Source organism: Rhipicephalus microplus, chromosome X (genome assembly GCF_043290135.1).
Source record: "Rhipicephalus microplus isolate Deutch F79 chromosome X, USDA_Rmic, whole genome shotgun sequence".
Classification (NCBI taxonomy): Eukaryota; Metazoa; Arthropoda; class Arachnida; order Ixodida; family Ixodidae; genus Rhipicephalus; species Rhipicephalus microplus.
The window spans coordinates 126,987,177-127,059,265 of NC_134710.1; the positions used below are offsets into that span (position 1 = coordinate 126,987,177).

Genomic DNA, 72,089 nt, shown 5'->3' on the forward strand with positions numbered 1-72,089 from the left:
CCGGTTCACGATTTTTCTGCACCTCCTTCGCTGACGGTGCCGGCTTGGTGCAGGCGCGCGTGCAGCTGAGCAGACGACGCAGCACTTAGACGTAGGTGGCTTAGGCGCCGTACCCGCCTCTACAAATGCGGTGTGTATTGCCAAGATGTTCGTGCCTCATAAACTGTCCGCATGTGCGTTTCGCCATAGGTCATTGTTTGCTGAACGGTGTAAATTAACCGAAAAGAAATAAGGCCAACACCTGGTCGGCACATCGTCATTTGTTTCGGATGTCGTGCTGTGCCTACACCGCTGAACTCACGCTGCACAATTTCTGAACTTCGCGTGCACAGCCGTGAACCGGTTCCGACCGGTGCAGGTGAATCGAACGGACCTTAAGTGCGCCGTGGCGAGCGCGTGATAGGCGAGGGAGAGCATGACGTCAGCGTGCACTGCGAGGGCAGCGTGACGTTGTGCATGATATATTTTACAACAGGCGCTTCATTTCAGCTTTTAATACTTTGAAGTTCTGTTTGTAGCGGAAGGTATGTTGTGCTCTGGCACATTGGGCTAAAACCACGATGTTTTGGGGTTGTTTGGTGGCAGTCACAAGCAAAGTCTCTGTCACGCAACTCAGTATTGCTGTCACGGCATGTATTAACAGCCCAATGACTAAGCCTGGCTGTTGTGTGCCGAATTGCAATTCTAATTATGCCGGAGGACCCACCGTTCGCGTCTACAGGTTCCCCGCCAACGCTGCTGAAAGATGAATGGATGGATGTGGCTGTACCCTTTAAATTGGACGGTTGCTAACGCCACCTAGCCGTAATACTTAGTGAACTAACCATTAGATTTTTTTTTTCCTTTAAACAGTGAGGCTTTAAAAAAAGAACAGTGTGGATGCGCGCCGTCCCGCGTAAGGGTTTTGCGCCATCAAAGTTCACAGTGGTAAGGAAATCTGCCTTTTCTTTCCATTAAGTTTGTTCCAATAGTTGCATTTGATGTCGTGTAATTATGGGACTGCTCAGTATTTCTGCTGTTAACTAAAATATAACGTTCTGTCTGTTTGCAGCTCTGCGAAAAGCACTTTCACCCAAGTGACTTCGTCACCTCGACGAGCTACACGAAAATGGTCGCTGGCAAAGTGATTGAAGTCCCGCTTAAACTCAGGCGTCTAAGGCCTGGAACTGTTCTAAGCATTTTTCCTGACTGCGCCACGTATCTTTCTCAACACAAAAGTGCGACTCGCGAATACCCGGAAGCAAAACGGGAGGCCGAAGCACTGCAAGATGCATTACAAGAGTCACTCATCACACATCAAGAGGAAGAGAAGAGCAACGCCATCTCCTCTTTCGAGGGCCTCTTGTGTCTCACGAACAAGCTTTTGGTGGGATACTTCTGGAGCAAGGCGATTGTGAAAGGCAGTGTGTGGTTCTTGAACTTTGTGCCCCAAGATGCGCCGGTAGTGCGTTGTGCTGTAGCTGTATGTGCCGATCTCTGCCTCAAAGTATACTTTGGAGAGACACGGATTGAAAAGGTAGGCACCGTTGTGTTCCCCGTTTCAATTTTGGACAACTGGGTGTTCCCATGCTCCCAAAATGATGAGGCAAGTGTTGATCTTGTTTTGCGCTTTATATTGGCGCACTTAGAAGAACTGTCATCATTACAGTTTCCATATGACAGTAAACGACAGCTACAGTGGCCGTTTGGAGCAACAGCCTCCCGTCGCACCATTTAATTGACTAGTCTTCGAGAACGCATCATTGTGACGACCCACCCGATCGGAGAAGAGATCATTAATGGTTAGTCTCTGTTAAGCGTATATGGCGTAGTCTTCCTCATGGCGAAGTGCGTTTCGCAAGTCAAGGACGACTTCACTTACAACGTGGAGTGAGAGGCAGACGCAGCATGTTTTTGTGCAATCACAGTTACATTTCGGTTTTGCTTACTTTGTTGAGTGAATGATTTCTCACTGTAGATGTTGTGACTGCATGCCTATTGAAATGATTTTAATGTTTCTGATTTTAATCATTTTAAAATGCCAAGCAGCCCTGATGCAGTGATAGCTTTTGGTCAACATATTTTTTTTTACTTTACTGCGCGCATCCAAGTATGCTTGCGATACGCAATAAGTAATTTTTGTAAGTTATGCTGCACGTTGGCAACACGATTTTGCACGTGTTTTTCGGGCACACTTTCTCGTAACATTGGTTGACATTACAATTGCACTGTGACTTTTGATAGCAATAAAGTACTCCAATCATAGAGGTTTTATCGTGTAATCTGCGAGGGCAATTGGTAATCATTGTTGAGAAATGCTCACTTGGTCTCAATCGAAAATGGACCTGGGACCAGACTATACCTACTCACATAGAAATAGCTTGTTCTTTGTGTATATGTGCTAGGAAATTTAAATACGTGCAAAAGCGCGTAATGTTCTCGACTTTTTTTGTGTGCGTAGCTTTCGTATTTCTTATCCCTGAAACAATAGCATTGCCGCAAGGTGTCTTCTATTGTTTGCAAGCGTGCAGCCGTCATTTTATCTTTACATCAATAGATTCAGAACCGTACAGAACATTTCCCCGCGCAGCATAGATATGGCTTGTATACACTGTTCTAACCAGTGCGTGCATTCATGTTTCCAGAACTTACGCCGGCGCAAACAGGAGCAGCTTCGTACCACACAAACGCTCGAGGGATCAGTTCACTAGTGATGAAGGAATAAACTCCGGCCTTGTTCAGAGCATACTGCACCATAATCAATTTCTCAGAACGCGTGAACTCCGACGAGAACTGCCAGTACATGTAACACGAGTTTACGTACGCTCTACTGTGCACCATCCATGCCTTCGGTTGCCTGTTTCGAGCATTCTGATGCGAGTCGTCGAACTTTCACAGCTGGCATCAACTCCTTCGCGTTCATTCTCGTTTGCGGTATGGGATCACAAAACAACATAAAATACCAGTCTTCTCTAGGGGCGCAATCAAAAACGCGAAACGTTTCGCGCGCAGAGTATGATACTGAGCGAGCACAACCTTACCGGTGTCTGAAAGGAAGCGGAGGAAATGTATACCCGTGAATCTTTCCGCCAGGGGAGAAACGAGCGCTAGTGTTTAGGGCCGTTTAGAGCCATATATACCCGTTGGGGCCGTTCCATGTGCTCCCCGCCCAGCTGACGCACGTGCCAGGACACTCAACATATTTGCACAGCGCAAGACTGTGAATAGTTAAGGCGTAACTACGGAAGAAGAGTCAAGGACAGAAAAGAGTGCTTCAGATGCGAAGCAGCAGTGGTGCGCACGGCGTTGACCCGGTTGAAACGGGCGTCGACGCGGGAGCTAAAAGAACGGTTTGAAGCGAAACTCGTTGTAGCGTTTACTCGAGTAAACGTTTGTTTGAAACGCAAAGACACGAGAGGTGGGACGCGTTGAAGACGCTTGCGCTTGGCTTCCTTGGCTCGCGCCTCGTCGGTGTTACCCGCGCGCCACCTGTATTATCGAACGCGATCGGTCTTCTTGACTCGCACCTCGTCGGTGCCGCTGGTCTTCCACTGCTGACGCTTGCGTTCGGCTTCCCTGGCTCGCGCCTCGTTGGTGTTGACATCGCCATTCGCGAACGCGATCGGCTTCGCTAACCCTCGCAACGCCGGCGAATGCCGGGAAATGTACGCTCACACTAGCGGCAAGTACTTATGCCGCGACGGCGTCCCACCCATCGGCGTGATTGCGCGGCAAGCAGCGACGCTCTGTCCACACTATCGGCGCCGCGAGATTCTCGAGGGGCGCGTAGCGCGCGCACTCGCCGGCTCGCGGCTTCTGCTCGCCGACAGATGGTGAGATGTGGCGCGAATGAGACGATGCCCACGTGAGGAGTGGGCTCGAGCGTTGCGAGCAGTGGAGAGGTGTGAAGCGAGAGAGAGAGCTGACACGCGGCGAGCGCGCGGCAGGCGAGGGAGATGTCACCGCGTACTGCTAGGAGGGCGTGAGCTACTTAGCACCGCTCCCATACCTGCGGCGAGGGGAGGGACAGCGTTACACAGGCTAGACAAAGAACTGCTTTGCATTTAAAATTTGGCCCACATTTGGACAATTGTTAGGATTCACGTTTGTCCATGCAATGTTTTCCCGCAGTGCCCTCTCCTTTTATGTTATTTTAAATGCGAAGCATTTCTTAGCGAACTTCGGCGACTCTGAGCATATCTATCTATCTATCTATCTATCTATCTATCTATCTATCTATCTATCTATCTATCTATCTATCTATCTATCTATCTATCTATCTATCTATCTATCTATCTAGCCGCTTACGTTTGCGTGCTCTCGTGGCCACCCCCTTAACTTGACGTGAGCCAAAATTGGCATGGGAGGGTAAGATGGTTTGACGAATATGACGCGCTAGTCAAGACAAGAATAATGTCACAATCCCGTCGCGTACGTCGTCAAACACTTCCCGCCAGACAGTGGCACATACCCACGGGCGAGTATGTACCGCTGGTATGCGGGTATGTGCTACAGGTGATTGACAGTATACGCAGGAACGAGAGACCATACATGGGCAATTTTAACGCGTGAGCGTTAAGCAATACCCGACATCGGTACCGTCGACCCAACGAAGGCATAGAATAGACATCAGTGTTAAGAAAAACCTTACATAGGCAGTGTTGACCGCCCCCCCCCCCCCCCACGATTGCAAATAATAAATTTCAGGGTCCCAACAGGAATTGAACCCAAGCATTCTGTGTGGCAGTCAAGCATTCTGCCACAGAGCTACGCCAGGTCCCGGAACTACTTTTCAAATATACGCTGACCTTCATGAAACGTCAATAGTGGTTGCAGTGCTGCCTACCCACTTTTATAAACAATGCATATGTACTCCTCTGATACACCCGTCACGTCGGGTTCACGTCAATTGTGGTTAGGTGCCATGCGCTGAAGTTGATTTATGTAGCAGTGCCCAGGGCCAGCATCTTCGCGATCATTAGAGCTTCATATCAGCTTATGGTGTTCCTAATACGCATTTGCCAGTTGACGTCGTTGCGCAGTGCAAACAACTGGTTACATAAACATCTGCAACTCTTCAACATATGTCTGTACGTGCCCCATTAGCACATACATTTAGCGTCATTTCATGACGTGTCGCTCAATAATCAATGAAAAAAAATTGCAATACGGTCACCTTCCCTCCGCATGATTCGCATAACATCGATTCTCAGGTACGCGGGATCTGCCGAATTTTTTAGTTAATAGATCCCCGTCATCTGTGTCATTTTTGTCTGCCGTCTTTGTGAACTTTGCAGTGCTGACTTTTTCATAATTGACCTCTTTTCATTCTCCTCGCCGACACTGCCCTCTCCCATTTCCGTGATGTACAAAACTACGATACGCTTTATCTCTCTCACTTTCTGTTGCTTTCTTTGTCTTTAGGTTGTCTTTCTTTATACTCCTTTCTTTCTTTTTAACACGAAATTGTTCTTTGCGATGTTCTCCACCAAGACTTCGCTCTTAAAAAGATCGAGGAAAAAAAGGTGTCTTTTTGTCCCGCATCAATCATCGTCATTGACTTCACTTCTTTTTTTTTTTTTGAAACTTAAAGGCCAATGAGTGGCCATAGCTTTGGCCATCAGCCAAATGGGGGTCAGGTTGGCCATCAGCAACTCCAAAAACACCGTGAGAAATTATGAATCGGGAAGGATGACGGAGACTGCTGTCCGTATATTAAACATGGTAGGAGTACCTGCAGAGGGATTCTGCTCGTCGTCTGGACTCCTGCTCACCAGGGAGATAGAGGGAACGTGGAGGCTCATTCGGTCGCCCGAGGTCTCGCCTACCTGTGGACCCCTGGAACCTCCCAAAATAATTGAGGATATGCGCACATAACATAAAATCGTTGCAAACTACAGGCTAAATTGGCAAGGATACCCGAGAGCGGACAACTCGCTCAGTAAGAAAAACTAGGTTATGTGGCGAAAGTTACAAACCAGGGTTTTTGCAAAATCCGCACTTTACAGGAAGTGGCACCCCGCAGTTTACCGGTACGCAGTTTACCGGTACCGGTATGTGATGAAGTACGTGGCAACTTTGGTCCACATCGCGTGGACATGTCCTAGTCAAAACGATGGTTTCCACACTAGAATACTGGGAGGCCCTGCTCCGCAGCCCAGACCCCATCGTCCAGTGCGACTTAATCAGCCAAGCTCTTGCTGTTGCCGGGTGCCAAGAGATCCTGGCCGATGGCTAGAGGGGACGCAACGTTACTAAAATATTGAGGTGACGGGCCTTGCTTGTAATTAACTGACTTTTAATAAAGTTTTTTACGTAGGCCACTTTCTTACGAAGAATATGTAACGCTGTGAACGCGTATGTCGTTCGTGACCGGAAAGTACCGGGTGCGTGGCGATTACTGCAAGGAAAAAAGCGCAAGATAGATGACAATTATGGTTGTGGGACAAAAAGGCACCCTTTTTTACTTGATCTTTTCTTAGCGTGCTCAGTGACATTTATTCGTCATGGAAATGTTGTGTACAAAATAAAACAAATGGGGAAAAACTGTGACTTTTTTTCAAATAACAGGGCCTGTTGGATATCAATATTGTTGTTAGAAAGAACTGACAGGTTTCTATACTGTGGTCATTAATGTAATGTGAATCATTTTTAGACAACATGCTGATTGTTTTTTTAGGGGCGAAGCTATTTAAGGCGTGGGTCTTGCGTCTCCTGTATGTAGGTGTTCTGTGGTAGCCACCTCTCGCGTTAGTCCTTGGGATGTCCGCGAGATGGCGGTACTGGTATATGATGAATAGACATAGGGTATATTAACATGCAGGGTGGTAGGAACAGGCTGAAGTGGGAAGAGATAGAAGAACATCTAAGGGAAGAGAGGCCGATGGTATACGGTTTTGTAGAAACACATCTCAGGGACATGGAACAACCTCCGAACAATCCGGACTACGCGTGGGAATATTGTAATAGAACAGAAGGCAGCAGAAAGGGGGGTGGTATTGGGGCATTCATTCATAAAAGTACAGACTGGCAAAGGGTCAAGCAGGAGTGCAAGGAACATTTATGGCTAAAAGGGAAAGTGGCAGGTCAAATGACACTCCTTGGTTTCGTGTACTTGTGGACGGGAGCAAAGGCCAGAGAGGAAAACCAGACAATGGTAGAGTGTATATCAAAGGACATTCAGGAGTTAGGAAGAGAGTGCGAGATAATTATACTAGGAGACATGAATGCGCACATAGAAGATATAGATGAGTATACCGACCCGACAGGCAAAATGATCATGGATATGTGTGAAAGGCTTGATTTGATCATTTGCAACAGTACCGAGAAGTGTGAAGGGCAAATAACATGGGAGGTAGGAAGGCTTCAGTCGACGATAGATTATGCACTGATGTTGCATAGGATGTATGATAAGCTCAGGGGAATGCACATAGATGAAGGTGGCTCCAGAAGTCTGGGTAGCGATCAGAAACGTATCAAGCTAAGTTTTGGAAGAGCAGTGAAAGTGGGAAGAAGACAAGATGAGCAACTACAGGAAAATTTTTATCCAGAAAGGCAAATTGAAATAGCCACTAAACAAATTGAGAAAGTAATCACGGAGGATAATAAGACAGTGTGGACATACACGAATCTAATTAGACTCTTTGAGCTAGAGCTTGCTAAGACGCGTGACAAGTCACCCAGGAAAAGAAGACACAAACCCAAAAGTTGGCGGGATGAGGAAGTTAAGAGAGCCATAGCAAAACGTCAGGAAACCTCTAGGGAACACAGACATGCTAAGCAGCGGGGTGAACCGACAGATGATGTTGAAAGAAAATGGGAAACCTTTCTAAGCTGTAGAAGGGATGCATCCCTTCTGATCAATGAAAAGATTAGAAGAAAGGGAGCTCAGTGGCTGGCAGAAGTACATAAAAAAGATAGAAAGGCAGCTGCAAAATTTCGGAACCATCTAAACTCCCTAAGAAATGAGACAAGCCTAGAGCAGAGTTTTATAACTACAGCCCAAGGTGCTAGGCTAGAAGGGGACGAAGCTATTGAATATATAAGAACAAAGGTTACAGAAAAATTTCAACAAAGAAGTACTTTATGCACCACAATAGACAAGGACGATTCAAGTGGTGCAATGGCTCCATTTTCACAACGAGAGTGGGAAAGGGCTGAGAAAAGAGTTCCTAGTAGTACATCAACAGCCCCAGATGGCATTCCAATTAGGCTCATAAAGACATGAGGTCCGAAGTCTAAGCAGGCTTTGAGAGAGGCAGTGAGCACAATAATAATCGATGGTGAAGTTCCCGATGGATGGAAACTAAGCAGGAGGAGCATGATCTATGAAGGAAAGGGGGACAAAGCTGACATAAACAACTACCGTCCTATAACAGTGACATCAGTGGTCTACAGGCTGGCGATGCAGATTATAAAGGAAAGACTGCAGGCGTGGATAGAGGATGAGGGGGTGCTGGGGGAACTGCAGAATGGGTTTCGGAAACACAGGAGGTTGGAAGACAATCTGTTCTCACTGACGCAGTGCATCGAAATAGCAGAAAAGGAACACAGGCCCCTGTGGCTAGCATTTTTGGATATCAAGGGAGCGTACGATAGCGTGGTTCAAGAGGAATTGTGGGGAATACTGGACACACTAGGCGTGCAACATGTAGTCACTAATCTTTTAAAGGGTATCTATAAAAGTAACTAGGTAGTTATAAAGTGGGAAAAACAGGTATCCAAGCCTGCGGAGGTAAAACGGGGGCTTAGGCAGGGGTGTCCCTGGTCACCCTTATTATTCATGATGGACCTACAAGGATTAGAGGCAAAATTAGAGGGAAGTGGACTGGGCTTCAACCTCTCTTTAGTCAAACAAGAAAAACTTATTGATCAGACACTACCAGCATTAATGTACGCAGATGATATAGTGCTAATGGCCAACAACAAGGAAGATTTGCAGAGATTGATGGACATCTGCGGTAATGAGGGAGATAGGTTAGATTTTAGATTCAGTAAGGAAAAATCAGCAGTCATGATTTTCAATGACAACAAAGGTAGTGAGCTTAGAATACAGGAGGTCACACTAGAGATAACAGATAAATACAAATATCTGGGCGTATGGATAAGCAATGGGACTGAGTATCTGAGGGAACACGAAATATACGTGACGACTAAAGGTAAGAGGAATGCAGCAGTGATGAAAAATAGGGCACTGTGGAATTACAATAGGTATGATGTTGTGAGAGGAATATGGAAAGGGTTCATGGTTCCTGGGCTGACGTTCGGCAATGCGGTCTTGTGCATGAGATCAGAAGTTCAAGCAAGATTAGAAATTAAGCAACGTGGAATAGGTAGGCTTGCTTTAGGAGCTCACGGGAATACACCAAATCAGGGAGTACAAGGTGATATGGGATGGACATCATTTGAGGGCAGGGAAGCTAGCAGCAAGATAAAATTTGAGAAGCGATTGAGAGAAATGGGGGAAGAGCGTTGGGCTAGGAAGGTTTTCAGCTACTTGTACATGAAGAATGTCGATACAAAATGGAGGAAGCGAACCAGGAAGTTGACTGGTAAATACCTAGAAAACATCAAGTGGCCAAACCAAAAAGAACTATCGGTTAAGAAGAAAGTGAAGGAAACGGAGACTGACATGTGGAGAATGGGCATGATTAAGAAGTCCGCACTAGAGATCTATCGAACTTTTAAGCAGGAAATTGCCAAGGAAAGGATCTATGATAATACTCGGGGTAGTTCTCCACTGTTTGAGGCCAGGACGGGAGTACTGTGAACCAAGACATATCGGGCCAAATACGAAGGGGTAGACACAGTATGCAGTGCGTGTGGAGAGGAAGAAGAAACTGCCGAACACTTGATAATGTTCTGTAAAGGGCTTCACCCTATAGTTCAGGATGATGGCGCAGAGTTTTTCAAAGCACTGGGGTTTAGGGACCGGGAGGGCAAAATAAACTTTAAGCGGGTAGACTTAACTAGAAGGAGGTTATCTGATTGGTGGCTAAAGTCAAAGCACGAGTGAAAATTAAACTCCTCACTGCAAAGTACGAATCCTGAAACTCACTTTTTAAGGGAAAAAAATAAATATAGTTTTTGGTTCATTAGGTATTACGGCTTGGTGGCGCTAGCCACCGCCCGATCTGAAGGGTACAGCCATATCCATCCATCGAATAAATGACGAAAAAAAATGTGAGATGGCGGTACTTGGAGTGTTCACCAGATGGACAGACAGACGGATGGACAAATAGGCAGATGGACAGGTGGACGGACAGAAAGGCAGACGTACGTACGGACGGACGGACAGACAGACAGATGGTTGGACGTGGCCAGCGGATTATTCCCGGTTTGCCGATAAAACTCTTGCTGTTCTCTCATTATCATTCACTGCGTGCATATGCTGTGATTTTTTTATTCTTATGAGAGTCAAGCACCTGTCGTCTCTATACTTGAAGGCGGGCGTACTATGTCATTGCGCTGCTGAATTTTCAACGCTTATGTTTCTCCTATTGAAGAACTAATGCGAGCGCCAGCGGTAAGGCTGAAATGGACGATCAGGCATATAAAAGCCGACGTGTTTCCTGACGATCAGGTTATCAATCGTGGACGACCGACGATGGTGCTCGCCACTATGGTTATACTGCACAAGTTACTTTTTTGTACTTTAAAGATTGATTTTGCTGGGCACAAGTTAGGCTCAACAGCTGCAGCAGTGGGGGGGGGGGGGCGCTGCTGACACGCGAAAGTCGAAGGTCCAATCCTGGCCGCGGCGGTCGCATTTCGATGGAGGCCAAATCCTAGCGCATCGTGTATACGTATAATTAGACAGCGGCGTAAGTCACGTGAAGTCGGGGTATATTCTTCAGCACTCTTGTGTTCGGGCTGAAGAAGGTCACGTGCACCATTGAGATTTACATCCTATATCCTAATAACACTGCTATACTCGAATGCATCGTTTGATATCATATATGTGGTCATTAGTGATATCGTACAGAACATTTCCGATTCAAAAATTTTAGCATCTGTTTACTCTGTTGTTATAACTGTGTTCCATACGCCTGTAAAACTGTATTGAAACTGCAACTGCTGTTCAACCGGTTTGCGGGGATGTTAAGAAACTGTGCTCGTTATAATTTTTTTAATCTAAAATCATCGTTTATTTTGTATCATTAAAAGTAAAACCTATATTTATAAAAGCAGCTGGGCCACCATAGCAAAATGTACATGTATACTTCCCCCCCCTTCCTTGCGTTCTTTCTGTATTTGCTCCGCTTGACCGCAGTCTTTCGTAATGAGACGTACAACTTTCTCTTGGCCAGTACGCACTATAGGGATGTTGAAGTGACGTTTATTGGCGGCGCTGCATTGTGGACGGTAGTAGCTAGGCCAGGGTCTCCTTGGCGGGCATCGGGTGCGTTGAACTAAGCAGTCCTGTGCTGTCGCAGGAAGTTCGACCGTAGTTCCCGGCGAAGATACTGGCCCGTTGGAGTCTTTGGAAGGTCGGATACGAACTCCAGGCCACCATGTAGCTGCATTGCGTGCTCCACTTGCTCTGCAAGTGTAATAATTAGAATTGTGTATTTTCTGCAATGGTCAACAGCGGTTAAGGTGCTCGGCTGTTGTCCCGAAGGTCGTGGGTTTGATCCCGGTCGCATTTCGATAGAGGCAAAATGCTAGAGACCCGTGTACTGTGCGATGTGTGTGCACGTTAAAAAACACCAGATGGTCGAAATTTCCGGAGACCTCCACTTCTATCAATCTATATCGTGTTTTGGGGACGTTGAACCCCGGGTAGTATTACGATTTTTTGCAACGCCACTTTTGTTCCTTTATTGTTGCGGTAAAACAGTGCTATATACTATAGCACCATATTGCCACCGATGTGGCAGTTGCTATTTTTGTGGTCGCGTAGCACCCGGTGGGCATTTTCGCGCAACGTTTCCACTTCATGTCCCCGTCTATAGACCATTTTCACTGGGAGAGGAGGAGGGTTTTGGCAACTCACGTTTTCCTTCTTCCTGGCTCGTGGAAACGGCTCAAAGTGCAGACCTGAGCCTACGCACACGTTGTAGCGTGTCAGAGCGTGGCTTCCTGACGTGGCGCCGCGCCCTCTTCCTATGGAGAGAAAGGGCGCGCAACTTCACTTAGCCGCGCGCCCTTTCTCCCAAAGGGGACAGGACATTTCGCCGCGTCGAAGAGCCTCTCGCGGACACGTGTCGACGCGTGCGTTTGGTGAGACCTTGCGCGTGCGCGCAAAACGGCTCGTCGGAGTGCGCGTGGCCACGCAAAGGCGAGCGTCAGTGACTGCGCTCCCGTCAGCGTAGTACCATTGTCAGAGTCAGGGGGCCCGTCAGCCTAGCGTAATCGTAATAGAGACCGTTATTAAGACCACTCCAGAGTGATCTTAATAACATTTCAACATGGTGTAAGCTCTGGGTAATGGACCTTAACACGTCTTAATGCCGTACAATGAGAATTTCTTGTAATAGTTCGGCATGTCCTACTTATTTCCTTAATAATCATTCGCTCGATCAAGTCATGTCCTATAAATATCTTGGCGTGTGTATTACTAACAATTTCTCATGGAAGACACATAGAATACATTACATCGAAAGCTAACCGCATGCTTGGTTATTTAAAACGAAACTTCTCTTTAGCTCCACTGAAACTAAAACAACAGCTGTACGTACATTACTTATGTCAAATCTAACCTTGAATACGCATGCTATATATGGGATCCTGGTCATGCTAGTCTGACAAACTTAATTGAAAACGTACAAAATCGAGCAGCCCATTTCATCCTTTCACAACTGTAAGCGTCACTAATATGAAACAAACACTTGACCATTCTTTCTTCTCGTAGGAGGCCATCCCATCTTTGCCTTTTTCATAAAATGTATTATCATAACCAAGAGCAGAAGTCTCCATACTTCCCATCTGCATCTTATATCTCCCCACGTGTCGATCACCCTTTCAAAGTTCACATATTTTCACAGCGCACAGTCACCTACTTATTTTCATTCTTGCCAAAAACGTCATGAGTGGAATCGCTTGCTACGTCGCTATCAGAGACACAGACCGTTTCAGCAAGGCACTAATAAACACACTACAAAGCTGCATCATGCTCACAATGGCATTTACCACTTAATTGATTGATATGTGGGGTTCAACGTCCGAACACCATCATATGATTATGAGAGACGCCGTAGTGGAAGGCTCCGGAAATTTAGATCACCTGGGGTTCTTTAACGTGCGCCCAAATCTGAGCACACGGGCCTACAACATTTCCGCCTGCATCAGAAATGCAGCCGCCACAGCCGGGATTTGATCCCGCGACCTGCGGATCAGCAGCCGAGTACCTTAACCACTAGACCACCTCGGCGGCGCCATTTACAGCTTACTGCATTTACAATTAATTGTTCGTTTACCACCTATTTGTACGCAGGTCTTTATCTTAACATTTCATTTTTTTGCCTTGTTACTATGCGCTGATCTTTTTTTTCTTGTTGTCATTCGACAAATTTGCTTTTTCACACCTTTCCCCGTATCATTCTCTTTTGCACCTCTATTTACGCATGAAAGGACATCAGTCGATTATTTTGGTTCAGTATGCATTGCTATTCACTGCAGTTGCTACGTCATAGTGTATTCTTGCGTCCTATTTTTGTTAGTTTATGTATAATCTTATCTTGTTTGTTACCTTTCGCGCTCTATTTCATAGTGTCATATTTTCACTTTCCATGTAACATATTCTCACTACTTTTCTTTTTATGTGTGTTACTTATATTGTTTTCATTTACTTCAGCTCCTCTCCTCTATACAATGCTTCTAGTAAGCCCTGCGGGTATCAATAAATAAATAGCGACGCAACTATAGCGACGTGCCCCGTCACTGTAAAGCAATAACTACGGTGATGGGGTCCGTCGAACTAGTGTATATATGGAGGGGGACCTTTGCCGTAAGCACGTATAGTTGCTTTAGACGCCATCGTCATGCGGTTGTGGTGACGTATAGTGGGTTGACGCCAAGTTAGGGAAGCGGTCGTGCCACAGGTCATCAGTTCGAATTCCCGTTTTGTTAAGTTTCTATCCTTCTGGATAGTGCCCAGTGTAACGCCCAGTGCGCCAGTGTAACGAACATGGCGAAGCACTGTTCGACGCCGATAAAAGCAGATGTAGTCGTGCACCCGTCAAAGTCTACTTGAAAGAGCCTCAGTAACGGCCTGCCAGCGCGCCTCTATATTATTTTTTGCGTAACAGGTTTTTCTTTTTTTTTTCTCTCTCTCTCGTAAGGAATAACCAGGCAAGTTTCAGCACAAAATAAATGCTTGATTTTAAGCTTATTTGAGCCGGCTTGTAACATGAAATTGACAATAACGAATGAAGGAATCAAAAAGTCAATCAATTACAACAATTAATATTTAATTATGAGAGCTATACACTGGTTGCATATGCCATTGCTAAAATTTTTCGCGGACATCATTTTTCCCCCTTCCTATGTTGGTCCAAGTTAGCTGGGACGCCTTGCATATACGGGAACGGAACTTCAAAGGAACACTGGCAGTAAGATATATTGCACCACCAACTCGATATAGCCTGGAAAGCACAGATAAGGAAAGAAAGTAAGAAAGTTCGTTTATCACGCCTATCAAGTGCTGTTTATTTGTGATAAGTGTGTTTCTTCTAAGTGTTTTGTATTTCCACAAATTGCTTAATTTGATCGTCGACGGTACGAATACGGTGGCGCATGAACACGTTTGCTGAAAATACATACTAACCACCTGGGGTGCGGGAAATTCGGCTCAAACCTGATAGCTCCCTGCAGGGACGTAGTGTGGTTGTTAGCTTCAAGCTTACCAAACTACACCATACCAGTAGCGATCAGTGACTTGAAAAAAATTGAACAGTTCCGGAATCTCGCTCTAATTAGGCATCATTTACACTCAAGCTTACCGCATTGAAACAAACTGCCCACACACCTAACATAACCTAGCCTAAACTAAGTTTTTTTTTTTATACTCGCGTCCCTTGCCTAATGAAAACATTCCATATACCTACCGTTGCACTGTGATCTCTCGCACTCTAGTGTTGACGTGACTAAATACATCCATGATATAGGGACACCCTTCCCTACTCCTTATAGGACCTTTGTAACATAGCCCATTTACCCATCTCCATGTGAGTCCCTAAATCTGATTGAAAGAAGTGCACTGAAATTATTTCACTGAAACGAAGCTCTTCTGAGCACTGTGCGACGTAAGCACGCACCGGAGACGTGCAGCAGCAGCTCTTGCGCGAGTGCGTCGTCAGCGCTGACGCCCTGGGCGAGCACGACGAAGGCCCTGGGCACCTCGCCCATCTGCTGGTGCGGGATGCCCACAACGAGCGCCTCGGCGACAGCCGGGTGGCTCAGCAGGAGCTCCTCCAACTCGGCCGGCACCACGTGCACGTCCAGGCAGCGAATCAGGTCCTTCACTCGCTCCACCACGCACACGTTGCCGTCTTCATCGAAGTGGCCCACATCCCCTGCATAGGTTCACTGGTGAAGGTTTTATTTCTCTCTTTGAGTGCCCTCTGGGGGAACAAGTATTTCTGTAAGACGTGTCTCGACGTGACCCTTTGTCAGCGCAGTGCGCACTGGAACAATGGAAAAGGGGGCTCGTGAACCGTATGCGGTAGGAGGGCCATTTTTTTAAATGCGAAGCATTTCTTAGCGAACTTCGGCGACTTTGACTCTGTCTGTCTGTCTGTCTGTCTGTTTGTCTGTCTGCTATCTATCTATCTATCTATCTATCTATCTATCTATCTATCTATCTATCTATCTATCTATCTATCTATCTATCTATCTATCTATCTATCTATCTATCTATCTATCTATCTATCTATCTATCTATCTATCTATCTATCTATCTATCTATCTATCTATCTATCTATCTATCTATCTATCTATCTATCTATCTATCTATCTATCTATCTATCTATCTATCTATCTATCTATCTATCTATACGCCTTCGACTTTTTGCTGTCCTGGCCGTTTCGATAATGGTATCAAAAGCAAATTTGGCATGGCGTAACATGAATGTATGACGAGCATGCGTCACTAGACATATCATGAAAATCACTGCACGTATGTCATGAATGTCGTGATTTACATTTCATGGTCTTGATGCTCTTGCGGTGGTTTTGTTCGCATGACATATTTCAAAACTGCTATGAAATGACTGCATGGTAAGCGACAGACTAACGTGGAAACCATGACATGCATGCCATGTAAGTCATGACTGCACGCCACGCTCATGGTGCGCACGCGGTCGTTTCTCTAGCCTTGCATATACCAAATATGGTATTACGAGATATGAATGGATGACGAAGGTATATGACTTACGCAAATATGATGATTATGAGATGCGTGTCATGTAAGAACATGACTACATGCAAAGCTCATGATGCGCTCGCGGCCGTTTCGCTATAGCTTCACATATACCAAACTTGATATTACGTGACGTGAATGGACGACTAACACCCACACCAGGCGCAAACCTGATAATCACGATATGGGAATAATGTATGGCATAATTTACGTCCGCCTCGGAACGTTGTGCTGATTTTAAAGTGACACATCAACCTTCCTCATTTGTGGATGCTTCGCATATCATCGATTCCCACTCCACGTGGGATCTTCCAATTTTTTTTTCTTCAACATTAATGGGCCCGTAAACCACCCGGAGGTAGAAATATAGTTGTGGTGTTTCAGGTGTGCCCGAGTTGACAATGAACCCGTATCCACGAGAATTTTTCGATGTTGTACCGTAATAGTCGAGTGGCTGAGTTACACATGCATTTAATGATCCAAAGCGGCCGTCACTCGTTTGCGGCTATTCTGTTCGCGGTGCTTCGGCCGTTGGCTCAGCTTTCTTTTTCTACGATGGTTTCTCCTCGACGGGAACAGGCTGCTGCTGACATCACCAGATTCTAATGGCGATCTCAGTAAGAACCGGACATGGTATTCTTTATTCAATCATCTGGCGGATGTGGTTTAGAGGCTTTTCAAGAGTTCTAGAGCATGTCCACGACGACTAAAAAGAAAGCTTGTTCGCACCTGTGTGCAGCCAGCCGTCAGCATCGATCGTTTGGTCGGTGGCTTCCTTGTTGTTGATGTAACCTTTCATCACTTGAGGACCTCGGGCGCAAATCTCGCCGTCTTCGTTGGGACCCACCGACTCTTTGGTGTCGATGTCGACGATCTGAGGTAGAGAAAGGCGCTTTGGCTTCGTGAGCAAACTTTTGCGGCCACCGCAAAAACGCGACTTACTTTTATTTCTGTCATTGGGAAAGGAGCCCCTATCGATTCTGAGTTTGTCGTAGGCATCGTCATGAAACCAGTCAACTCTGTCATGGAGTAACCTGGGCGAGGCGGGAAATATGTACAACCGACTCATATGATGGAATTACGTTTAGGCACCACAAATGTGATAATTACACCGTTCACAAACCGTGCCGAAAGCAAACAGCTTATGTGAATACATATATAGTATATATAGTATTAGTATATCTAGAGGCACTGATTCAACGAAGCTGAAACTGATGTTTGATAATGGTTGAAGAAAAATCGTGCAGGACAGGTGCATGCAGATATAACTACAATGTAAAAAACAGCAATTAGATTCGGTTGTCAGTTTTAGTCTCACGAACTGGGGCACGCACGAATCTCCTCAACAGGATATATATGTACCTAGCAGCATTGGCACGAGATGGGTTATATAGCATGTGATCCCGGTCTATTAGTTAGAACAACAAACTATCGCATTGTGAGGCCGATATTCAGTCTCATGATCGGAGGCAATATTTTTTTGTTGCGTTTGACCTCTTCGTGAAGACAGCAGATGCCACGGTCGGCAAAGGCCAAGAGGGATCACGAACGAAGCCTTCGCGTATAAGATTTCGGTCAATTATATAATCCAACTGCTGCATGAAACCATAGCGTACGAGAGAGGCGCTTTTCCGATTGGGGTGTGTTTGCGCTGGTTAACTGCTGCTGTTGCATGGATCATTGCGAACAAACAGTACAGAACATGTATACGTCTCAGATATCAGCACGCTTACCGAAGTAAATGTGGTCCAGCTTGAACTTCTCTTTGAAATCTTCTATAATGGAAGCCGGCAAGACGCCTCCACCGAGCCCGGCGCTCGTCCAGCTGGTCAAGTTGTACTTAGAAGCCAGGGGGCTGTTTGCCAGTGTCATCAGGCGTGTAGGCATGAGCGGCACGTGTGTTATCTGGCAGACAAAATGACGTGCGCATGGTCGCTTGCAACCGCCTCAATATATATATATATATATATATATATATATATATATATATATATATATATATATATATATATATATATATATATATATATATATATATATATATATATATATATATATATATATATATATATATATATATACTGAACTTGCGACCTCAGAATAACGCGTTCGATGCTCTACCGCTGAGCTACCACGGTGGCTATCCCCTCAGCCACTTTATTAGGTTTATATGTGAATTAAACGTGGGAGTGTCAGTCAGCGCCACCTGTCGCCATGGAGGCGAGTGTGGCACACTCTTTATGAGCCTGTTCGGCGTCACGTAGCACGTGAATTTATTACGCTGGCAGATGACCGAATAGTCCCTCGTATACAACCTAAGGCACCAAGTCTGGCAGTACGAGACCCTCGTTAATGAATAAGGGAAATAAGTGTATACTTAAGGGCTCGTTGTTCCGTGTTTTGACACAATATTAATGAGATCTAACAGACAATAATACCAAGGAATGTGTAGGGGAAGTTATTAGACAATGTCCTTTCGTCATCAAGTAGTCTTGCTTGTACCGGCAAAGCGTCTTACTTTTGTGTAGCATTAGTTGGTTATCAGCGTCTTGCAAACTGTGTGCAAGAAAACCGCAATATCAACTTTTACGTTGTCCGAAACTTGGGCAGCCACTGCAGCGCTTCTTCTTGCAGGCAGGTGAAATAGTTTTTCACTCCTGTTTATAGCTTCAAGAACAGATAAGCACTACACTGGCATTAAAGGGCCACTCACCAAGTTTGACAATTTTGAGCTGACAAGCACAATGCGTAGACAAGGCGTTCATGATTACAGCTGCCAAAATTTAAAACACCACGCGCCGCGGAAATGGGTCAAATTTCAAAATGAACGCTGCTCCCCCTCCCTTCTGCCGGCGCAGAAGGAGGGGAAGCGCGCCCAGAGAATGAGGGCATGACGTACGCGCATGAATGGCCCTACGTACACGTCAATGCAATGACGTTGGTTCTCTATGTAGACGACTCTGCTCTGACGTTGCAAACAGTGGCACGTGACATGGCGAAAATTATTTTACACGGCATGCATAGTTTATGTAATTTGTTGCTTGAAGAGATTAATAGAGCTCTAGATAAATAATGAGACACAATAAGGGAATGTGAGCGTCTTTTTTCCATTTTTCTCCCGTGAATTGCAACAAGATGCGGGGCTAATGTGTCGGCGTTTCGCATGCGTTCGTGTCCCCGTGGTGAGTGCATCGAGCAGACGACCGCCGTGGAACGCTCTGTTACGACCGGCCCTAGGGAACCAAGCAAGAGGAGTTGCGGGGAGAACCGGTTCTTGACCGACTGTGTCGTCGACCCCCACCTCCCCATTCAGGCTCCCCCCTCTCGCCGGGAGAATTCCGGAATCTGCTGTGCGTTCGTGACCATGTTTGGGCATTTTTTAGGGCGCCGTGACCATATATGGACATCGTGTTAGGTTGTGCCACTCCATGTGTTATGAGGTGTGTTTCCCCCTCCCTCGTGGCCAAGGTGCCGGGGCCACCGTATTGGCTGACGATGCGGACAATGCGCCCAGTGTTGGCAACGCGGCACTATAAAATGCCGAAGACGTTTTGTATCACACGCACTCTTCTCTCTTTGGGTCAGTTGACCACTTCTCCACATGTAAATAAATCTCTGTTGTTCGTTCGGGCGCTTCTTCTCGCTGAATTGTTGGACGATGGATCCTGCGGCGGGGCCAGCTACCGAAAACGAGACCGGCAGGACCCGGAGTCCCAACAACTGGTGGCAGCGGTGGGATGCCGATAACCCCGAGAGCGACCACTGGACGGAGTGAGCCCGAAGTCCAACAACGGGACGACAGGAGAAGGATGACACGAGCTCATCGACTTCCAGAGGGAATCGAACGGCACTTTTGAGAGGCACGACGCCGGAGACATGACTGCGAGCTGGGTGAGTGCCGGCTTTCTCTGTTAAATTTTACCAGGCATTTACTCTATGTGTTAAGTAAAAGCTGGTAGAGAGGGGCTGTCTTGGTCATTGGGTTAACAGGTAACTTGCGTCAGGCAGAAATTGTGTGATAGCTTGGTTAAGCTCTTTCTGTCAGTGGCGTCAAGGTTAACAGTGGCAGGGCAGGATTCCATATAAGAGCTTTTTGAAGCTTTATTTGTAGACTAAGTTAACGGAAAACTTGAGGCAAGGCAGGAACCTAGAGCTGTCGTTGCCGTCAAGGTTAATTAGTTGCAGGACAGGAATCTTTGTGGAACAGAGACGGCGGTACTGGAGGCAGCCATGAATCTGAAATCCCTGCGAAAGTCCATGTTGTTGCTACTTGCAAGGGAGTTGAATCTGGAGGTGTCGGACTCTCAAATAAAGCCAGAGCTGATAGCATGAAATGAAGCGCCTCGAGCTAGAGATTAGCCATAATAGTAGAACAGGAGGCAGCGAGGCATCCGGTACCGCAGAGCGGGTCAGGTTCAAAATGACGGACCTAATGAGATCATACAAGCTAGGGGAGGACATTGGGCTGTTCCTCGTCAACTATGAGAGAACTTGTGAAAGGTAAGGTTTCAGCCAGGATACATGGCCTCAACGCTTGTTGTCCCTACTTCCGGGGGAGGCCTCAGAAGTAATCGCGCGCCTCACGAAAGAGGAGGCTGACGAGTACAGTGAGGTAAAGTCGAGCCTTCTCAAGAAATACAGGTTGTCAGCGGAAGGTGTCAGACAAAAATTTCGCAACGCCGTTAAAGAGAACAATGATTCATACCCGGAGTTTGCTTACAAGTTAATGGCCAACATGGGGGAGTGGCTCAAAGAGGCAAAGGCGTATGGGAATCATGACAAGGTGCTCGAGTGTATCGGTCTGGAACAATTCTATCAAAGGTTACCAGAAAAGGTGAGGTTCTGGGTGCAGGATAGACCGGACGTGAACACCGTAACGAAAGCCGCAGAGCTCGCTGAAGAATTCGTTACGCGCCGCGCCCTCGGGGCAAACAGCGAGCCTAAAAGGGAAAAATTCCTACTACCGAATAAGGCGCCGTTTAGAAAACAACCGACAAGTCTCGCACAAAAGGGTGAGGAAAACAAGGCATCTAACCATGGGGCGTCGGCAGAGGCAAGCAAAAGGAAATTTGAGGCGAAAAAACCGGCGGCTTGTTTCAATTGCCACGAAACAGGGCACTTCGCGAAACATTGCCCGAAAGAAAAGGTGGCCTTTTTATCTATAAATGAAGCCGACGAGAACATGAAGTTGTTAGAGCCCTATATGTACGACCTTACCGTGAACGGCAAGCAGTGTCGGGTTCTTAGAGACTCCGCAGCCACTATGGACGTAGTTCATCCGTCCTTTGTTCAGTCCGGACAGTATTCAGGAGACTGTGCCTGGATTAGACAAGCCGTAGAAGCAAACAGTCAGTGCCTTCTCGTAGCTAAAGTTGTCCTTAAAGGCGCATTTGGTACGTTGGAAACGGAAGCCGCGGTATCGCCATATCTACCCCCTCAGTATCCTTACTTATTTTCAAATAAGTCAGATCAAATGCTGAAGGAGAAAGGTCTAACGTTGGGAGAAGGCATAGTGCAGGCACTGACTAGATCGAAGGCACGTGCGCTGGCTGCGAGAGCAACATTCACTGAGGCAAACAAGCCTCAAATCGACAACGGGCCTGGTTGCGAGTTGGACACCACGGTAACAAATCGACTTGTGCGAGAACAGGCTGCAGAAGCCGTAGTCGCGGAGGCAACCATTCCTAAAGGCGACGATGAACCTCCTCCCGAATTGGAAGGGGTCAATTACGCCTCGTTGACCGAGCAAATAGAAAATGCCGTTGCTCCCAAGCCGATTCCTGGTAGTACAGAGGATAGATCAGAGGGTGACACATTCCAGGTACTAGGAAATACAAAAGAGTTGTGTGTTATGCCAACTTCGGATAATTTCAGTCGGCTGCTGCAGGTGAGCCCCGCTTCATTAATAACCGAACAAAAGGGGAACCCAACGCTTAAGCAATTCCAGGACAGTTCGAAAGAGGGAATCGCCAAACGAAATGAGAGATTCCAAGAGAGGAGCGGCATACTCTATCGAAAATATCTAGATAGGCGAGGAGTAGAGTTTGACCAGGTAGTCGTACCTCAGGCGTATCGTCAGGATTTGCTTAGTTTGGTGCACGGAGAATCATGGTCAGGCCACTTAGGCGTAAAGAAGACGAAAAATCGTCTTTTACAGGAATACTACTGGCCTGGATGCTTTAAAGATGTAGAGAGGTTTGTAAAATCTTGCGATGTGTGTCAGCGTGTGGGTAAGCCGAAAGATAAGGCGAAATTTCCAATGAAGCTGGTACCCGTAATCACGGAGCCCTTTCATCGGTTGGTAATTGACACAGTAGGTCCTTTGCCCAAGACAACTTCAGGCTACCGTCACATCCTGACCTTAATCTGCCCAGCTACTAAATTTCCAGAGGCGGTCCCGCTAAAAGAGCTAAGTTCCGTGGAAGTAGTGAACGCACTTCTGTCCGTGTTTGCCCGGGTAGGCTTTCCTGCCGAGATACAATCAGACCAGGGCACCATTTTCACGAGTGCCTTAACGACAACCTTTCTAGAGTGGTGTGGCGTGAAATTATTGCATAGTTCAGTCTACCATCCGCAGTCGAACTCGATAGAAAAGCTTCACTCCGTGATGAAGCGAGTGTTAAGAGCCTTATGTTTTGAACGAAAAACTGACTGGGAAATGTGCTTACCTGCAACGATGTTTGTACTAAGAACTGCACCACATGAGACAACAGGGTTTACGCCAGCGGAACTTGTTTACGGCCGCAGACTGCGGTCTCCTCTTCGTATGCTGAGAGAGTCGTGGGAAGGTCAGGGTGATGATTCTATAGTAGTGGAATATGTCCTCACCTTATTGGATCGTCTAACAAAAGCCCAAGAACTGACCGAGAGTGCGATGACCAAAGCACAGCAGAAGGCTAAGCTTTACTACGATCGGACAGCTAAAGCGCGACACTTTGCTGTAGGAGACAGGGTCATGTTGTTGAGGCCCTCCCAAAAGAATAATCTTGAAGTGCAATGGGTCGGCCCGGCCGAAATTACTCGAAAATTGTCTGACACCAACTATGTGGTAAAATTACCAGGAAGTCGTAAGGTACACCAGGTGTATCACAGCAACTTACTCAAACCCTATAAAGAGAGGGAAGCCATCGTGAACATGACTTTAAATGTTCCGGAAGAGGTTCCGGCAGAAATCCCTGAATTAGCTCCCGAATCGGACGAAGTCCCGATCGAGAAAAGAGTTGAGGATTTAGTATCAAAGTCACAACTGACAATGAAGCAGAAGCAGGAATTGCGTGGTCTTTTGACCGAGTTTCAGGACAGATTTGTAAGCGAGCCAGCCCGGACATCCGTCCTCACTCATGACATAGAGCTTACCTCGTCGGAACCGGTAAGATCTAAGACGTATCGGGTGTCACCTCGCCGGCTTGAGCTAATAAAAGCAGAGGTTAACAGGATGCTGGAATTGGGCGTGATTGAGCCGTGTGAAAGTGATTACACTTCCCCGTTAATTCTTGTGGAGGTACCCGGCAAAAATCCGCGTCCTTGCGTAGACTATCGTAAGGTAAACCTCATCACCAAGGATCAGACATACCTAATTCCCCACATTGAGGAACGCGTCGAGAGGGTAAGCAGCGCGGAATTTATCTCAACGCTAGACCTAGTGAGAGGTTACTGGCAGGTGCCACTCACTGAGAGGGCGAGCCGGTATGCTGCATTTATTTCACCATTGGGGACATTCCGCCCTAAAGTGTTGAGTTTCGGCCTAAAGAACGCGCCTTACTGTTTTTCAAACTTAATGGATAAGGTTTTGCGGGGTCAAGAGGACTTCGCATTGCCTTACTTGGACGACGTCGCCGTGTTTTCCTCGTCCTGGCCAGAACACTTGGCGCATTTGAGAGCAGTACTGACACGCCTACGCGAAGCAGGTTTAACGGTAAAGGGGCCCAAGTGTCAGCTAGCACAAGCAGAGGTACTCTATCTCGGGCATGTTATCGGTCGAGGGCATCGCCGTCCCTCTGAAATGAAAGTGGCAGCTATCCGAGACTTTCCCCAGCCCCGAACGAAAACCGTTATTCGGGCTTTTCTTGGAATAGCTGGTTACTATCGTAAGTACATCCCTAGATATTCCGACATTGCCAGCACTCTTACTGACGCGTTGCGCAAGACCGAGCCCCAAATGGTCGACTGGGATGAGGAGAAAGAAAAGGCTTTCCGCGTTTTGAAAGCGGCCTTGTCGAGCTAACCTTTGCTTAGTTCACCGGACTACTCGAGGCCTTTCATAGCCCAATGCGACGCTAGTGATAGAGGCATGGAGGCAGTTCTTAGTCAAAGGGATGAGGGGGATGAAGAGCATCCCGTCCTCTATGTTAGCCGGAAACTCACCCTTCGCGAGCAGGTTTACAGCGCTAGCGAAAAGGAATGTGCGTGCTTGGTTTGGGCAGTCCAGAAACTGGCTTGTTATATTGCTGGAAGCAAGTTCATTGTAGAAGTGGACCATTGTCCTCTCACCTGGCTACAGACCATGTCCTCTAAGAACGGCCACCTGCTGCGTTGGAGCCTCGTTTTGCAACAATATACGTTTGAAATACGCTACAAAAAGGGTGTACTCTATAACAACGCTGATGGCTTAAGTCGATGTCCCTGACGCGAGAGGATGTCTCGAGAACTCTGGCATTTTTTTTCCTGACCTAGACAAGGGCTAGTGATTGTTTTTTTCACTCTTTTAGGTGTACTTGTTTGAAAACGTTGAAGACACGGCTATCCAGGGTTTCGGGTTCGCTGTGCTTCCAGTGTTGTTGTTTTGTGTCACCTTAACGTATGAGTAACATTTTGAATAAATTGTGTATTTCCTTTAATATCAGTTAAAGGGGAAAATTGCCTGGTGGAGTTTGGCGGAATTGTCCGGCGCTCACCGGCTGAGTAGTAGTGTTTTCACGTGCGTATGTGATGTCTGTTGAGCCCTTGAAATTTGATTATGATTATCTGCGTGCAACTTTCCGTCTTTCTAAAAAATTGGTATGCCATAAATAATCATGCGCTATAACTTTCTAATATCAACAAACGCACTCAAGTAAATAATTTTCAAAAGTCAATGAATTAGTTTTTGTTAACTAGTCAAGCCAACGCCAACTGAGCTGCGGGAAAGTATTTCTGCTCGGACGCGGAGATTATATGTCACAACGACAATAGCAAGACTGTAATACATATTTTGTTGAAAAAAAAAACGCATTTCCTACAAAAAAAAAACACACACACACTCTACGAAACTTTCAGCAAACCAAACTGTTTACGAGGAATGTATAAGAGATGTGGTAATTAGAGATGCGAAATGCAAGAAAAAAACAGAACATTAAAAAACAGTTTTTTTGGCGCAGTTGGAAAAAGTGGCCGAAATTTCCGTGGGGTAAAACATAAAAAAATAAAGTTTATGTAACGCACAGCGTTGAACGTGAAACTAAAACATCGCACATGATACCAAAACACCAAATGACGGCTGACAACTCGCCATCGAGATCATATGAAATCAGCTCCGTCGTTCGGGTGTGGTTTGGTGTTGTCATGTTGGGGGCACTTTCTGATGATTTGGTACCCGTTATTGTTCAGTTTTTACTTTCCCTCGTACACTTCTGCAACCTGAGGTGGAAGTCCACTTATAAAGCCGTGCGCAAGCAGATTCTGTAATAGTTCGGCTGATTCATGACGTGTGGATGCACTTCACAGTTGAGGAGACCGGTGGCGGGAAACGGGGACTCGCTGTCTGTAAGCACTGCAACAGCAGCTAGCGGCTTTTCCCAATGCGACATCTATACACGATGAAGAAAGATATACAGATGAAGCCAGTGATACTAACTCTGAATATGAGTTTGTTACCATCTTGATCAATGTTTCCATATCCAAGCCACGATGAAATAGTCTTTTCTGCGTTCTTTGTTTGAACTGCTGTAACAATTTTAGGAAGCCGCACCCATTCAAAGCGAGGTAAATAAGTTCGCAATGATGCCTCTGGCTGCCTTCAATCTGGTAAATGTCGCATTCGTTTGTGAAAAGAGAGAAAGCATTTCATTTCTGTTATTTACATGACGAAAGTTATTGCTTTTGACATTTGGCAATAAACTATTACCATATATGGTAATAAACTATTATCATACGCTAAATAAAATTTGTTCATTTTTCGTTATTTTTTCAAAATTTCAGAAAAAAAAACGAGAAAAAAACGTGAAGATAACAGGCTTTTCTCCGATTGCTCATAATTTCCGTAAATTTTGCATCTCTATAGTGGTGATGGAAACATCTACGTACGCGATATTTCTCGATGGCAGCGAATATGTCCTCAGTCTCCGTGGAGGACAGCAGCACCTGCGTGCAGCCTCTAAGGCAGTTCCCAAGAACTGTGACAATGCCTGACAGGTGCACAGGTGGCATCCAGTCCAGCGTCACTGGGCGCACCACGCGGGCATTGGCTACTGGCAGCGTGGCCGTCCACCTGCGTCGACGAGTGGCGATACTTGAGGCATCACATTTAGATTGCCTTTACATTTATAAAAATTTCAGTCGATGCTTCTGGCGTTATGCACTATGCGTACACACAGAGTGACGAATACATTGCTTCTGTGAGAAGTTTGGAAGTGACTGTTCAAGGGGAAAATGGTTTCTCCTGTCGCTGACATGTTCTTCGGCAGACGTCAGTCCGTTTACGTGCCTCAATAGGACGCCTAAAGCTCCTTTAAGTATGCAGTTCTCATTTCTCGTAGCGGCGACGACACCCAACAAGTTGTTGTTTTTAACGAAAACTAGAAGTAGATGGTCTATTATGCCAATAAAATTATGAGAAGTGGGCCGTAGAAGAATATTTCAATGCGAAACGGGTCCTGGAAGTCACTGCCTGTGAACCTTTCCCAACGCTGGTGACCGACATTATGTCATAGCGTGTGTGACGTCTTATGCGCAGCACGAAGCAGAGCCGTAGTCTTCTACCACATTTTAAGCTGCTGCAAATTTTTAGCTTAATGCCAAGCAGTATAAGCTAACATATATCGATTGCACGTGCAATTGACCATCGAGCTAGATACTGGTTACGTCACATCTCGCAAGTTCGCCAAGTGTTGCCCGACTCTTAGACCACTCGCGTGTTTATAAAAATATTTAATAATAAATTCAGTGCTCGACCAAGCGCGCTAAAGTTTTGCCAGCTTATTTGCAAATGAACAGGGATGAACCCACATAACACCAATTGTGATCGGAAATAGGGTGTCATGGACTCTATTTCCGGCTGTGTATGCTACCGCATATACAGTAACACTATATATAGGTATGTCCCGATGTCAAAGCCACTGCTTTTGAGGCGGACACATAAAACCATCTAAGAAAGCCTTCCTCCAATAAACCGAGAGTGTACAACGCCGCATGCCTGCACCTTAGTTGCCTTGAGGGGGGGTAGAGGGGCTAGCAATATGAGCACTAGTGTCGTATGCCCTATTTTTTCATAATACAATCAGTCTTTTCCACGCGTAAGCAATTCTTTAAATGGCGGGAACCAAGCAGGATTACAGGTAATACGTACGCGTCCCACATGATCTGAGTAGCGACGAAGTTGTGGTGTGTGAGCATGACGCCCTTCGGCGTCCCAGTGGTGCCCCCCGAGTAGGTGATCACCATGACGGCTTCACGGGGGTCCAGGACAGGCTCGCGAAGAGTGAGCGCTTCGCCTTCGGCCACCAACTCTTCGTACGACTTGCACCCTTCGCAGTCGCCGTAAGACACGACGCCCTGCATATGAACGAACATTTCGTCTCGTATAGAGGCGGAGCGGGCCAGCCTTCGCTTGGAGATCGCGAACCGAAGCTGAGTGGAAGTGCGTGCTTTTGCTCAGCGAAGGTCAAATGGAACACACCGCTCAGCGCCGCTCACATGCCCAGTCACTATGCAAATGCTTTCTGCTTTTCGTACCTTGAAGTTTTTGAGTCCCTTGGCAGCTTCAAGCATCTTTGGACAGTGTTCTGGCTCCGCAAATACTAACGACGGCTTGGCATCTTCCAGCTGGTACTTGAACTCTCCTGCGAAAGGTGAGGTTGTTGAAATGCATGCTGCACTCTGCGGAAACCCAGGTTAAGCACATTTTTTTCGAAGCCTCATAAAACGCCTCGGAGTGAACGAACAATATATTAAGGGAAAAAATATTTTCTAATAATCATCATTACCATGATCAGCAGCAGTGCGATCACACCCACTGCATGCAGGCAAAGGCCTCTCCCATGATCAAGAAACAAACTGGGGTTAAGGATATCATAGTTGGAATCAAGAAGAAAAAAAATGGACATGAGTCGGGCACGTAGCACGTAGGCAGGATAACCGCTGGTCATTAAGGGTAGCTGACCGGATTGCCAGAGAAGGTAAACGCACGAAGGTGAGACAGAAAATTAGGTAGACCAACGAGATTTTTAAAAATTTAATGATTATGAGCGGATAAATTAGCAGCGCAGCATTATCTTTCCGATTCCTCTCATGCAGGCGTGGCGTGCAGCATGAGTCAGTCGGTTTCCGTCGGAATTAAGTGTCGAATTCTTGTGCAAACTCGAAAGGCAGGTTTTCAGATTAGTTCAGTATAGTTATGCATCCATTAATAAATCAGCATAGTAAGCGAAAGAAGTGCACTCATCCTATCTGTTGCGCGCATCTCGCCTTGTTCGTGCCGACTATCGGCCTACGTGATAATTTGATAAAAAGGAAAAAAAAGTATTATCTTTTCTATTCCAAATTATTTTTTCCGTTGCTCGATCCTTGGCCAATCCCGTGTGTATAGGTGTGAGCCATAATGCGAGAATCTACGTTCGGCAATGCCCGGAACGACACCTCCGGCGGCCGGGTATATAGACAACCTCGCTTACGAATTGTTTCGCCGCGCACCGACAGCAGCGTGCATCCAGCTCGGATGACCGCCAGCGCAGTGACGAGGAACTCTAGGATGAGTCCGCAACGCACGCCCACCAAGTCGCCCGGCTGGAGGCCAAGCCGCTGCAGGGTACATGCCAACCTGTAGCTGGCTTGCAGAACCTCGCGGTACGTCTGTCGCCGGCCGCTCACTGCACCAATCTGGGACAGAAACATTCATTGAATCAGAACAATACGGAATGAGTTCCTTAAGTTGTTTTCGTCTGATTGCAAAATTTGGTGTATATTTCACAGATGGAAGTTATTGAATAAGAACAAGTTTGTGTGCTAAGTTTCACAGCGATGGTATATTAGTCATGACTTCATAACGGCGGTACTGTTTCATTCAATCTAGTCAAATAACGTAGTTTTATTTTGTTTTGTAAAAGAATAAACCATTTACAGTGATCTTAAATGTCAAATTATAGGATGGCTTGCGATCACGATGCTAGTAGCTCAAGTAAACATCACGTGCGAACATTGAAGGAAACATTCGCACGACGACATGACTTTTTGACACCGAAGACACTTCTGTATGTGTAGCTGTATTCGCGAGCGCACCGGAGCTCATTCAGGTAGCGGTGTCGAGACGATAGCGCGTATGTGTACTTAAAAGGGGTCGTGAACCACCTTTCCAGGTAATAACCGAATGACCTCAGTACCGGAGCGCGCCTCGGTGGAACAGTGCAGGGTGCTGACCCAAAGGTCGCGGATTCGATCGAGGTAAAATGGTATCCGTGCTATGTCAGTGCACGAACACCAGATGGTCGGAGCCCTCCTCTGCGGCGTCTCTTACGATCGTATCGTGGTTTTGGAATGTAAAACCCCAGATAATATGAATATATTATCATTAGCGTCGCAGTTGATTGGCTCACGATCGATTGCCGCAAAAATTTTCTCGATTACGCCGAGCGGAGCCACTGCAGGGTTCGTTACACGCTTTTGGCACCTCTTACCTCGACACGACGAGAGCGATGTATCGCTAATAGTCTGCTACAGACCTATCCCATGTTTGTAAACAGCGGCAGGCGCCGTCAACATATACTGCAGCGCCGTCGCGGTGCGTATACAGGAGGCACCCAGGATGAATGGATGGATGTCATGAGAGTCCTCTTTATAACGGATTAATAGATTCATAAGTGGGATTCAACGTCCCAAAACCACCATATTAATATGAAAGACGCCGTAGTGGAGGACTCCGGAAATTTCGACCACCTGGAGTTCTTTAACGTGCACCCAAATCTGAGCACACGGGCCTGCAGCATTTTCTCCTCCATCGGAATTGCAGCCGCTGCAGCCGGGATTCGATCCCGCGACCTGCGGGTCAGCAGCCGAGTACCTTAGCCACTAGACCACCACGGCGGGGCTCCTCTATATAACAGGGTGGTGACCAGTGTCACCAGGACCAAAAAATTAATGAAGAAATGGAATGGAATGAAAAAACTTTATTTAATTAATGAAGAAAAATCCTTTTCCTTTCAGTTTGTTCAAAGTTGGCTTAATGCCTTAGTAAATTTTGATTAAACATATAGAAAAATAAAAAAAACTAAAATTAATAGCCCGGTTCTCTGGTCTTTACGGCAGAATGTTCTCATTTTTCCCACAGTTAATTTTTGTCCTTTTTATAGTTTTCTGCTACCAATACTCTCTCATCGTCTGGCGTGTTCAGCTTTCCATTGTCGTCCCTAAACACCAAGGCTTCTTGTAGGCTCGTGCCCAAGCGCACATCTGGGTGTACATTTCCACATTAAATGAGAACAAGCTCCGTCGTTTTCTTATTTTCCCACAACATATGCAATGTTCTTCGTCTTTACTAAATATCGCTTTAATAAGGCAACCTGATCTCGCTTCAAACAGTATAAGTGCCTCCCCTTGAATTATTAAAAATTGCCTCTCTCCTTATTTCAGTTTTGCCCTTTTGGTTATTATTCAGAACCGGTTTTTCCCTATCGCTGCCATTCAGTAAATTCTTCCCGCCTCTGTTACTTTTCTTTTAACACTCTTTGTTGCCACACTTCTTATACTGCCAGCCACATACTTACTAGTAAGCTCCACAGTTCTTTTTCTTCGCTGTGTGTCAGCGTTCTTCCTGTATACAAACAACAAAGCATTTCGCTGCCTATCTACTCACTTTCATATTCCTTAGCTTCTCTTCCAACCTTATTTTGCTCTGCAAAACTTGTCAACCCCATATCGCCCTTTACAGCCTCATCTGCCGTCTTCCCGTGAGCACTTAACGCCAGGCGTACCACAGTCCTATGATTCACATCCATTCCTGATTGCACGTGCACACCACTGAACTCACCACAAAATTTTTAGGTTACTAAACACCCTGGCCCAGACGGTACTCCGAATATGCTTCTAAAGTGGTATTCAGAATCATGTGCTATTTATCCTACTGTTATATCAAAAAAATAATATCTGCAACAGTTTCCCAGCCGGGCAAATTTGTGAGTGCCTTATATACTCGTATTTAAGTCCGTATACAAGCAAACACCAAGTAATAGGTCATTATCTTTGCTTTTTTACGTAAATGCACACAATACACCTCCCTTATCACAGCACGACTTTCATGCTGGCTGTTCTACTGCTACACAGTTGCCTGAATTCATGCACTACATTACTTATTTCTTTAGTGACCAAAGACAGATTGATGCCATATTTATTTACTATCCTAAGGTCTTTTACTTGGTTTGTCATGCCATATACTTTTAGCTTCTTGACAAATTTTTGGCGACAACAATCTGGTTGATTGAATAACAGGTTATTTGCGATGGCGTGCTTTAAATTTGTTCAGTTCAACCACTCGAAGTCATCTGACTTACAGATCACATCAGGGGTGCCTGAAGGCTCGGCCTTGGGCCACTTTTTGTTATTTTTAAAATGACGTAGCAGAAATTATCAGTAGCACTCAAATTAAACTTAGAATGTATGCAGATGACTGCGTTATATGTAAAATCATCTATAATGCTGAAGATCAGAATGGGCTGAATAGTTTTATTTTGTTGTTTTGTAACCGCACTGAGACATGGAAAAGGTCTGATAACTTGGAAAGAACTGTACCTTTTCAAATAAGAAACAACCTCAGCATTTTACATATACTAATAACGGTGCTAGTCCAGTATGTGTTACGGCGTTTAAATACATCGGTGTAACTCTCACAAGAAATTCAAAATTGCACAGCACGCCGAAACAATCTGAAACCAAGTTCTTCGAAAACTTTGGTATCCGACGCACGTTGGTTCTTTGTTAACAACTTTATTGGTAGACCGGCAGAGCTTTCGCCGACCGGGCTTTATAAGTCTCCCGCGTGGGGACGTGAAGACCTTGCCTGACCACCGCTTCGACAAACTCAACAAGAGAATGTGGACTTTGGCCAAACTCAAATATGCGTCAGTTGTTTGGTGACTTCACCACAGACATGACATGAATATGTTAGAATCTGTTCAAAAATTGGGGGACCCTTAAGCTTCGCCTTTAAGAGTTAAACACGATAGCGAAATCCGGCCCCTAGTGCACCCTTCCACCACCAAGTGCATACTTATTATTGTTACGTACGTGTCGTGCCAGTCGCTTCAGTTGAAAGCTTCTATGAAGACGTGGAATCGGCAATGAGTAAGGTAAAAACACAGTATACTATAGTGATGGGCGACTTTAATGCAAAGGTAGGGAAGAAGCAGGCTGGAGACCAAGCAGTAGGAGATTATGGCATCGGTACTAGAAACGCCAGAGGAGAGCTACTAGTAGAATTCGCAGAACGCAATAATTTACGGATTTTGAATACCTTCTACCGAAAACGAGAAAACCGCAAGTGGATATGGAGGAGCCCTAATGGCGAAAATAAGAACGAAATAGACTTTATAATGAGTGCACACCCTGGAATCGTGCAGGATGTGGAAGTGATTGGCAAGGTACGATGCAGTGACCATAGAATGGTACGGTCTCGAATTCGCCTAGACTTGAAGAAGGAACGACAGAACTTGATACGCAAGAAGCCAATCAATCAGCTAGCACTGAGAGGGAAAGCACAGGAATTCAGAGTGTCACTGCAGAACAGGTACTCGGCTCTCAGTGAGGAAACCAACCTTAGCGTAGATACAATGAATGATAATCTGACGAGTATCATTATGGAGTGTGCAGTAGAAGTTGGAGGCAGGGTAGTTAGACAGGACACTGGCAAGCTTTCACAGGAAACGAAAAACCTAATTAAGAAGCGTCAAATCATGAAAGTGTCAAGTACAACAGACAAAATAGAACTGGCAGAGCTTTCGAAGTTGATTAATAGACGTAAAGTATGCGATGTAAGAAGGTATAACATGGAGAGAATTGAACACGCTCTGAAAAACGGAGGAAGTGTCAAAGCATTGAAGAGGAAACTTGGGATAGGCAAAAGTCGGATGTATGCACTAAGGGACAAAGAAGGCAAAATAACTACCAATATGGATAGAATAGTTAAGATAGCGGAGGAGTTTTACAGGGATCTGTACAGTAGCCGAGACAACCACGACCTTAATACTATAAGAACTAGCAGTAACCCAGATTACACCCCACCAGTAATGATAGAAGAAGTCAGAAAAGCTTTGGAGAGCATGCAAAGGGGCAAAGCTGCTGGTGAGGATCAGGTAACATCAGATCTGCTGAAAGATGGAGGACAGATTGTGTTAGAAAAACTAGCCACCCTGTTTACGAGGTGTCTCCTGGCGGGAAGAGTACCAGAGTCTTGGAAGAACGCTAACATCATCTTAATACATAAGAAAGGAGATGACAAGGACTTGAAGAATTACAGGCCGATCAGCTTGCTCTCTGTAGTATACAAGCTATTTACAAAGGTAATTGCTAACAGAGTAAAGAAAACATTAGAATTCAATCAACCAAAGGAACAAGCAGGATTTCGAACAGGCTACTCAACAATTGACCACATTCATACTATCAATCAGGTAATAGAGAAATGCTCAGAGTATAACCAACCACTATACATAGCCTTCATAGATTACGAGAAGGCGTTTGATTCAGTAGAAATATCAGCCGTCATGCAAACACTGCGGAATCAGGGCGTAGATGAAGTATATATAAACATTCTGGAAGAAATCTACAGGGGATCAACTGCTACCATAGTGCTTCATAGAGAAAGCAACAGAATACCAATCAAGAAGGGTGTAAGGCAGGGGGACACAATTTCCCCAATGCTGTTTACCGCGTGCTTACAGGAGGTTTTCAGAAGCCTAGAATGGGAACAGTTAGGGATAAGAGTCAATGGAGAATACCTTAGTAACCTGCGCTTCGCCGATGACATTGCATTGCTGAGTAATTCGGGGGACGAATTGCAACTCATGATTACGGAGTTAGACAAGGAGAGCAGAAAAGTGGGTCTTAAAATTAATCTGCAGAAAACGAAAGTAATGTACAACAACCTCGGCAAAGAGCAGCGCTTCGAGATAGGTAATAGTGCACTTGAAGTTGTAAAAGACTATGTCTACTTAGGGCAGGTAATAACCGCAGAGCCGAACCACGAGATTGAAGTAACTAGAAGAATAAGAATGGGGTGGAGCACATTCGGCAAGCACTCTCAAATTATGACAGGTAGATTGCCACTATCCCTCAAGAGGAAGGTATATAACAGCTGTATCTTGCCGGTACTTAGCTACGGAGCAGAAACCTGGAGACTTACAAAGAGGGTTCAGCTTAAATTGAGGACGACGCAGCGAGCAATGGAAAGAAAAATGGTAGGTGTAACCTTAAGAGACAAGAAGAGAGCAGAGTGGATTAGGGAACAAACGGGGGTTAAGGATATCATAGCTGAAATCAAGAAGAAGAAATGGACATGGGCAGGGCATGTAGCGCGTAGACAGGATAACCGCTGGTCATTAAGGGTAACTGACTGGATTCCCAGAGAAGGGAAGCGGGTTAGGGGGAGACAGAAGGTTAGGTGGGCAGATGAGATTAAGAAGTTTGCGGGTATAAATTGGAAGCAGCAAGCACAGGACCGGGTTAACTGGCGGAACATGGGAGAGGCCTTTGTCCTGCAGTGGACGTAGTCAGGCTGATGATGATGATGATGATGATGACGTGTCGTGCCAGTTGACACTGGCACGACACGTACGTAACAATATGTTTTGTTACATACACACGCACGCACACAAGCACGCACACAGTAGATTAGACCAGCATGCACTATTATCGCCGAATAGGCTCGTTTTTGTCGTCAACAAAATGCGTTAAGGGGCCCTGAAACACTTTTTCAAGTAACCATGGAATAAATTCACTAGAAGAGCTTATTGCCTCATGAATTCAACGCCGCAAAAACTTTACGAATCCGTCCTGTGCGAGAGGATTTGCATAGGTTTGTCGCATGCCGCAATTGCATTAGCTCTTCTCTCGCCCCGACGAAATCACTGGAAGCTAAGCAGAGAGGGGTGGCAGGGCAAAGAAACTACCGCGCCTCGTGACCTTGAGAATTTTTTTTCTTCGAATGCGCGGCTTTCTCAGTGTGACCGCGCGCGCACGCGTGAAACGGTAGCGGTCTCCCTCGGTTATCTCGGTAACTTGATTTTTCGGTCACAGACGCACAGACGATTTCTCGCTCACAACCAACGGGGCCGACGCCGGCGGCGGGTTTTCTGCGACACGAGCTCTCTAACGATATCGCGTTAAAATCACTAAGGTGTATATTTTTTTGCTATGACCAGCTTTTCTCGCCTACTCCGTATGCGCATGTTTTATCGATGGAGGCCCTCTCCGAAATCGGTGCACTTGCAATCGTGTCATTCTCCTGCATAAGAGAGATCACACAGTTCCGAGTGTTCTAGAACCCATTTACTTCATTGCATCTTCTGCACACCATACACGGCGATTTGATCCCCTAATTCTTCGTAAAAAAGCAGTATCGTTAAACAAGAGAAGAAAGACAACAGGGCAGAGCGTTGTTACAACATGAGCGTTTACTTCTTGAGAACAAATATATACGCCTTGGAAATATAGTTATGATGAATGATAAGACTTGAGCCTACCAGCTCAAGTTTCATTCCTTTAAAGATCCTCTAAATATTGGGCCAGTTCGATATATTCGGAATTATTTTCGTTTTTTTTTTCTCACAGAACGTAGATTTATGGAATTAGCTTGATGAGGTTTAGCGCTGACTCAGTGCTGAGCACTGTGGAAAAAAAATTGCGCAAATGTGCATTTTGTTAAACTCTATTCTTAAAGGTGCTGAACATCTGTATTACACTTGCTATGTCTCAAAAACTTGACACATCAGTATTGGTAAATAAATAAAATAATACATGTTCCTATCACATTATCTGCTTCGAACTTTCGTGAAAACAGATTTTTTTCTTTTAATTTTAGGGACAAGTTTTTATCTAGACCAGAGTTGCCATGGATGTTTGAGAAAAATTCGCCAAACAACGAGTGAAATGTCGCCAAATGTAGCCACTTTTCTTCAAATGTCGCCAAAAAAAGTCGCCACTCTATAGGTGTGGTGTGCTTGGTAATAATAATTTCTAATTATGCATATCGCCATGGAGAACGGGTGCCATATATAAATCCTAACTCATAGTGGCGTTTTTCGATGCCGGTCACATCACTCGCTTCACCGTGAAAGCACTGAGCAAGGCCGTGCATGCACCAGCACCATCCCTGAATACTAGCGCCGCATAACAAAAGTTTGAGCTGGTTTCAGTTGTAGCGAATACAGGATGAAGCAGTCGCTAAATAAAGCAAGAGAAAAATTGCGTGCGTAGCCTTTTTATAGATTTGAGTGGAATCATGTGTCTGATAATCGAACAACTTAATTACAAAACAACAGAAATAAATTCCAAAGTACTGCGTAGTCATCGCAGTGTCCACATCGCGCTTCCTGAGTGGCCGTGCGTATACGCAATAGATATTTGTCTCACTGCAGTTATTGAAAGCTACCCAAAGGAGCCCGACTTCTTGGCCCACCCGAAAAGTATGTTAATACCAAATTTAAACTCTACATTCTAAATTAGGGGCACTACAGCAGTGAATAAGTCGGGAAGCTATTCACGACAGTTGGAGCTGTGGTCGGAACATGCAGCCTCATCATCAGCTAGTCACTTCAGAAGCGAAACTTTGAACAAGCTTAAAGCTCTTGAAGCCCTTCAAAAACGTGCTCTAACACCACAACCTTGCAGCACGCGAAGCAGTCTACTTACCTAAATTTTTTTCTGGGAGGTTGCTGGCGGATGCACCTGAAGTCCAGTGCCTCTATGAACTAAGTGAATTAAGGGATCTACACGACAAAGGCGACAGACGTACTAAAGTGCACGTTAATTCCGCATTATACAGGGGGTTATAAAACTACGAAAAATAGAAAAAAATGTTGTCGTCCATTCGTTTGAAAGCACTGAGTATAGAATGCATAACTCAGTCGAGACCTATTCCGAATATCGTCAAAAATTTGCCATGTTGCCATTCATAATTTTAAGTCACCAAAGGCCTCTGTCTCAAATTCGCTAATTTAGCGAAAAGTTCCAACTAGTGGCAACCCTGATCCTGACACACTATTCAATCTACTTCCCCCTCTCCTTCTGTGCGCCGCGCCGCCACCGATCTGATAAACCCCGCGGACGCGCCCCCACCGGGGAATTCGGTAGCGCCGCACAGGCCTACCAGAGAGCAGGTGAGAGGGTGACGAGTTGGGAGGCCATGTGATCAAACATTCCAAGCCCCGGCGTATTCTCTGCGGGGCAGCAGCAAAATACACGTGAAGTCGGTCAGCCACTTGTTCATCATTATAACACGTACTGTGCAACGACGCATTCGGCAGAGGTCCAGCTGCCATCATCGCCCCCACACAAAACAGCGGAACGGTGGTTTTAGTAGCGGTTTCAAACTGAACATGGTTGCTATCATCGCCGCCGCACTCTCCGGCTGAAGAAAAATTCGAAAACTGTGACGTTCAAAGGTCACGCGACTCGGTGACTGCGTCTACTGCAGTTGGCAGGTGAGAGCACGACAAACTGCTCAGTGCAGCAAAGGTGCTCTCGCTCCACCAATGGATGACAGTGCTCTTACTCCTGTCGGCTACTGCAACATGCCGCGTCTGCAGAGAGCACTTTCAGCGCGTGCTTCTGAGTGTCCCTGCTCCCTTAATGGAATGCGCCATAATTCTCCAGAGCTACACGTTTCCTTCCGCATATATCCGCCAGCCGCTGTCATCTCGACTGTCCGCAAATAAGACAATATCGTCCGCATAAAATAAACCTCAAAACTTCTGCACAGTCATCACGCCACTTTAGTTTGGTGACAGATTAAAACCAATATTGCCACCTTCTAGCCCTTTTACCTTCTTTACCACGCGCAACGTGAGTAACGGCGGGGACAAAGGACATCTTAGCCCTTGCTAATATCGACTTTCTCTTTATTTGTCAATTCCTTCACACTCTATGCAAACCGTATTGTCTCGGTATATCTCCCTCAAAAGCTGTACACAGTCGTCGCCTATGCCCATTCCTTTCAATAGATACCTCAAAATATAATATCTTTGTCCGCATAATAATATCTTTGTCCGCATATAATATCTTTGTCCGCCCTAGTGATGTCTTGAAAAGCCACGTACCAGGGCCTGTTTTCTATTTTATATATACTTCTACACACTGAGTGAGAACAAACAGGTTATCGTCTAACCACCTGTCGACTCGAAATCCACTCTGAAGTTCTCTCAACTTGTCGTCATGTCCTGCCCACGTTTCTTAATTATTTTTACTGCCTGCATCGCCAACCTGTGCAGCACCGATGCGATGACCAGCGGTCTATACGAACTAATGTTATCCTTTTGTTCCTCGCCTTTATAGATAAGGTTTATTTTACTTTTACGCCATCTCTCCAGTATTTGCCTGTCCTGTAATCATTTTTTTATGGCTGTCAACAGTGCTTCCTTAGTGTTATGTCCTAGTTCGTTAATGGGGCTGGCGGGAACTCCATCTAAATACGGCGCAGTGGAATTTTCCCTTCAGTCTTTCTCCACTTGAAATTCTCAAGTTCCAGCTCTTCCTCAGTTGTGCCTTCCGTCATACTTTTATTCACCGGGGAAACGCCCTAGGCAATTTTTTAAACGATACTCGGCTGTTACCTTTCAGACAAAAGCTTTCAATTCGTGCCGCTACGAATGATTTCCTCCTTCATCTACCATCTGGGACAGAAGCCAGATGAAGCTTTATTGGCACAGCGGATCGTTCGCCTAACAATATAACTTATGAGTCTCAAGCGCAAACGCTTCACGTTTACTCGTCGTCTTCATCTTCGGCGAGCACCGCACTGGTTCATGTCCATGTCGCACAGTCATATTTTATTGTTGCACTGTGGCAGACTTCCTACCTAGCGCCTTTGGGTGGCTCCAAAATATCCTGTGGGCGCAGCCTTTTTTTTTGTATGTCCGTCACCCACACCTCACTTTCATCTTTTAACTTTTGCCTCGACCGATTTCTGTACAATGGACTTTTTCGCTAGATATATTTCCCAAATTTGTTGACTTCGATCGTCCTGCGACCGCTTCTCCTTTTTTTTCTATGCTCCCATGATGCTTCACGCCACTTCTCGATCGCTTCCCGGATTTCCTTATTCCACCAACTTCTTGGCTTCCTGTTTCCTTTTCAGCAAATTGTTTTCTTTTCTTTCCATATCTCTTTCGTCATTAGATGTAACAGCTCGCTATGCTCTCAATCCTTGCCCAGTATTTTCTTACTCCTGTGTCAACTCCTGCGGCTATGTTTGTTATTTGCATGACATTTTAATATGAGCTTCCAGACTTCGATTCTATGCTCTTATTTCCAGTTTTGTATTCCATGTGTAATATTATGCGTTTATAATCCCTGCTCAAGCTTTTAAAGGGACCGACAACTGCCCAGATCATGAAATGAGATGACTGCGCGGATGGAAAGATTTTCGCTTCTATTAAATCAAACCAACCCTGTTTTTCTCGTGAAAAGTGAAGATATTTTCATTTTTTCGTTAAAAATTGCGAAAATGGTCCGTGGCGCCACCTGGTGTCGGAAACTTCAATTATCCAATGTGCCCTGCCATGTGACCGTAAACTATAGTTTACGCGGTTAACAATTTTCCTGTTGGTATTGAAATATTGTTTGCTTCTTTATAGTAAAAAAGACATTGCTCCATAAAAATGTACGCATAGGCCTATGTTAGTAGTCCGCATAAAAGTGGCGGTGCCTTCGCATGACGTAGTCATCTCACGCTTGTCAGCGCGTCTTGTGCAACTTTTCTGCATGCTCATGTAGCCGTGCACGCAATTTCCGGATAGCTAAGATTTTGAGCGACGTGGCTTTTCTGGTTTTTTTGTTTTTTTAGATTACCCGCAGTGTCATCTTAGGCATCATTCCGGGGGGGGGGGGGGGGGCACAGTGCCTCATAGAATGAATCCGCAGTTTACAATTTGTCTCAGAAATTACGTGTGCTGCTAGTCGGCACGGCCGCGCATATGCGCAGTGGTGTGTTTTTTTTTTTTTTTTTCGGTGACTTGGCTTGGCGCGTGTAACGACGATGGGACAAGCCATCACGACGCAGACCTTGGGCTCAGGTGCACGCAGCGCGGTAAAAATATAGAGAAGCTGTATAAAGCCACAACGCCTTATTGTAACGTCTTGTTATTGCAAAAAATAGTTGTGGAGCTCAGAGTAAACGTGTTTAAGCATGGTTACAAGAACTCCTGCGAAAGCAGAACAATGACAGCATGCACAAGTCGCCAGAAAGGCTACCGGCATCGCTATCAATTCTCAGCGTTGCTGGATGAAAGGGTTCATCCGTATTCAGAGCCTTTCAGATAAAAAAATACTACTACTAAAAAGTGACCACGTGCTTTTCAAATTAACTGCTACAGCTGCGAACACAATGAAGGGTAAACTTTCTGCTGCGCCGGAAAAAAACTGGGTTGAAAAAATCATTTATCAGTACCTTTAATCCCTTCTTCGTGTGTTCTCATTTCCCTCAGTTTGAAATGAACTCATTCAGTCATGAGACAGTAATCAATACTCCATTGTTTGTTTCCACGTGATCTGCCTGTCGCATTTAGGCCCCGTGTTAACTATGTTTCATACTGTGTTTCTCGCAAAGATCTAGCAATAACTCCTCATTTGTGTCGAAAGATCTGTCAAGGTCACGTATGTGGGCATCAGTGGCACGGCCGCTGGATGAAAACCGTACGCCTTTAGGGGCGAAGCTCCTTAGAACGTGGGTCTGTACATCCCATGGAGTTTGTTGTTGATGATGTACGTAGTCATCGGTGGCACATACCCGCTCTAAAGCGGGTATGTGCCACCGATGTATGCACTCAAATGTATATCGTATGACCATATGAAACCAACCACGATACGAGCATGCATTGACCTAGTATTTGCAAATTTTGCACTGCAACCTAAACAGGAACAGTTCACCCTTCATTTCATGAACCACAAACATTATGATGGCGGCCAACATAATGAAGGGACATCGCAAGCCATCCATCGTCTCTAAGAACAAATAAAAGTTAATTTCTATATATACACACACAGTGTTTCTCATGATGTCTTTAGATCATAATCGACTGGGCGAATTACCCGCGGAAGATTCACGGTTTTACCGATGCTTCTCTCCGGAGCTTCACCCACTCGTCCTGATTCACCCCGTGGATATGGTGTGATATTTTTTTCATTCAGCGGCCGTGTCAGTAGCATAGCCAAAATTTTTTTTCAAGGGGAGGGGGGTAACCATATTTTATGTATGTTCGTCTTTGCGTTTGTGTGTGCGCGTGAATATATACGCAAGCGAAATTTTAAAAATTCGGAAAGGGGGGGGGGCAGGGGTAATGGTTACGCTAAATATATGTACATTTGTTTCATGCACAAACGTATGTTGAAGAGTTGCAGATGTTTATATAACCAGTTGCTGCACTTGCGCACCGATGCCAACTGGAACATGCGTATTAGCGACACCAGAAGCTGATACGAAGTGCTGGTGCTCACGAGGATGGTAGCCCGGGACACTGCTACATAAATAAACTTCAGCGCATGGCCCACAACAGCAATCGACGTTAACGCGTGGTGACTACTAAATCAAAGGAGTAAATATGTAATCTTTATAAAATTGGATAGTCAGCACTGCAACCACAACTGACGTTTCACCGAACATTAGGGTCTATTTGAAAAGCAGTTTCCAGACCTGGCGTGACACTGTGGTACGAATGCTTAATTGCAACGCATTGATTGATATGTGGGGTTTAACGTCCCAAAACCACCATTTGATTATGAGAGACGCCGTAGTGGAGGGCTTCGGAAATTTTGACCACCTGGGGTTCTTTAACGTGCACCCAAATCTGAGTACACGGGCCTACAACATTTCCGCCTCCATCGGAAATGCAGCCGCCGCAGCCGGGAATCGAACCCGCGACCTGCGGGTCAGCAGCCGAGTACCTTAGCCACTAGACCACTTCGGCGGGGCTTAATTGCAACGCAGAATACTGGGATTCGATTCCTGCTGGGATCCTGACATTTATTTTTGCATTTGTTGGGTCAACGCTGCCGGTGTCAGGTTTTTTAAGGCTCACACGTTCAAATTACCAGTATGTGTTCTCGTCGTTCCTGGGTAGATAATGGGTGTCAATCACCTGTGGCACATACCCGCACACCAGTGGCACATACCTGCCCGCGGGCATGTGCCACTGTCTGGCGGGAAGTGTTTGGCCACGTACGCGACGGAACTGTGACATTATTCATGTCGCTTGCCTTTATCTCTAACTTTAAAAATACTTAGGACGCTGGTGTAACAATTGGCTTTATTACTTTGCGCTGCTTGTGTGTGCATGTGCGTGCGTGCGTGTGTGTGTGTGTGTGTGTGTGTGTGTGTGTGCGTGTGTGTGTGTGTGCGTGTGTGTGTGTGACGTACGAAGGGGAAGGTTGTTAGTATAGAAGCCGATGAAGAAGAAGTCGGAATAAAATAAACTTGGAGTGTATGAGCCAGGCCACGTCTCCCAAATCTAGCATCACATATGCATAAAAAGCTGTAGTGTTATACCATAGCCGCGAGCACCTCATTAGCCTTTGGGCGAACAAAGAAGTAGTAGAAAGAATGCATCGCAAAAGCAGAGTTACAAGCAACTTGAAGCAAGCAAGTACTGAACAAATGGGTGATTTGCATGTATAGATAAGATGCAGAAAAAGTGGGGACATTAGAGCCGCCAGTCGGAAACTGATGTGCTCACTTTTTGTCTGGGAAAAAAAGAGCACTGTACGATAACGCATCGGCACGTAGCGGGTTAACAACTACCTCCACTTCACATGAGTGGAAACCATGAAGCGAACATGAGAATACTACAGAATAGCTATATTTGAATGTTATAATTACGCAGTAAATTGCACGCAGCATGAAACACGTGCATGCTGATGTTTACACATCGCGGGCTGTTTTTTTTTAAAGCACATTTTCGCTCCAGCAGGTGTGCTGTAAAACCTGTAAGACGCTTAAGTCAGACAGCGCACGGAAGTTTAGGTTGAAGAATTTAATTGCCCCCGAAAGCTGGTCATATGTAAAGGTTTCGATGGGTAATCTGTTCACTGTTCTCGTCATTTATGGCGATGCCGCGACTTCGGCACCCAGAGATATCTGTACCATCCGCGCGTCTATCCACGCTCTGCGACAACACAAGTCAGCCTCGCCGGCTTGCTTGCCGAGCGCGAAGGGCGCCCACCTGACAGACCGAGTCCCCGTGCTTGGACAGTGCGTTGACCATGAGGCGACTGTAGGTGAGTCCCTTGGGGATGGGCATCGGCGAATACGCCGAGCGCAGAATCTTGCTCTCCGGGTCGAAAGACATCGCAACAGGTAACCACGCAGCTCCTCGTGGCCGCGCGCTATCTTCCCAGGCTCTAAGTACTGCGCCACCGGTTGTCCCCCTTTGCCTTCCTATAGACTCCTTCGGGCTATCAGCAGCGCCGGCCCGTGGCAGGTCATCTTAGATTTGAGCCTTTGCGCGCAGCGGCGAGTCAGATAAGGGCGCGGGGAATCGGCGCGTGTGTATCGACAATGGTGATCGTGCCCTCCGCGAAATTCCTTCTCGGGAGAGCTATAAACACGTGGACGCTCTCTCTAAGTGATCATGTAGAAGAAACGAAGAGAAAAGTGCCGCCCGTAACTATCACTGGGATGACACCTCAACAGGTCGGCACAAGGGGAGGGGGAGTGGGAATAAAAGTGGATAGGAGAGGAAAAGCAAAGGAAGTAGAAAAAAAAAGGGAGGGGGGGGGGCACATTCGTGTTCGCGTACGCGCGTCGAGACGCTCAGAAGACACGACCATCCAGAAAGGCCGCCGAGAAGGCCGGGAGAAGCTGATCCGGCCAGTTGTGAGAGGCGTGACGAGCCGTGTTGGCGCGTTTGATGTCGTGTGAGCGCGTAGCACTCGCCGGGGCTCGTAGCCGCGGCTCAGTAGAAAACAAGATCCGTTGTACTACGGGGGCGAGTTCTCTAGGCCTCAGTGCGATAAAAAAAAAAGAAAGCACACAGACACAGCCGTCCACGAAGTCGCAGGCGCTCGAAGAGCGCCATGTACATGAAGGGGAGGAAAAAATTGGCCCCGTATCTGCATGTTAATCTGCAAATGTTGTCGAAAGACGATAGTCTTGCATGTGGAGAGAATGAACAAAACACCTATTTGATGTTCTGTGCCCGAAAATTGGTGAATGGTATTTTGGAGGCGCTGCGTTAGAGTGCCTCGAGCGTGCAGCGAAGGTAGAGCGGAGGCGAACGAGCGCATCAAGTCACGTCACACGTGAGACATGAGTGCCATCTGGCTGTTTTTTTGGAAAACGTTGCGCGTTCGAGCCGGGCGTGCGCGCCCGTCTCAGAGGTGGTATGGTGTAGAACGCAAGACGACAGGTAGGTGCCACCACCGTGTCATCTTAGCAAAGTGTTGGAAACACTCGCCTTTTCGTGCAAGTGTTGCATGGTCAGCGCAGCGTGATAAACGCTACGGTCCTTAGAATTACTTATGTATGCCTTTTGTAGTAAAAGACGCACACGCAGATCATATACGTGTTGTTATGGTGCCTCAGATATGCGGAATAATTGCCTTTTGTAGTAAAAGACGCACACACAGATCCTATACGTGTTGTTATGGTGCCTCAGATATGCGGAGTAATTGCTTTTTAATCGACAATCGCACAAGTATGAACGCTGAATTTTGAGCAACATTGGTGGGCGCTGCGGATGAGGTCGGCCGTTTGGGGTATCGGCTGGTGCCGTTTGAAGTACCCGGTACCGTTAAGAGTGGACAAACAGACAAATGTACGGACAGACAGACCAAAATTTTTGCGTCGAAAGTCCTCAAGAAAGACTATCGTCTTTAATATCGTCTTCAAAAACAAAACAAAAGGGATTACAGACACGCAGGACCACGAAGTCACAGGCGCTCGAAGAGCGTCGTGTCCACGAAGAACGCAATGAGCGCTCTAAGGACGCGCCTGCGTGCACTGGCGTGCGTCCTAGGAAACAAGAGTTCTTCCACGGCGAAAGCGGGGAGCCCCGGTCGATGATAGGCAGCAGTGAGGTGGCGGCACTCATCAGTATAGGCACCGCACCACAGCAGAATATGATCTAAAGTCCCTGACGCAAGAGAAGAGAGCCTTGACAACACCGGCACTCGTGTTGTTCGTTTGTGTTTGCGTTGGCACGCGTTACTTTATGCCTTACTTTCCTTCAATTTATTTATTTTAAGACGCATCTAGAGGGTGTTACAAAAGGGGCGAATATACATAAATTACACAAATGGTAACAACGTGTTGACTGCGCGACAGGTAATATGTTACACTTTGCAGAAATTAAGTCGGACAGGTAATGGCAGCAGCCTTTTTGAAAATGTCACTTCGTTTTATTTCCTGAAAAGGGCCCTGCGACACTTTTGCGACAGCCTCATTTAGCAACAAAACGCTTGTAATTATGAATGCCGAGACGAATGCAAAAAGAATACCGTTCATCGTGATCTAGTGACGATGTTTTTGGCATGCTACAACGCTCCCTTCATCACTGCACATCACTGCCAAAAGTCTCACGGAAATGAGGCGGCATTTTTATCACTTCTGTGTCAGAAAGGTTTCTTTTTTTTTTCAGTCATGAGCACACTAAGCTTATAAATGGTAAAATCACTGAACATGTCACATTTACTAATCTCGTTTCCTTTCTTGAGTCAAACTTTTTTTTTACACTTCATTTCAGCATGGGTATCGCAAGTAGTATACTCTTGCGAAATGGAACTATCGTTTATCCATAACATTTCCTCTTCTTTAGACAAAGACCATGTTGTTTACTGTATCTTTTTGGATTTCGTTTAAGCTTTTGGCAAGGTGTCTCATCGCTTACTACTTCTCAAGCTTAATATGTTTAACATTGACTCGAATATCTTGAACTGGATAGACTGCATTATAACTTACCGTACTCAATTTGGACTTGCTAAGCATGCTGCAGCTACGCGTTGTGATAGAAAGTCGGGAGTCCCTCAAGGCTCCGTCTTGGGCCCACTGTTATTTATAATTTACGTCAATAACTTACCTACTGTTGTTAATAGTTCTACTAAACTATTTGCTGATGATTGTGTTTTATATACCGCGAAATAACTAACCAGCATGATAACTTTATTATTCAGTCAGACTTGGATAACATCTCAACCTGGTACTCACAATGGCTAATGTTCTTAAATCCCACTAAATGCAGAATCATGCTTTTCTCGCGTCGCCCTGACTCATCCAAATCTTTCTGCTATGCCATCAATATAACATCCAACTCGAGTACGTGATTTGATTGATGCGTGGGGTTTAACGTCCCAAAACCACCACATGATTATGGGAAACACCGTAGTGGTGGGCTCCAGAAATCTCGACCACTGAGGGTTCTTTAACGTGTACCCAAATCTGAGCACATAGGCCTACAACATTTCCGCCTCCATCAACTCGAGTACGTAATATAACGCAAATATCTCTGAATTTAGCTTCTCAATAACCTGTCTTGGCAGGCACACATTGAAACATCGCTAACAACCACAACAGGTCTCTCGCGTATACGCCGAGATTTTTTTCCAAAACTTCATGTAATTTATTATTACTACTTACTACTATTTAATATACAAAACATTAATTAGACTCAAGCTTGAGTATGCTTCTGCTGTTTGAGACCCTGGTCAAAAAACATTAACAACTATCATTGAATCAGTTCAGAATCATTCAGCGCGTTTGATTATCTCAAACTATGGCCACACAGCTAGCGTTTCACCTATGAAATCGGACCTTGGACAAACAAATATAAAATTTCGAAAAAAAAATTCTCGTCTGTCTTTTCCACAAGATCATATACCATAACTATTCACTTAAACAGCAATTCATCTCAGCACTTTCATACGTATCATCGCGTCTTGGTCATCAGTATAAAGTTTACATCACTTTTTGGCACAATAATGTTTTTTTAAGACTCCTTACCAAAAACGAGTGTTGAGTGAAACCGCCTTTCCCCCTCCATCACCTGCATTGAGGACGCTTCATCTTTTAAAGCTGCACTAAATGATTACGTCTTCAGCTTGGGCTTAGTTCGTTTGAACATGTATTTTCATTGATATGTTGTATTTCTGGGTTGTGTTTTTTGCATTTTTTGTTTTATTATAACCCACCCCCCTCTATAACACATGTATGCGCCCTGAGGTTAAAATAAAAAAAAATGAAGTTACATGAAATGGAATTAAGACTTTCACAATGCTCAACCTGGCCAATAGCTGGGGGAGGGGGGGGGTGAGCTAGCCCGCTCCTTCAGAAATTCGGACGTAGGGGGATCTTTTAACGATAAAAATTGAAAAGGTGTTTTTCAAGGTCTTCAACATGCCCCCCCCCCCCCCTCCGCCGCCGGAAAAATTTCTTGCTACGGGCCTGGATCCAACCAAAAGTGGGTTTACTTTCCGACGTTTCAGAACAAACTCGGTTCTTTCTTCAGGGGAATTGCATGACATGGTAAGTGTTGAATACAACTTCTTTGACGGCTGAGCTTGGGAGATAGAGGAAAAGCGTATCTTCTTTCGACTATTAAATAACTGTGACTGCTGCGGTAGCGTGAGATCAACGGGCCCGGGGGAAACCCACGCAACCACACCCACCGCATGTCGGGCGGAGCTGCATGCAAGAGCAGTGGCGTACAAACTCTTTCGCGAGTTGGGGCAAACCTACCTCCCTCGTCAGCCGGAATATATATATATATATATATATATATATATATATATATATATATATATATATATATATATATATATATATATATATATATATATATATATATATATATATATATATATATATATATATATATATATATATATATATATATATATATATATATATATATATATATATATATATATATATATATATATATATATATCAAGAAGGACAGAGCTTTATCGACGCGCTTGCCCTTTCATGTGATTTTTCATACACACAGCACTTGTTCGATAGCGTAACAAAAGAGAGTCAGTCTTTAGCAGCATGCACTGAGACAACACATATATCACGTAAGGCATGTAACACGCGATGCTTTTTATGCATTACCTCGCAACTTTTCGCTTGAATACAATTACTGTTGATGGCGGCCTCTCCAACAGTACATATTTGCCTCAGTTAATGGATTTCAATGAGTAATAGTAGCTCACAAAAATATGAGTTTTTAAATGCGATGCAACACCTAAAACTTTTTAGAATAGCCCGAGAGCATCTCCTTTTAAATGTTATTCAAATAGGCTATACCCGCCGATCCTGTTAGACGCCGCTACTTATAGCAGCTGGCGAGATGGATCGATATTAGTTTAACAGAATATTTTCACTTGTAGCATATTGGCTTTTAGCAGTTTGATTGCTTATACATCCCTGTGAGCTCATACTTGCTGAGAGAAAGAGGAATAAAGAGAAATAAGCAGCGCAGCACGTGTGTGCTTGTTTGCTCTCTTAGGCGTAACTTAAGCTGCAAAATACAATTAAAATAAAATAAAAACCAACTAGCCGGACTCTTAATTAAGCCTGCATAGTGCTAAAAACCACGGTCTTTCATCTTCTCCCTTGTCCGTTGGGTCAAGTTGAGGGGCAAGCTTAAAAGCTAGGCTTCCCAGTGTGCTCGAGTCCACTGCTTATTCGTCACCAGTTCGCAAGTTGCCGCCATCGCTTTATGCAAGTTACCATAAGCAAGGCTGATCAGAGACCAAAGCGGAAACCTTTCTTGGTGCTTCCAGTATGGCAAAACTAAAACAATGAAGAAGATTTCTCACAATCATCGGCTCACAGCAGCTTCGACAAAGCAACCATGAAGGTATTCAATATCGGTGAAAGAAAATGATTTTCCTGAAGCAGCAAATGCTTTGACCGTTCCATAAAAAGTTTGCTCCGTTCCCATCCATAACTGCATCAGCCAGTCACAGCAGAATAAAAGCATTAAAAAGTGAGAGAAAGAACTCTTTATTGAAAAGTGGGAAATTTAGCCGGCGTATATGAATCGATGACTTGCTACTCTGTGTGGGGAATGGGATTGGGGATCGAAAGTACGAATGGGGAGAGAAAAAAAAGACAATATGTAAAGATAGAAGATAAAATAAAAAAAGAAAGGAAAAGGTTACCCCTTTGGCCATTGAATGAGGACGCGCGTTAATAGTTTTTTTGTGGTGTCAAGCTGCAGGCAAAGTTTGTCTAGCTGAGCGATGCTGTCTAAGTACGCGAACAAGACCTCATTCGTAATTCCTCGACATCTGGAAACGCTATATTATAGTCTTCATCTAAACAGTGCCTTGCCACTTCGGTCAGTCAGCGAGTCCGTACTGCAACAACTGTGGCTCCATCGAAACTGTGGAACATATATTGTTTGAGTGTAGAGAGTATGCTGATGAGCGTGCGCTTTATGACTATTGCATGCATTCGATAACCGAGATAACTTTTTGCCTTGACTGTGTATTGGGACCTTTAGCCTGCCCTACGCTACAGAGGCGTGGTGTTGAGGGATGATATAGGGTCCCTGTTCAGCGCTAGCCTGCTTTGCAACGCTACAGCACAAGGCGCGAAAGCGTCGCATAGCCGGCCCGCACCGCGAAGAGCCTACATGGAAAATCGTCACAGCAGAAATGTTGGAAAGATTTCACCATATTGAAACATTTTTTTTTTCGTCGTACCAATACAATTGAGTGCTTACTGTGGTGAAGGAGAACTTCGGCTTAGTTGTCGGTTTTCGCAGCGTGAAGCCGACAGTGACCACTGTCTAAAAAAAAGGGGGGGGGGGGGAGGGGGGCTCAGTTTCCCTAGGTTTTCTCAACTCGCGCCCCCCTTGCCACCCCCCACCCCCGGCTGATACGCCTATGGGAGGCGGTAATGTTGCCCTGCCTTTAGTATTCCCGCCATCAGCTACCCCACCACCAGCATTTAAAGGAAAAAGGCTGAGTAAAAACTTGTCAGCGTAATGACAGTTTGAGTGCAGCACACGTAAAAGCATACACTGAAAGTCCTCAGTACCCACCCCACCGATTCTTCTTTCTCTGGTAAAGTTCGATGGCGGACATTAAAAAATGACGCTTGGGAATTACACCGAAAGAGGCAATATACTAACGCGCGGTGTTATCACAGTGATCGCACTGCCCGCTTAGGGAGAGGTGGGGAAGGGGAGTGTGTTGTCAAATAATAGCATGTCTTCTTGAACTATACAACAATGCTCGCCCTCTTCACATGTCATTCTGTCTTATTTCTTCTTTTTCGTTTGTTCTTTCTTCTTTTTTTCTTCTTACGGTCCTCTTCTCCTTCCATCCGCCTCCCCCATCTCTTAAAATAACTTAAGAAAGCAGTAACACATTGTAACTATTGTTATGCTTTGGAAAAAACGCGGTTCCGGTCAAAAAGTACACAAAAAATTTTAGTTTGTGAAGGTGCATCTATCTACCTATATACACGCACACTTGCTTGTAATTCAGGGTGTTCCGTTACCGAAACGTAATAAACAAAACAACACATTCAAAGAAATGTAGGCGCGTCCAACTAGCTGCGATAAAGCTCGTTGCGTGAACGTGGCTTCTGCGTGAAGCGTAAGAGTCACCTTCATTTGTTAAACGGCTGCTTGGGAAAACGTTGCAGCTTCAGCGTGCAGAAATTTGAGGGAACACGATTATAAATGCTATTGCACCCTGCTTAGAAAGGAAAAGGCAAACACGTGTTTCGGGAGCAGTAGCCGGAGCACACGCTGGAAACGCCATGAGCTTGAAAAAAAAAATAACTAGGGGCAAAGTTTACTGTTAGTCTTTTTTCATTCAGCATTCCAAGTTCCTCTCTGTGTGCAGTGATGGACGCAGCAGTAAGTCGGCATTGCGATTATCAGCCAATCCACGCCTCACGTCGATAAGCCTTACGTATACGTGAACACACGTGGACTGTGCGGACTGCGCCACGCTCGAGCCTCTAACATGGCGGTTAGCACACGACGGCTGACAGATGGCAGCAATTTTGCACAAGGCCTATATATGCGGAGTTGCCAGTGAACGGTTGGGCAGCGCGAGCAGTCATTTTTAGGGGCGAAGCTCCTTAAGGCGTAGGCTTGTCCGCCGTCGTAGCCACACCTATTACTCGGAGTGCTCACGAGATGGCACTGCGGCGTTCGCCTCACTCCGATGCCTAGTAGCCAGACAGACAGATGGACGGAAAGACAGGCGGAAAGACCGATGGATGGACGGACGGCCGTCTTTGATGATATCCTGGGCAAGATTCACGGAAGATTCACTGTTTTACCGATGAACCTCCGGTGTTTCACCCACTCATAATCATTCACTCCATGGATATGCTGTGTTTTTTTTTTTCAATCAAGAAAGTCGCTAGCAGACGCTGCCTGCGTCGGCGTTGCGAGGCGAGAGAGAGGGAGGGGACGCGCATATGCAGTAAGGGCGGTCACGCCTGATTTAACTCGACCATAACATGCTTTGCATCAAAAAGAGCTAAGAGATTGTCACGGAGTCGTGACGTGGCCAAAGACAGAAAACTTCGTGTTGGGATTTAACTGTTTATTTGGGCGAACCTGTGCCCGGTAAAGGGAAAGTCTAATTACAGCAGCAGTCTTGCACAGATAGCAGTCTCGGACTGATAGCGGCGAACGCAGCGTCGGCCTTCGATCAACAACTGACAAGCGGCGAAGCGCGTCGGCATTTATACCCTTGCCGTCGAATGTTCTAGCGTTATCGCTGGCGGTGGCGTAGGTTCCAGAACAATCTGTACCGTTCGCACAGTGGGCGTGATCTTATCGAAATGATCTACTACAGTCCGGAACCCTCTAGAAACCTGCAGGCGCGGCTTGCGCCGAGAATTGTGCGGTGCTTCGGAACGATAACAAAAACTTGTGAAATGGAACGTGGCATTGCCCCCCTCTGAAAAAAGGCATCGTCCCGATGCTTTAACTAAAGATGAAGGTACAATAATAATGCAATAAAGTACAATGAATAAATTACAATACAACAATAATACAAAAAAAAAACACTGTTTCAGTTTGTTAACGTGCATGAAACGGCTTGAGGCGCGCGACATGCACGACTTCAGGTCGCGATCGGCGTCGTTGAGAGTTCGTGATGCCGTCGGGGACAACCTCGTAATCAAGTGGGCCGAGACGTCGAACCACCCTGTACGGTCCGAAGTAGCGTCGCAGAAGCTTTTCACTTAGTCCACGTCGGCGTATCGGCGTCCACACCCAAACACGTTCACCGGGCTGGTATTCCACGAAGCGTCGTCGAAGGTTGTAATGGTGGCTGTCGGTCGTCTGTTGATTCTTGATACGAAGACGCGCAAGTTGTCGGGCTTCTTCGGCGCGTTGAAGGTACTCGCTCACATCGAGGTTTTCTTCGTCGGTGACGTTGGGTAACATGGCATCGAGCGTCGTTGCCGGGCTCCTTCCGTAGACCAATTTGTATGGGGATATCTGCGTCGTCTCCTGCACCGCCGTGTTGTATGCGAAGGTCACATACGGAAGAATGGTGTCCCACGTCTTGTGTTCGACATCGACGTACATTGACAGCATGTCGGCGATCGTCTTGTTAAGCCGCTCGGTGAGGCCGTTGGTCTGTGGGTGGTACGCTGTCGTCCGGCGGTGGTTTGTTTGGCTGTATGCCAAGATCGCTTGAGTTAAGTCGGCAGTGAATGCCGTTCCTCTGTCGGTGATAAGGACCTCCGGGGCGCCGTGACGTAGGACGATATTTTCGACGAAAAACTTAGCTACCTCAGCTGCACTGCCTTTTGGCAGGGCTTTTGTCTCGGCGTAGCGGGTGAGGTAGTCGGTAGCTACCACGATCCACTTGTTTCCGAAAGCCGACGTCGGGAACGGCCCAAGTAGGTCCATACCAATCTGCTGGAAAGGTCGGCAAGGTGGATCAATTGGCTGCAGAAGTCCCGCTGGCCTTGTCGGCGGTGTCTTGCGTCGCTGACAGTCCCGGCATGTCCTCACATAACGAGTGACGTCGGTGGTAAGACGTGGCCAGTAGTACCTTTCTTGTATCCTCGCGAGCGTGCGGGAAACACCGAGGTGCCCTGCCGTCGGATCGTCGTGCAGGGCCTGCAGGAGTTCTGGTCGCAGAGCTGAAGGCACCACAAGGAGGAACTTAGCTCGAAGTGGTGAAAAGTTTTTCTTTTGTAGAAGACCGTTTCGTAGAAAGAACGACGCAAGTGCGCGCTTGAATACCTTCGGGACTTCGGCGGTCCTGCCTTCGAGGTATTCTATTAGGGCTTTAAGTTCCGGGTCGGCCCGCTGTCGTTCAGCGAAGTCGTCGGTAGTTATCGTTCCCAAGAAGTAGTCGTCATCCGAGTCGTCGGGTAGCGGTTGGTCGACAGGCGCACGAGAGAGACAGTCAGCGTCGGAGTGTTTTTTGCCGGACTTGTAAATGACAGTAATGTCATATTCTTGAAGTCTCAGGCTCCATCGTGCGAGGCGACCTGAAGGGTCCTTCAAGGTGGCTAGCCAACACAAGGCGTGGTGGTCGCTCACAACTTTGAAGGGCCTGCCGTAGAGGTAGGGGCGAAATTTCGACGTAGCCCAGATGATGGCGAGGCACTCTTTTTCTGTTGTGGAATAATTTGCTTCTGCTTTGGATAGCGATCGGCTGGCGTAACTAATAACCCTTTCAAGTCCGTCAGCCTTCTGCACAAGAACGGCGCCAAGACCTACGCTGCTTGCGTCAGTATGTATTTCTGTCTCGGCAAATTCGTCGAAATGGGCAAGTAACGGAGGCGTCTGGAGGCGATGTTTAAGCTCCTGGAAAGCGTGTTCCTGTGGCGTTTCCCACTTGAACTCCAAGTCGGCCTTGGTAAGGTTAGTGAGAGGATCGGCGATGCGGGCGAAGTTTTTCACGAACCGCCTATAATAGGCGCACAGGCCCAGAAATCGGCGCACGGCCTTCTTGTCAGTGGGCGGCGGGAAATCGGCGATGGCGGCTGTTTTCCGTGGATCCGGACGAACTCCAGACTTGCTGATAACGTGCCCCAGAAACAAGAGCTCCTCATACGCAAATCTGCACTTTTCTGGCTTCAGTGTGAGTCCGGACGTCTTGATGGCTTGAAGTACAGCTTCAAGGCGCCGAAGATGCTCGTCGAAACTCGAGGAAAACACGACGACGTCGTCCAAGTACACAAGGCAAGTCTGCCACTTCAATCCTGCCAGTACTGTATCCATAACGCGTTGAAAAGTTGCAGGCGCTGAGCAAAGGCCGAAGGGCATCACCTTAAACTCGAAGAGGCCGTCCGGTGTTATAAACGCCGTCTTCTCTCGGTCTCGTTCGTCGACTTCGATTTGCCAATAGCCAGTCTTGAGGTCCATTGACGAGAAGTACTTGGCGTTGTGGAGCCGATCAAGGGCGTCGTCTATTCGTGGGAGAGGATACACGTCCTTTCTTGTGATTTTGTTCAGGCGGCGATAATCGACGCAGAAACGTAGAGTCCCATCCTTTTTCTTCACTAACACCACGGGGGATGCCCACGGACTCTTGGACGGCTGGATAATGTCATCTCGCAGCATTTCATCAACTTGTTTCTTCATTGCCTCACGTTCTCGCGTCGAAACCCTGTACGGACTCTGACGAAGTGGTCTGGCATTTTCTTCGGTTATGATTCGATGTTTCGTGATTGGGGTCCGCCGAATTTTCGATGACGACGAAAAGCAATCTTCGTATTGCAGGAGCAGGGCCTTGAGCTGTTCTTGCTTATTGTTCGGAAGTCTGGGATTGACGTCGAAAGCTATGGGAGGGGCTTGGTTCCTCTGAGCAGGTTCCGCAGAATCGGCGAGGGCGAAAGCACTGGTGGCTTCGACAATTTCTTCGATGTATGCGACCGTTGTTCCTTTGTTCACATGTTTGTACTCATTGCTGAAATTCGTGAGCAGAACCGTTGCTTTGCCTCCCCGCAGCTCTGCAATTCCTCTTGCGACGCAAATATTTCGGGTGACCAACAGATGCTGACTGCCTTCAACGACGCCTTCCAAGTCAGGTGATTTAGGAGCGCCGACTGAAATAATGACGCTTGAGCGAGGCGGAATGGTGACTTGTTCTTCCAGCACATTCAAGGCATGGTGTCCTGACGGCGTGCGCGGCGGTAGTGCTTCTTCTGTGGATAACGTTATCGACCTTGTTTTTAGGTTGATGACAGCACCATGGAGGCATAAGAAGTCCATGCCAAGGATGACATCTCTCGAGCAACGCTGTAGGACTACGAAGTCTGTAGGATAAATACGGCCGTTAATGGTGACTCTCGCTGTGCAGATTCCTGCAGGCGTTACGAGATGACCTCCGGCTGTGCGGATTTCAGGGCCTTTCCAAGCTGTCCTAACTTTCTTTAACTTCGCGGCGAACGACCCACTGATGACAGAATAGTCGGCTCCAATATCGACGAGAGCAGTCACACTGTGGCCGTCGATAAGAACGTCGAGGTCGCTAGTTCGCCGTCTCGCATTACAGTTAGGGCGTGGCGTCGGGTCACGGCTGCGTCGGCTTGTTCCGCTGCTTTCATGTTGCGTCGTCCGGCCACCTTCGGTAAGTGAGCTTTTGCCTTCAGGGCTTTCCCTGGTTGTGGTTGTGTTCAAAAAGCTCCGTCGCGTCGGCGTCGTCGTCGGAGGATCTTCGGTAGTTCGTCGCACAGCAACCGCACCTCCATCGGTTGCTGCCCTTAGTTTCCCGGATACTGGCTAGGAGACCGGCTCCGCGTTGGGCCAGAGTACTGCCGGGGATGTGGTGACATGCGGCGGCTGGGCGACGGCGAACGGGAAGGACTTCGTGGTGTCCATTGAGTTCCTGCCAGGTAGTCGGCGATGTCACGTGGCCGATCTCCTGGCTGCGGACGCGGTGCATTGACGGCGAAGCCACGCAGTCCCATCAGTCGGTACTGGCAACGGCGGTATGTGTGCCCGGCCTCGCCGCAGTGGTAGCAGAGCGGGCGGTTGTCAGGTGCACGCCAAACGTCCGTTTTTCTCGGTGCACTGCGCTGGCCCGCTGGGGAACGGTAGGACGTCGGTTGGGGTGGTGGCGGCGGTGGCGTCTGGCGACGGAAGTGTGACGGGGCGGCGTTTTGGCGTGGACGGGGAGGAGCGCTGTGGCGCACTGCAGCGGCGTAGCTCATAGTTTCTGGCTCGGGCGGCGGTGTTTCGGGAATTCGAAGCGATTGCCGGACTTCTTCTCGCACAATGTCGGCGATTGAATCCACTTGAGGCTGCGCCGAAGGCAGCAGTTTGCGCAGCTCTTCCCGCACGATCGCTCGGATCGTTTCACGCAGGTCGTCGGAGTCACTGGCTTGAGCAGCAGCGCATTCTGGAGTCAGGCGACGATTATACTGTCTGGTGCGCATGTCCAGCGTTTTTTCGATGGTGGTCGCCTCGGATACAAATTCTTGGACGGTGTTCGGTGGGTTCCTTATTAGTCCCGCGAAGAGCTCCTGTTTGACCCCTCGCATGAGGAAACGAACTTTCTTTTCCTCGGGCATGTCTGGGTCAGCGTGACGGAATAGGCGGGTCATCTCCTCTGTGAAAATTCCAACCTTTTCGTTTGGTAGCTGAACCCGGGTCTCGAGTAGAGCAGCGGCCCTCTCTTTGCGAGCGACGCTTGCGAACGTTTGAAGAAATGCGCCGCAGAAGACATCCCACGTTCGGAGCGTGGACTCCCGATTCTCTATCCAGGTCCTTGCGGTGTCTTCCAGGTAGAAGTACACACGACGGAGCTTTTCTTCGTTGTCCCAGTGGTTGAGGGCGGCCACACGGTCGTATGTTTCTAGCCAGGTTTCCGGGTCTTCAAACGATGAGCCATGGAACGTTGGTGGTTCCCTGGGTTGATGAATGACGATCGCGGGCTGGGACGCTCCGGTTGTCATTGTCGCTGCAGTCGAGGTCATGGTCTTGGTCTTCCGCGCCTTGTCTTGTAGCAGGCCGTACTCCGGTGGGAGACCTTGCTGTCGGCGGCTCGTTCGCTGCTCTTGGTTGGCGCCGGTGTCTTCTCCGCGAAGGGGGCTGGGTTCACGGCTTGACGGGGGCGTCCGGTACATGAACGAAGCAGCACCTCCACCAGATGTCACGGAGTCGTGACGTGGCCAAAGACAGAAAACTTCGTGTTGGGATTTAACTGTTTATTTGGGCGAACCTGTGCCCGGTAAAGGGAAAGTCTAATTACAGCAGCAGTCTTGCACAGATAGCAGTCTCGGACTGATAGCGGCGAACGCAGCGTCGGCCTTCGATCAACAACTGACAAGCGGCGAAGCGCGTCGGCATTTATACCCTTGCCGTCGAATGTTCTAGCGTTATCGCTGGCGGTGGCGTAGGTTCCAGAACAATCTGTACCGTTCGCACAGTGGGCGTGATCTTATCGAAATGATCTACTACAGTCCGGAACCCTCTAGAAACCTGCAGGCGCGGCTTGCGCCGAGAATTGTGCGGTGCTTCGGAACGATAACAAAAACTTGTGAAATGGAACGTGGCAAGATGATCTGAGAGGTACAAGGCCGGGACGATATTTTTTTTTCCCTCATATGAGCAGTGGTAGCTGAGGCAACCTGACTAAGCAGGAAACCTCAATAGGCAAAGGAAGCGGACGACCGTCACTGTATGGAGGGATGGCCGACGCACGCTTTGGGGAGGGGGCAATCACTCCTACGTACCAATTCCCCCCTCTCTCTCTGGTTCTGGTACTGTACTTGGCTACGCCAGTGATAGGCGATCAAACGTATATAGCGTCAGCGATTCGGTCGTTAATACAGGTTTTAAATGATGGTAAATAGGCGTTATATCGTGTAACCAGTCCTGATGATAAGCACAGACGCCTGCATTTTGTACAAAAAGCCGAGCGCTTAACGCCTCAGTTTTAGAATCTAATGTTCGAAAAAATATCCCATGATAACGAACATCGATAATCCGGTGTATAAATTAATTTCATTGTTACCAGCTCGGCAGTAATCGAATTCAGTAATGATGTACTACAATAATTAATTTTTTGCTGGAATGAGTAATGCAATGCATTGCTTTTTAGGCTGGTAATTTAGTAATGTAGTTACTTCAATAGGGTGATTAAAATAGTCATTGCTTCATCAATTAAATCTGACAAAAATTTACCATTTTCGTTTTTCCCATATGGTACAGAAAATATATTTCAAAAAAGGAAAAAACCACAGCATATCCATGGAGCAAATGATGATGAGTGGGGCGAAGCGTCCACCAGTCCGTCCGCGCTTCCGTCCGTCCATTCGTTCGTCCGTCAATCCGTTTGTCGGTGCGTCCGTCCATCTGTCCGACCATGCGTCTGTCTGTCTGTCCGTCCATCCGTCTGCCTGTGGACATGCGGACAGACAGACGAACGGACAGAGGGACGGACAGACAAACATGGACGGACGGAGAGACAGACGGATGGAGGGACAGACAGACAGACGACGGACGGATGCGGCCAGCGGATGATTCACGGTTTGTCGATAAAACCCTTCGAAGCTTCGCCCCACTCATCATCGTGGATATGCTGTGAGGTGGTTACTACATACATATGCATACATACAGGTGACGACCGACCCACGCCTTCAAGAGCTTCGTCCCTAAAAAAAAAAAAGGGAAACGCCTGGCGTGCACAGGACGGGCAACACGTATACGGTCACTGCTCGAGATCGCCTCAAGTAGAGTTGCGAAATGCCCACTACGTTGTTATTCATCGCCATTTTGCGATGTAGCAAAGTATCAACTATACGCCACTGAAAGCGAATGTGTGCGCCTACGTAGCTGCGCACTCTTGACGGCTGAGCCTTTTGCAATGGATGAATAGGTTTACACCAGCCACACGTTACTCACTTCTCATGGTGTGACGCCTGGTGCGATTGTATGGTTGTGCCACGCAATATTCTATTAACGTGACTTCTCTCATGACATGACGTCTTTGTAGAGTATTTTTCCAAAGAAGTTTTAAACGCTGAAATACTGCTTTAGTAACATTTTATTGAACAGCCTTTCTTGAAATGTGTTCTATGAAAGACGAGTTCGACACATTTAGAAGCAGTTTTGGCTGCTTTGTTCGCTGCATTAAATTTGTTTATAATAAATGCTACGGTTAAAAAACTGGTATGGGTTTGTGGCGGAACAAAGTGAGGTATTGGGCTATACTCGGCGACAACTTTTCTTGGCGCTGAAGGGAAAGCCACGAAGGCGGAGCTTCTGCATGTGTAGCACTACGCGGAGTAGTCCGTTATGGCGCGCGTCTCGTAACGCTGTGGAAAGTGACGGGGGCGCACCATCAGCGTTTCATGTAGACGCAGACGCCGCTTAGCATTCGAGGTGCTCGTAAAAAGGCGGGAATTTTTCACGCGTTACCGATAAAAGTTAACGATATTAAGTTGATTTGTGCAATTACTCAATCATTGATTATTTTTGCTCATAATACAACTTTAAACGCCGTTTCTTTTACTTTAACTCGGTTTTGTTGAGCATTGCTAGCAATGTTTCAGGTAGTTATTGAACACTTGATTTTGAGCGTATAATCATACCAGCTTGAGATCTATCGAAGGGAGACAAGCCGGACCCCTTAAGTGCTGCGTACTTAAACGATAGAAATGCACAAAAAGAAATAGACGAGATATGCAAATAGAGAGATAGACAGACAGATGAAGAAAAACAGAGATACATAAAGATATAAAGAACAAGAAAGAAATGTAGAGAGAAAAGGAAATGGAAATGAGCGGTGACAAAGAACAGATAGGGGGGGGGGGGGACAAGAAATACAGGACGGAAGAAATAGGAACAGAAAAGGTCCAGCTCCGTGCCCTTCCTTCAGGCTAGGCACTTTTGAAGCATTGCCAGAAAACAGTGCCGAAGCGAACCGTGCCGAAGCGCCTATAAATTACAATTCATTTTCAAAGTCAGCTAAAAATCACTTTCTCTTTCTTCACAAATGATGTCATACCGAGATCTCTTCGTCATATACACATGTCCACGCTGGCTGGCTTATTTGAACATCGTTAGCTGCGTAATCGCGTTGGCCGTCGCGGGATACCGCCACGCGTCCGCACTCGCTTGCCTGCACACTGAAAATGGGCTGCGCGTTCGAAAAACGCCAGGCCTGCGCGGAAGGCGCAGCACAGTCACAGCGAAAGCATGAAGAGCGGCCTTTCAGAGCTTTTTCTAAGCGCTCATTGGGTAACTATTGCAAGCACACTTGCTGGGTACCCACTACGGCGTTAATAATAATAATAATAATAATAATAATAATAATAATAATAATAATAATAATAATAATAATAATAATAATAATAATAATAATAATAATAATAATAATAATAATAATAATAATAAATTCTTAGCAGTAGGCCGTCATTCGCTATGCTATTCTTCTGAAAAACGTGGTATCCGCTAAACACTTGCAAGGAATTTAGTGCCAGTCGTTCATGCAGGGGTTGACGACGATGAGGAATTATGCCTGAAGTGGGTATGCGCCACCTTTAAAAGGTGATCAGGAACAAGCTTTTGTAATGGGTTGGAGCATTCGACGACGCACGTGTGACGCCTGGTTGTTCTGTGCTGTTCTAAAACACTTTATTAGTCATATTAACGCAATTCGTTTCCCGAAATCAAGCGGCGAGCACCTAGAGAGAGAGAGGGATGTCAACGCGCACGCACTGCGAGGGAAGGCGTGACCTACCTGGCACCTCCCCGACACCTCCACCCAGGGATGTGTGGTGTGGACGGAGGGACAGCGTTACAGAGGTTATATAGTCAAAAAGCTGCTTCGCATCTAATATAGCCACATCGAGTCGCTAAAGGCAAGTGTGCGAGTCTGTACCAGTGATGTCAGTAGTGGAATAGTAAGGCGCATTGGGTGCTTGTTTACGTTCCGCGATGCAGCCAGCAAGGGCGAATACTTAACGGCACGTACCTTACATAGATTTGGTCGTTTTGGATACCTATACAGTACCTCACCAAGTTTTACACGGGCAGTTCGTTTCTACAGTTGTTCCGCGCTCCGCATGAAGAATACGTAGGAGTAACCGCCACGTCGGACTAATTTTCTTTGAAGTGTTGCGACGCATTGTTTAATGCTGCATCATACCTCCACTAAGAAAATGCCAGAATGACAACATTAACATTTCTTTGGTTTTCTTCAGTACTAGTGGAACTCGCCCAGACTCACGCCGGGCCTTCGTTAGGGTGGCTACCTTGACCGCTGACATGCCTGTCAAGAGGGACGAAATGTTGGATGTTCTGTGCATGGTGTCTAAAAAAGTTAAGGTCCGTGGCCTCCGAAGATGTCAGTAGAATATCTCCGGGGCCAGGTATCTTTTGTGATAATTTCGACCACCCAGTTACCCCCAAAAAACATGGCGCACGTGACGTCACTGCAACTGCGCAGGCTAATCTCCTTAAAAAGGCCCATTATCTCGCGTTAGAGAACTGCCATTCATTTCATTCGGCCCAGCAGAATACCCAAACTGTCTTAATAGAAAATACACGAAAAGCAAAAATTATCGTTTTTTTTTGTATCTTGAGTGCAAGGAGCACAATCGCTAATTAGTGTCTTTGATTAGGCCGCGTAATGCAGCTTTTCTAGTGCCAACTAAAATCCCCGAGTTCAACAATAAGACGCCCATTCCCTGAGAGACGTAGAAAAATCCAAGGAGAAATTATCAAGGTAATCATCACGGGTAGCACGGCGAGAGACCAGGCGAAAGTTCAATCCCTTGCTCCACGCCCAGCCATCTTGGTCTCGTGGCTCCGTTCATCCTTTTGAACTTTGTCAATAAAAAAGCGGTAACTACCAGTCGCTCTGCGTTCTACTCAAGCTTTCGTTTCCAGACATTCCTGCCAGCTGAGCGACCATTTCTCGCGCAGCGCCTGCAGACAGAAAACTTCAAGTGTTTCGACGTCATTCGCCGCAAAGCACGCAGATACACGGTGAATTTTTAAATGCGAAGCATTTCTTAGCGAATTTCGACAACTTTGACCGTATCTATCTTAGCTATCTAGCTATCTGTTTAGCCGCTTACGTTTGGGTGCTCTCGTAGTCACCCCCTTATAACTTGGCGTGAACCAATATTAGCATGGGAGGTTAAGATGGTTTGACGAACATGACGCGCTGGTCAAGACATGAATAATCTCACAATCCAGTCGTCTACGTTGTCAAACACTTCCCGTCAGACAGCGGCCCATACCCATGGGCGGGTATGTTTCGCTGGTATGCGGGTATGTGCCACAGGTGATCGACATTTAGAAGTACTTGTTGTTGGGCTAGTTGGTTCGTCATACTGAGGGGTAATTCTAGACGTCATACTGAGAGGTAATTTCTTCCTGTGGTACTTTAGGCGTCTAGAATTACCCCTCTCAATGACACTTAGTATCTACCTAGGAACGATGAGAACACACATGGGCAATTTTAACGTGTAAGTATTAAGAAATACCCGAAATCGGGAGCGGATATCCAACGATGGCATAGAATAAATGTCAGTGCAAAGAAAAATCTGAAATAGGCAGCGTTGACATATCATATAACATGGTGGTTTTGGGACGTTAAACCCCACATATCAATCATATCAATCAGCTTCTGGTGTTGCTCCAGTTGGCATCGTTGCGCAAGTGCAAACAACTTGTTATATAAACATCTTCAACTCTTCATCATATGTCTGAGCGTGCAACATTTGTGCATATACTTAGAGTCATTTCATGACGTGTCGCCCCCCCCCCCAAAAAAAAAACTGCAACTAGGTCACCTTCCCTCGGCATGCTTCGCATAACGTCGATTCCCACGTACGTGGCGTACGTGGGTTCTGCCAAATTTTTTTTTACATAAATCTATTGAAAAATGTAGGGGTACTAAATTAAACTAAAGATACTTTGCCAAAAGTAAAATTGATTGATTGATTTGTGGGGTTTAACGTCCCAAAACCACCATATGATTATGAGAGACGCCGTACTGGAGGGCTCCGGAAATTTTGACCACCTGGGGTTCTTTAACGTGCACCCAAATCTGAGCACACGGGCCTCGACATTTCCGCCTCCATCGGAAATGCAGCCGCCGCAGCCGGGATTTGAACCCGCGACCTGCGGGTCAGCAGCCGAGTACCTTAGCCACTAGACCACCGCGGCGGGGCAAAAGTAAAATTCATGGAAACTGTAGATATGTTGTTTCTTACTTGTTCAAATTGTGGCATAATTTTGATGCGAATCTACCCTATTCACTAGGGCAATTGAGGCATTTCTACGGACATATGTTGAAAGGAGAGCAAACTTTTAGTGTATTTGCCTCTAACGGTATGTTTGCCGTGTTGGAAAGCACCACCACACAACAGAGGCCAGTGCACGGTCTGGGTGGGGCACACGGGACGGCTTTTTGCTCTGCCATAGAGAGTACCAAATACTCTAAATCGTTAACAATTTTTTTCGAAAACAGTGCGATGTTTGCTGCTCTGTGACCCGCGCAGAGGTAATGGACGGCTTTTAGCCCTCCCATAGTAGAGTACCGAGTACTCCAAATAGTTAACCACTTTTTATACACACACATGTAATAGAGTCATGTTCCTAGGACGGCTCATTGCTCTCCCGTTGTAGAGTACTGCGGACTCTAAATCGTCGAATGATCTTTTAAGCTGATCAAGGCACCCACGTTGCCGGTGTGTTTTTATGAATCCGGCGAGCGCTATGTCGAATTTCCGCGGTAGTTGAGTGCAGAGGAAGTAGGGCAATCAGTGCTCTATTACGATTGGCTGCGTTCTAACAGTAGTGAGCGTTCATTCGTGATGCCGCAGTAGCTACCAAGTCAGCTAGCCAACCAAACTCAGTAATGCTGCCTACCTGAATGACATATAACTGGTTTCCGTGCAATTAGGCACTTGTATCGGAACGTCGCTATGGCTCAGTCACGCGCAGATGTAACATCCCGAAAGAGGAAAGGAAAATACATAACATTGCGTTTTTAACGAGTGCGTTTTGCGACACGCGGTGAGCTTGGCTAAAAAATGACAGTGAAACCAAGTGGGTATACCTTCACCATCCGCTCAATCGACTGCGTAAAAATTTGGCCCCGTATCTGCATGTTACACCACAAATGTTGTCGAAAGACGATTGTCTTGCGTCTGGAGAGAGTGAACAAAAGGTTTATTTGATGTTCTGCGCAAGAAAATCGGTGAATGGTATTCTGGAGGCGCTGCGTTAGAGGACACTGTAGTTTGAGTGCCTCGAGCATGCAGCGGAGGCGAACGAGCGCATCAGGTCACGTCACACGTGAGACATGAGCGCTATCTGGCAGTTATCTTGGAAAACGGGGCGCGCGCCGTGCGCGCCCGTCTCTGAGGTGATAAGGTGTAGAATGCAAGGCGACGGGTAGGTGCCATCACCGTGTCGTTTTAGCAAACCGTTGGAAACACTTGCCGTTTCGTGCAAGCGTTGCATGGTCAGCGCAGCGTTATAAAAGCTACGATCCTTAAACTTACTTATGTACGCCTTTTCTAGTAAAAATACACATGTACAATATTCATGTGTTGTTATAGTGCCTCAGATATGCGCAATAATTGCTTTTTAATTAACAATAGCACAACTATGAACGCTAGAGCTTGAGCAATATTGGTGGGCGCTGCGGATGGGGTTGGCAGTTTGGTGCCGTTTGAGGTATCGTTAGGGCGGACAAACAGACAAATGTCCAGCCTCTCGGCCTTTTAAACGGCGAAGATCAAGGTGTCGAGTAAGCCGTCGGCTTGAGTCCTCGCGCAAGAGGCGGGGTCACGTCACGCCTACGTCCCCCCGCCCCCTGGTGTGTCAACCGTCGAAAAGCTGAACGTCCCTGCTACAGCACCACCCCGCCTGGAGTGCGTGCGCCTGCAGCCCTCGGGTCACGGGCCCTTCCCCCGGCCGGTGACCACCACCCTATGCCAGGAGGCGAGCAGAGCCCGGTTTCCACCCACACACCCGGAGGCCCCTGCGGTGCCACCTACCACCAACTGCGGGTTCCAGAGGATCCAGAGCCTGCTGAACCAGTCTACTAGTGCGCGGCGAAGCTGCGCTCTAACTAGTCACTAGATACGCCACCCGTCCCTTTTCGGAGGAGCAACCGGCTACGCCCCCAGCAATGGCCGCACAAACGAGCCTCCCGTGGAGGGAGAACTGTTTTTTCTTTAACGCACCTGATGGCAATTTGTCAATAGATGACCTTATTGACGCAGCCGATCGCACGGCAGGAGATGATAGCGTGCACGTGCTCCAGCACATGGGAGGCTCACGTTTTCTTGTATGTACTCGTAATGCCGCTCAGGCAACTAAGTTAATGGTCAGCGAAGGTTCTGTTGTTGACAAACAAAAAGTCACGGTGGAGGCTGTAGGACCTCCGGTCACCTTTGTGAATGTTTTTCGGTACCAGGCCTATCTCCCAGACGACCCCTTCACCGAAGCGCTCGCACAGTATGGTAAAGTCCTCCTACCACGCCAAATCAACGACCCCCCCCACCCCCACACACACACATCATTAGGCCATGTCACAGTTTAGGTTTGCCACCTGGAACGTCCATGGCTTCCGAGATAGGGCCAAACAACGCGACATTTTAGCGTTTGCCCAAGCCGAGGGGATTGACGCCTTGTTTATCCAAGAAACTAACTTTCAGGTTCCCGCTAGTGGTGGCTAAATTTAAGCAGGATTTCCAGGTTGATGCCTTTTTCTCCTTGACTAACGCCAGGGCCTGTGGCGTTGGGGTGATCTTCATCATTGGCCGCTTCCGTCAAAAGCCTTTTTGCACCTTCGGCACAAGGGGCAGATCACTAATGTGGGACATTTATGTCAACGGAAAACGATGTTTTGTAAACCTACACGTTCCGGTCACGAGGAAGTTCACTAATAACTTCTACCAAGAGTTACACCTAACTCTTGCAGATCCTCTCCCGCATGTACTGCTGGGAGATTTTAACTGTGTTATCGACTCCCAGAGAAACATCAGGGGACCGGGCCGAGGAAAGTCCACATACCACGCAAAAGAGTTGGTCGTGGTCTTGAAGAATTGCGCCTAACAGACGTCTGGCTACACGCGCATGGAGACCTTTTCGTCCCGACGCGCGCCTCACAGCTAAGCGCGTCTCGAATAGACCGGACGTACGTGCCCGATTTTTTACTCTCTTCGGTAGAGGCGTGCGAGGTCGTATCCCCACTGGCTGACTTAGCGAGACGTTCCGACCACTTTCCTCTCGTCACCACTCTGAAGGGATCCCCCAGAACCCGTAGCGACGACCAAGGCTGGCGGCTCGACTCGGCCCTCCTTCGAGACGAGATCAGCACTGAGCACATCAGAGTGCGCCTTCAAGCTTCCATGGCAAATGTCTTTGAGGTAACGCCGGATTCCTAAGATGCTTTAAAAGCAGAGTGGAAGAGAATCCTCCAGGAGGAAGGGAGAGCCAGGAAGTGCCGCATCACAAAACAGCTCAACGAGAGTCTGCGCCGGATTCACATTATTAGAGGGGCGGAAACCCTGACGGCTTTCACGCGAGGTTACCTCAAATCGTTGGAGGCCGAGTACACCCGTCTGATCCAGCAACGTGCACTCAGATCGCCCATAGAGCGGGGCGAATTCTCTAACCGGCTCGCGGCAGACCGCAGCGAATCAACCGGGAACGGTCAGATCCGAATCACGCGGGGGAAGCGCGCAGATGGCTCATTCGCTACTGACTCGGACGAGATTAGGAGATCTTTTCATGACTACTACGCTGCCCTCTTCAGCGAAGCAGACCATACCAGCGCTGCGGACACGAAGCGACAATCTGGAGAGATTTGCCAGAATCTCGCCCGCCTAGCGCAGGAAGAGACCGAAATGTGAGACAACGAGGCGTCAGAGGAAGAAGTGAAGTTAGCGATTATGAGCATGCCCCGAACTCTGGCCCAGGCTCAGACGGCCTCACAGCCCAATTATACTCCACCTTTTTCGATGTCCTGAAGGGCGTACTGCTGTTGATGGCAAATATGGTGATCACGCAACGCCAGAAACCTCCATCCTTCGGCGAGGGGAGGATCGTGCTTCTTCCTAAGGAGGGCACCCAGCAGGAGGAGATGTCAGCCTGGCGGCCAGTAACGCTACTAAATGTAGACTATAAAATCGTGGCTTCACTTCTAAACACTCGACTTCAACCTCTCTTACAGGGCGTAGTTTCTCCGCACCAGTCCTGCGCTGTCCCGGGCTAATCCATATTTGCCAATTTGACAGTCACTATAGGGATACATTTGAGTACATGTCAACGAAGTCTCTGTCGGGTGCCTTCATATCGCTAGACCAAGCGAAGGCATTCGACAGAGTCAAACACGGGTACATGTTTCAAGTTCTCCGCCAGTTTGGGTTCACGGAGCGTGCACTTCGTCGACATTATCGTCCTCCTTTACAGCCACTTGACTTGCCGCGTAGTGGTGAACGGCGACCCATCGCCCGCATTCGGATATGCGAGAGGAATTCGGCAGGGGTGCCCACTCGGGCCCACCCTCATCATCCTTACGCTGGAGGCCCTGCTAACAAATATTCACCGCAATGAACGCATAAGAGGCTTCACGTTGACATGTGAGGCAGAGATTAAAGTCTTGGCCTACGCTGACGATGTCTCGCTGTTTATAAGGGACCCAACCAGTTTACAGGCTTTTTGGCAGACGTTCAAGCCATACGCACTTTTCCATTGCACTTCTTCATGTTAGCTGAACACCTCGGGTGCTCAGCTAAACATGAAGAAGTGCAAAGCCGTGCCTTTTGGTGCCTTCCCCCGTAGAGCTTTGGGCGGACTGGCTGTGGTAGATGTCGTCAAGGTGCTCGGCGTATATTTTGGCAGCGGCGGCGTGACGGAAACTACCTGGCAGCGGGCGCTGGAGCGGGTACAAATGGCAATAGAGCACCTGAAACCCCAAAACCCCACATTACGCGAAAAGGCCTTAGCGGCAACGACTACCATCTGTGCCTTCGCGTACTACGCCAGTCGCGTAGCCGTGATGCTCACCAAGACGGCGGCGCAGCTCACGAGAATGATCGGCGCCTTCCTTTGGGAAGGTAAACCTGCGCCCATCCGCCGCACTCTCCTCCACCTTTCAGCGGATGAGGGCGGCCTCGGCCTGACCCACGTGCTTTCAACCAGCAAAGTGCTTGCACTGAAAACGGCAAGGACACTGTTCAAAACAACTGGCTAAGTGGGGAAGAACATTATTCGTGCTGGAGCAGCACGAATGTTGCTTTTCTAGACGCGGACCGACCCCTTGCTCCGCTCTCAGAAATGCCATCGCGTTTTTAGAAGGTCGCCGCTAACACGAAGCGCATGCAGGAAAATGACGCCCCCGACTACTTTGTTGGCGACACCGCGCCGGCCCGCATCACAGAAAAGATAGCGCTACACCAAATCACGCCGGAGGAAAACAGGCGGTCGAAGAAATGGAAAAAAAGAGCCCAGCGACGGGCGAGTAATTCCCAAACCCGCAGAACACTTCGTGTGGCGCAAGAATTGGGACGTCCTCCCAACCCGTCAGCGTTTACATAGGCCAGGCATTGTCCCTTCTTCTACTTGCCCCAACTGTCGTTCGGAAGAAACCTTGGCACATGCTCTGTACGAGTGCCCCGCAGCCAAGCCAGTGAGGAGAATAATCACGAGGGAATTTCGTAACCGCCCCCCTCCAGCCCTCTGCAGGAATAAGGGCTCTTTCGCCAAGCTGGTGATTGTATGCACACTATTTGTACTTTGGAAGCGGCGAAGCCTGGCTGAAGTAAGGCACAAGCCGGTACGGGCGGCCTCCCCATCAGTGGCCAGAATCCGCCAGATGCTATGGCGGTATCTTTCCGAGCGACTAGAATCCAGCGGTGAAGACAAGTTTCTTCGCCGCTGGCATACGAGGTTTTTCTTAATACAAAGAGGCAAGTTGCGCCTCCCCGTCACCTCCTTTTAGTCAGTCCCTACTGCCACATCCTCCCGCCCCCCCCCCCCCGCTCTGGGGATTCCCCACACGCATGTCTCCGATATAACGGCCCTGATTCCCCGCCCAGCGGGCAATTAGTAAGGAGAAAGCCCCGTCCTCGTTTTTCTCAGCCTTCCGGCTTAACCAAAGGCACAAAGCCCACCCCCCCGTTTTTTTTCTAAGGGGGGAGGAGTCGTTCATCACGACGCACAGTGTTTCTTTGTAGCTTGCTTCCCATCCCTACAACCCCCTGCTTCTGCTATCGCACAAGTTACCTAGCAAATTTGTGTACGTGTGTACCTCCCCACCCTAGTGTTTACATAATGTTGAGGTGGCCACCCTTCTCCCTTCCCGGCTCTGCCACGACAATGTGTATTTCATTTTCGCATTTGTAATGGGTCTCGTCCATTAATACAACAGAGCGCACGCACACTTCCTGGGAAGGAATAATGTACATGTGCATTGGGTTTCTTTATTTCAATGTGACCGGTTGTAATTGTAGGGATGTAAACATATAGTGATGGAAATATGCCACGTCTTGGTTTATTGGTATGCTTTCTTGTATATAAATGTACATAGGTAGTTCGTTCTATTTATTGGTCTGATCCATTTCGTGAATGTATATAGGCATACACAGAATGAATTCTAGAGTGCTGCATACACCAAACGATATGCCACCTCGTGTATCTTGTGTTTCTTTCTTGTTTGAAGTCAATAAACTTCCCCTTGTACAGACATTAAACAGACAGACAGACCAAAATTTTTGCTCGAAGGTCACCAAGAAAGACTATCGTCTTTAAAACAGCAATATATGCGATCTGCGTGCCTCTGCTCCTATGATGGTTCTCCACACACGCTCTGCAGTTCCTTGTATACGCGTCCGCGTGAAACTTTTTAGCATGCGCATGTCTGACCAAAGCGGATCGTAAACGGTTCGCTGAAGGGGCTTATTGACGCGCTATAGTGTTATAAAGCTTGTTTCACAGAAATTCCGGCAACAGCGTGAGAGTCGGCGTCGTCGGTTGGTGGCGATAAATTAACGTTGCCTGTGGCCGAACAATCGAGTTTCATACAAAACAAATAAAAATCTTCAGTTGGAGGGAAAATCCAACCCTGGCCTTCTACGTGGAAAGCGGGTGTTCTATTACAGAGCCAGTTGAAGCCGATCGCTTTTCCAATGATGTCATATGTGACGTTAAACTTTGAGTCACCTGACCCCGAGCTGTTAAAGGGCAAATGAGCGTAAATAGACTCATCCATGCAAAAGGCGGATTGACGTAAGCATGTGAGAGGTAGCTATGGTGGTAGTTAATGGTGGTAGTGGTATTTAGTTCACTATAGTAGTAGTTTACAAAGGCGAGCGGATAAACCCTCCCACAATGCACTGCGCCAGGCGGTCTCGCGAGGCTTTCGGAAGCTGCGCGCTCATTGGTTCGTGCGCGATGTCGTCGACAAACAATGCTGCGCCCATGACAATGCTGCAGACAGCTGGCAGGCAAGACTAAATAAGCGCGCTGTGTTCGCTTAGGCGATCTTGATCGTGAAAAACGCCTTCCGATCATTTGGAGGCGAGTGTGCCGAAAAAAAAATGGCAGCATATACACGGGGTGAATAACGGAGAGTGGGGCGAAGCATCCATCCGTCCATTCTTGCTTCCGTCCGTTCACGCGTCCGTCTATGTGACCATCCCTGCGTCCATCCGCCCGTCCGTGCGTGCGTCTGTTCGTGCGTCCGTACGGCCATCCGTGCGTCCATCCCTGCGTTCGTCTATGCATCCGTCCGTGCGTGCAGCCAATCCGTTCGTTCGTCTATGCATCCGTCCGTGCGTGCAGCCAATCCGTTCGTTCGTCCATGCATCTGTCTGTGTGTCCGTTCATCCATCTAGTCAACACTCCCAGTACCACCATCTCGCATCTTTTCATCATATATTCCGCATATAGAAGCACCGCCATCCAGCGGACATTCTAAGGACTAAACGAGAGGTGGCACACGTACACTTTCTTACGGCTTGCGCTTCGTGTCTACTTCCCACCTTCAACCACCTCGAGTTTATGGTATATACTAGTTCACTGTATTCGTGGCACTGCGGCCCAACGCTCGCTAAACCTTTCTGAAACCTAGGAGGTTACGCCCAGCGAGCATAACGTAGCAACACTTTCTTGTCAGATAGTGCTCAATGTACATGCCAATGGCTGCTAATAGGGAATGAGAGACAGCAGAATTCGGCTTTTAGTAACGCGCACGCTGCAAATTTTTCATTGTTCAACAACGTACAGGAGAAATCTCCCACCGGCACCACCTAGCAGGTCAAAGCGTAAGACATGTTACGCACTACTACGAGGGACGAGCGGGTGCCGCTTCAAAGAGCTTCGCGCTGCATTTCACTGCCGCCGGCAGTGTTGGTCCGTTTTCAACGACGGCAGGAGACATCAAG

General features: G+C 47.0%; 1 protein-coding gene and 1 long non-coding RNA gene across 2 annotated transcripts; one reads left to right on the plus strand and one right to left on the minus strand.

Moving 5' to 3' along the window:
- The first annotated feature begins 240 nt into the window (after nucleotides 1-240).
- On the plus strand, nucleotides 241-2,186 carry LOC142775741 (uncharacterized). Its single transcript, XR_012886963.1, has 2 exons — nucleotides 241-927; nucleotides 1,052-2,186. It is a non-coding gene; the product is annotated as an uncharacterized LOC142775741 (long non-coding RNA).
- Nucleotides 2,187-11,297: 9,111 nt separating this feature from the next.
- On the minus strand, nucleotides 11,298-44,144 carry LOC119176415 (luciferin 4-monooxygenase). The gene is made up of 10 exons (XM_037427677.2): nucleotides 43,945-44,144; nucleotides 29,206-29,410; nucleotides 28,268-28,374; nucleotides 27,882-28,087; nucleotides 26,621-26,804; nucleotides 18,073-18,244; nucleotides 17,282-17,373; nucleotides 17,069-17,213; nucleotides 15,237-15,494; nucleotides 11,298-11,521 (listed from the first exon to the last, which is right to left on the minus strand). Exons 1-10 carry the CDS (start codon nucleotides 44,068-44,070, stop codon nucleotides 11,391-11,393), a joined length of 1,626 nt encoding a protein of 541 aa, XP_037283574.1. The 5' UTR covers nucleotides 44,071-44,144; the 3' UTR covers nucleotides 11,298-11,390.
- Between the last annotated feature and the right edge of the window lie 27,945 nt (nucleotides 44,145-72,089).

Excerpts from the sequence above, each read along its gene's own strand:
- LOC119176415 (XM_037427677.2), bottom strand. The coding sequence starts at position 44,070 with ATGTCTTTCGACCCGGAGAGCAAGATTCTGCGCTCGGCGTATTCGCCG. Across the intron at positions 26,805-27,881 it reads ACTCAGATCATGTGGGACGC|GTGGACGGCCACGCTGCCAG; the intron begins GTACGTATTACC and ends TCGTCGACGCAG. Across the intron at positions 18,245-26,620 it reads CTGCCATCGAGAAATATCGC|ATAACACACGTGCCGCTCAT; the intron begins GTACGTAGATGT and ends TTTGTCTGCCAG.